This window comes from Rutidosis leptorrhynchoides, chromosome 9 (genome assembly GCF_046630445.1).
Source record: "Rutidosis leptorrhynchoides isolate AG116_Rl617_1_P2 chromosome 9, CSIRO_AGI_Rlap_v1, whole genome shotgun sequence".
Lineage (NCBI taxonomy): Eukaryota > Viridiplantae > Streptophyta > Magnoliopsida > Asterales > Asteraceae > Rutidosis > Rutidosis leptorrhynchoides.
The window spans coordinates 357,715,933-357,788,021 of NC_092341.1; positions in this window are offsets into that span (position 1 = coordinate 357,715,933).

Here is a 72,089-nt window from a genome sequence, read left to right on the forward strand (position 1 = left end):
ATAGCGCGAAGAGATGAATGATTTCAGATAAGAATAGTTATGAAGATATCTCCAGAAATATCGAGGATTTTTATAATGAAAGATACGATGATATCTTAGAATTTCTAATATCAGAGGATGATGCGGAAAATCTGTCTGTGAAGGTTTAGAATGAGGAGTAAGGTGTTTGCTAACGATTTTAGCAGACACTGAATCATTTGAATCCTTTGAAGGTAGATTTTGTCCTTGTGATTTGTCCACAGCCTCCTTCATGGTTTGCTCAATCCGTTTTCCAGTTTCAAACCTTCTCTTTTTCTCAGCTTTACCACCATACTATTCTTTATCATCAAAATTTTGACTGTTAAGGTCGTTTACAGTTTTTGCTGCTTCATCAGCATTTTTCCAATTTCAGAGAACTAGTTCATAGTTTGGGATGTTTTTCAGAAACTTCACATTCGGAGTAAATAAGTCTAGGAGATAGACATTATATGTTTATATATAATTGTTGGTGTAGAATTTCTACAAAATTCGAAATGCTGATTGCTAATTCCCGGTAGTTGGTATGGCGATTATCGTTAGAAGATGTAGATGAGTACATGATAGGGTTTCAATGAGTATAAGGATTTTTCGGAAGGTCAAGGATCAATGAAGTTGTTGGTAAATTTACTGCTAATGTGGTGGAACATAAAAGGTTCCCCAGTAACAAGAACGTATATATCAAGATTACAATAAGGCTTAATCTGAAAAGTTGAAGTTGACTGGTTGGAAGTGTGGTAAAACTGGATACTTTGAAAAGGAATTGCAAGGTTATTTTTGGTAAAAATAATACCAAAGGATCTTTCACAGTTTTGAAGTCAAAGTATAGCTTTGAAAGATGTAGAGATCTAAGAATGATTTCACCGGTTCAGAGTTATGACTTGGATTCTGATCCGTCAATATCAGAATATGTAATTGAATTTGTATGAAAACGATTGTATATCGTTGTGAGCATTGTTAATAATTTTTGAATCAAAGTTGAAGAATGTACAGTGTAACATATTAATTGTGAACTTATATATTTCCCGAGTATTACCTAACCGTTAAAGCTTTCACAAGTAATATTTTGTACAAAAGAATTTTTCATTACAGTCTTTATGAAAATATCTGTATGTATATTTTCTTCGGATGTAATTCGGATTATAGTAAGCTCATTTGATTTTTGGCTTGAATTAGAAATGAATAATCTCTAAAACATTAGAGATTACATAATCTTCGCGGAGTATTTCACTAATGAAATCAATACTTCATTATTTATTCTTTTTCCTTGGTGAAGGATGTTGATTGCTCGGGAAATTTTTGTGAACCTTACAAGGTACAGATGATATTTTCTGGAAAGTTTCGAGTACATCAAAAATGAAAATGTAAAATCAATTATGTAATTGAATAATACACTTGGTTTGTTAGGAATGGAATTTATTAATTTGAAACAGAGATTGTAGTTAACGATGGCTAAGTTGTTAACGAAAGATGTTCCTTATATCATATTAGTAATATGAATTAACTGAGTAATATTTACCCTTTTTCAATTCATACATAATAGCTTAGTACGAAAAGATTTATGATGGTTTTAAAATTTATATATATATAAGATATACATATAAATTCTTTAGAGAAATTGAGTTATTACTTCATAACTCATTGATACAATATACTCGTTGTTGTCTCGTAATGATGTCCACGGTGCTTTCTTGAACTGGCAGAGCTTGTGATGTTAGAGGCGATGTTGACAGTACTGACTGTGCTGGTGAGGCTAAGGGTACTATTGATGTTGTTGGTAAAACAAGTTTAGCTTGTACCTTACGCACAATTCTTGTCAGGGTTTCTATTCTTCATTCTATCATTTCTATTCATCTGATTTACGGTTAGAACTGGGATAAATAATCTCTAAGATTTTAGAGATTACCTAATCGCCGTAGAATATTTCTCCGATGAAGTTATGAATCAATACTTCATCATTTATTGTTGTTGGTACTCCTTGGTACCTATGGTGAGTATGATGTTGATATCCGAGGTACAGATTTTGATGTTGAGGCGTGTGATGGGGATGTTATTGTTGGTGGTGGTAATGATACTGTTGGTGTTGATGATGGTGGTACTGGTTATGCTGCTGGTGCTGTTGCTGGTGTTCGTAACCCTTGCACCATATTTTCCAAAGCCACTACCCGAGCACGAAGCTCGTTGACTTCTTCTACTACCCCCGGATGATTGGCGGTTCGGACAAGCGGATGAATAAGATTTACAATATTGGATATTACGTAGTCGTTGTGAGCTGTTCTGGAAATGAGGGTGAAAATGGTGTTACGAACGGGTTCGCCGGTAAGTGCTTCAGGTTCTTCACCAAGAGGTGAATGTGGTGGATGGAAGGGATCGCCTTCTTCCTGTCTCCACTGATTAAGTATATTACGAACCCATCCTCAATTCATCCAGAATAGATGATGGCTAATTGGTTGATTCATTCCGGTTACGCTGCTTTCGGAGCTCGAGTGGAAATCCATATCAGAATAGCTTTCGGAATCTGAGGAATTCGAACTAGATGCAGAATTCATCTTACACGGTTTGGATAAAGGATTTTTGATATGAAATGATTTTTGGATATTGGATGATATTCTAATTACATAGAATACCTATATATAATACAAGGGATCCGTAAATTACGGAGGAACTTTCGAAAGCTGTCAGGCAAAGTTTACTGTAATAGATATGCCAAGATATGAATTTTGTTTATACTCTATCTATGCAATCAATGCAATAAGACGCGTTTAGACTTAAGATGATAGACAGGTAATTTCCGACAAGAAATGATAAGCAAAACTTTTGACATGCAGACACAGTCGAAGTCCAGACTTACGAATGCATCCTAACGACTATCAGTTAGACACACTAATGCAAGACCTGGTTCACTAGGACCAACGCTCTGATACCAACTGTGACGATCGCTCCAAATCCATATGGACGAACACGTCATTCATCGATTTCATTGCGAGGTATTTGACCTCTATATGATACGTTTTGTAAACATTGCATTCTTTTGAAAAGGCACGCCATAAATGAATATTTAAATCAAAGATTTTCGACATCTGATGATTTCTACATATAGACAATCACCGTAAATAATAGTTTACAATAGTACTTCCGTTGACAATGCAGTCAAAATAAGATACATGGTGATGATTTGGTGAATGCAACGTTTCCTTGAAAAATATGCCATGTACGACTCCATGCACATAGCTTGTCTAACATATAAGCAAACAGCGGAAGACTTCTAGGAAACCTGAGAATAAACATGCTAACAAGTGTCAACACAAGGGTTAGTGAGTTCATAGTTTTATTGTTTCGCATAATCTGTATATAAAAGTGGATCACAAGATTTCAGTTGTTTCATCCAGAAACGTTTATCAAAAGTTTGTCAATAGATTCTACGTAACAGAGCACCCTGGTAACTAAGCTTTAACGTTATAATGATAAATACCCCATTCATTTTAATACACGCAAACCAACGTGTCCTAAACTCAAATAACACACGTTCGTTAAAAGGCTAGCGCTCTAGCTCAGACGGGGATGTCAAGCCCTATGGATCCATATACTGTTATTCGCGCCCACCAGTCCATATCCTATGTACTGGCAGCTACTAGTTACCAAAGCTAAGGGATTTTTGGTTCAAACTCAGTGTAGAATTAAGTATGTACTTGTATCCATTGCGTTTAAAATAAATTGCATGTATTCTCAGCCCAAAAATATATATTACAAAAGCAATTAAAAAGGGAGCAATGAAACTCATCTTAGCAGCATATAAAGTTGTTCACCAAAATGTGACCGAAACTCGGATTACCAATTAATCGTAGATCTCAACCTAGAGAACATATGTTGGTCAATAAATGTCTATTAAGCTAGGTTAGGTCATAGTGTATCACAATTCTAATGCTCGAGATCAACATATAATAGTTATCCAAAGTCGTTTCAAAAAGTCAATTTTGACAATAGTTCAACAAAACGAGACGTGCCTTATATAAGGATTCATTTACTCAGTTGGTAATATTTAAAAGTTCACTTTATCAGTCTCGTAAACAAGTTGTTTAAATCTTAATTACAGATTCAAAAGCAATTTCAATTAACGTCAATCATAATTCAGTTGATCATATCTGTTAATCCGTTCATCGAAACTATTCGATATCTAAATGAAAAGTTATTGATTTTTCGCCAGCTTTCCAAAAACATGTATATCATATACCTTTTACCAGTAATATATGTATTTAATTAGTGATTCATTATAAACTGTTTAATGACGAAATTTAGTATACAAGCATATATAAATATATATACTCGAGCACTAGACATGGATACATAATTAATATATAAAAGATAAGATATGAGTGTTTACGTATCAGTATTGAGATTCAATATTGTAGAAAAGTACGTAGACGTAACGGAGATGATAAACACTAGGTTTGATTCACAAATATACCCCCGAACATTACCCATAACCTCCTTGGCAATAACTCATAATTTCCTTAGCTCTATCCCGCTTGAAAACTATTTTGAAAGTAACACGCTCATAACCTCGTCGTAGTATTTTATGTATAATACTAATTAATAATATTAATAATAATAAGATTAATAATAATATTAATCTTAATAATAATAATAATAATAATAATAATAATAATAATAATAATAATAATAATAATAATAATAATAATAAATAAAATAAATACGGAGTAATATATGATTAGAGAAAGAAGTGTGAAAACTGAGCCTAAAGTCGAGCAATTTATAGAACCTTTTCTGAAAAAGTACCACATACGATCGCATGGGATTTGTGCTTCAAGGCCATGCGATCGCATGGCACCCTGGGACAGCTCACAAATTTTTAACTTCTTGTTTGTCGACATAATTTTATATTATATATATAATATATTTAATTTATATAATTAATTATATATTATATTAAATTCACATGCATAGTTGACTTGTAATTTTTGTTCTGATAAGTCGTACGTCATCACTCGACTTATGTCCCGGTTCTAGTTTTTCAAATGTCCTTTCGTACGCTGAGAAAACTTGCATTTTACGTTTCGTGCCACGTACCTTTGTCAAAATATAGCCTTAAATTATCCCTAAACTATACCACTCAAAGTATATCTTAAACTTTTGAGTATTTTGGTCATTTACTTCTATAAATCATCGTCTCACTATTTGTTAATATATATATAATAACAATTCATTTGTATGATCAAGTTAATATTATATTTTATCGTATTGTTAAATATATATTTTCAATATTAATAAACACGTTTTAAAATACATATCGCAAGTTATTCATATATCTAATTCCAACAGTTAATATTCCTTATTTTTGTATGTGTTCAAATTACGTTATTTAAACAAACACTTTACCATTTATTCCGAATACCGTTAAGAATGAATGATTTCCCAAATCAACGTGGACCTCACAACAGAGACCCGTAATAATATCATAATCCTTAAGGGACTCATTAAATATCTTTTAATTCAATCGTTTGGCATAATCTTTTAATTCCGTAGTTGAATATATCAATCAGGTAATCAAACCAATAAGTTTAATGCACAGTATCATTTACTTAACATTTTGTTATGTTTTCAAGTTATAGTATATGTACCTATTTACATATAATTGTTCGCAAATCGTTGAGAACAATCGAAGGGTAATTGACTAATTCAAAATTTTGAGATTCAACTTCATAGACTTTGCTTATCGTGTCTGAAACGTTAAAGATTAAGTTTAAATTTGGTCTGAAATTTCTGGGTCATCACAGTACCTCCCCGTTAAAGAAATTTCGTCCCGAAATTTGAGTGAGGTCATCATAGCTAACAATAAAAATGTTTTCATGACGAATATGAGTTGATAAATAGAATTTTTATTACCGTTGAATAATATGGATAAAACAATCCAATTACTCGAAGCATATGAGAGAAGTTATCGTAAAATAGTGAATTGAAGGAATAGAGATTCGCCTTAACTGTTGACATAGTAACGATTGATTTCTGGAATTTAAGGAATAGAAAATCTTCATTATCTAAATAAGATTTGATTCTTCGGAATTTGCGGAAATTAGGATTTTCTTTGATTAAATGCGTAATCTGTCTCGATTGCTATGTCTGATATTTTGCTATAAATTAAACACTTCCGTTTCATTATTTTCACCACTCCTACATCTTCTTCTTCATTTCATACTTCCAAAAGATTGTGAAATGCTTCATCCAGTTCTGATTCTTGATATACTCCTAACTTTCATATCTGTCATTCTTCTCTTTCATCTACCACCAGAGGAAGTTATTTTCTTCTACCATTACCTTGGGGTTATAGTGTTTTTCATTCTCCCGTGTCTTTATATTGCTATACGCATTGATATACACGGTTTGTAATTTCGGGGTTGTTATAGGGCTTTATATTTTCCATTATATTTCGGAGCTTCATGCTTTCTTTTTATCTTCCCGACTTTAAGTCAAGCGAATAATGGTCCAGAATTCGTAGGTATGGATTTTGAAATGAACATAGTTAATGTTCTAAGAAGGAAATTGTAATGGCACGATCTTGATTTATCAAATTACCAGAATATCCGGAAAAGACCGAATCATCAAGAAATATATTTTCTTGATATATTTAGAGATTATATAGAATGAAAGAGTTATGTAACATGGTTCATGATGAGGGTGGGATCTGTGAACCTTTATCACGTTCCATTAGAAACTCAGCATGACTTACTGTAATATAATCACGTTGATCAAGTGTCATTATATTATACTAATTCATGCTTCAGTTCCCAACACTACTTCAAAACATTCATATTTTAAACTTGAAGGTTTCAGAATTTAGAAACTAAAATAGTTTCTTTTATGATGTAATACAGATAGTGCGAAGAGATGAATGATTTTAGATAAGAATAGTTATGAAGATATCTCCAGAAATATCAAGGATATTTATAATGAAAGATACGATGATATCTTAGAATTTCAAATATCAGAAGATGATGTGGAAAATCTGTCTGTGAAGGTTTAGAATGAGGAGTAAGGTGTTTACTAACGATTTTAGCAGACACTGAATCATTTGGATCCTTTGAAGGTAGATTTTGTCCTTGTGATTTGTCCACAGCCTCCTTCATGGTTTGCTCAATCCGTTTTCCAGTTTCAAACCTTCTCTTTTTCTCAGCTTTACCACCATACTATTCTTTATCATCAAACTTTTGACTGTTAAGGTCGTTTACAGTTTTTGCTGCTTCATCAGCATTGTTCCAATTTCAGAGAACTAGTTCATAGTTTGGGATATTTTTCAGAAACTTCACATTCGGAGTAAATAAGTCTAGGAGATAGACATTATATGTTTATATATAACTGTTGGTGTAGAATTGCTGCGAAATTCGAAATGCTGATTGCTAATTCCCGGTAGTTGGTATGGAAATTATCGTTAGAAGATGTAGATGAGTACATGATAGGGTTTCAATGAGTATAAGGATTTTTCGGAAGGTCAAGGATCAATGAAGTTATTGGTAAATTTACTGCTAATGTGGTGGAACATAAAAGGTTCCCCAGTAACAAGAACGTATATATCAAGATTACAATAAGGCTTAATCTGAAAAGTTGAAGTTGACTAGTTGGAAGTGTGGTAAAACTGGATACTTTGAAAAGGAATTGCAAGGTTATTTTTGGTAAAAACAATACCAAAGGATCTTTCACAGTTTTGAAGTCAAAGTATAGCTTTGAAAGATGTAGAGATCTAAGAATGATTTCACCGGTTCAGAGTTATGACTTGGATTCTGATCCGTCAATATCAGAATATGTAATTGAATTTGTATGAAAACGATTGTATATCGTTGTGAGCATTGTTAATAATTTTTGAATCAAAGTTGAAGAATGTACAGTGTAACATATTAATTGTGAACTTATATATTTCCCGAGTATTACCTACCCGTTAAAGATTTCACAAGTAATATTTTGTACAAAAGAATTTTTCATTACAGTCTTTATGAAAATATCTGTATGTATATTTTCTTCGGATGTAATTCGGATCATAGTAAGCTCATTTGATTTTTGGCTTGAATTAGAAATGAATAATCTCTAAAACATTAGAGATTACATAATCTTCGCGGAGTATTTCACTAATGAAATCAATACTTCATTATTTATTCTTTTTCCTTGGTGAAGGATGTTGATTGCTCGGGAAATTTTTGTGAACCTTACAAGGTACAGATGATATTTTCTGGAAAGTTTCGAGTACATCGAAAATGAAAATGTAAAATCAATTATGTAATTGAATAATACACTTGGTTTGTTAGGAATGGAATTTATTAATTTGAAACAGAGATTGTAGTTAACAATGGCTAAGTTGTTAACGAAAGATGTTCCTTATATCATATTAGTAATATGAATTAACTGAGTAATATTTACCCTTTTTCAATTCATACATAATAGCTTAGTACGAAAAGATTTATGATGGTTTTAAAATTTATATATATAAGATATACATATAAATTCTTTAGAGAAATTGAGTTATTACTTCATAACTCATTGATGCAATATACTCGTTGTTGTCTCGTAATGGTGTCCACGGTGCTTTCTTGAACTGGCAGAGCTTGTGATGTTAGAGGCGATGTTGATAGTACTGACTGTGCTGGTGAGGCTAAGGGTACTATTGATGTTGTTGGTAAAACAAGTCTAGCTTGTACCTTACGCACAATTCTTGTCAGGGTTTCTATTCTTCATTCTCTCATTTCTATTCATCTGATTTACGGTTAGAACTGGGATAAATAATCTCTAAGATTTTAGAGATTACCTAATCACCGTAGAATATTTCTCCGATGAAGTTATGAATCAATACTTCATCATTTATTGTTGTTGGTACTCCTTGGTACCTATGGTGAGTATGATGTTGATATCCGAGGTACAGATTGTGATGTTGAGGCGTGTGATAAGGATGTTATTGTTGGTGGTGGTAATGATACTGTTGGTGTTGATGATGGTGGTACCGGTTATGCTGCTGGTGCTGTTGTTGGTGTTCGTAACCCTTGCACCATATTCTCCAAAGCCACTACCCGAGCACGAAGTGAAATGTCCCGTTCTTATTGATTAAAAACGTTCCATATTAATTGATTTCGTTGCGAGGTTTTGACCTCTATATGAGACGTTTTTCAAAGACTGCATTCATTTTAAAACAAACCATAACCTTTATTTCATCAATAAAGGTTTAAAAAGCTTTACGTAGATTATCAAATAATGATAATCTAAAATATCCTGTTTACACACGACCATTACATAATGGTTTACAATACAAATATGTTACAACAAAATAAGTTTCTTGAATGCAGTTTTTACACAATATCATACAAGCATGGACTCCAAATCTCGTCCTTATTTAAGTATGCGACAGCGGAAGCTCTTAATAATCACCTGAGAATAAACATGCTTAAAATGTCAACAAAAATGTTGGTGAGTTATAGGTTTTACCTATATATATCAAATCGTAACAATAGACCACAAGATTTCATATTTCAATATACATCCCATACATAGAGATAAAAATTATTCATATGGTGAACACCTGGTAATCGACATTAACAATATGCATATATAAGAATATCCCCATCATTCAGGGACACCCTTCGGATATGATATAAATTTCGAAGTACTAAAGCATCCGGTACTTTGGATGGGGTTTGTTAGGCCCAATAGATCTATCTCTAGGATTCGCGTCAATTATGGTGTCTGTTCCCTAATTCTTAGATTACCAGACTTAATAAAAAGGGGCATATTCGATTTCGATAATTCAACCATAGAATGTAGTTTCACGTACTTGTGTCTATTTTGTAAATTATTTATAAAACCTGCATGTATTCTCATCCCAAAAATATTAGATTTTAAAAGTGGGACTATAACTCACTTTCACAGATTTTTACTTCGTCGGGAAGTAAGACTTGGCCACTGGTTAATTCACGAACCTATAAGAATATATACATATATATCAAAGTATGTTCAAAATATATTTACAACACTTTTAATATATTTTGATGTTTTAAGTTTATTAAGTCAGCTGTCCTCGTTAGTAACCTAGAACTAGTTGTCCACAGTTAGATGTACAGAAATAAATTGATAAATATTATCTTGAATCAATCCACGACCCAGTGTATATGTATCTCAGTATTGATCACAACTCAAACTATATATATTTTGGAATCAACCTCAACCCTGTATAGCTAACTCCAACATTCACATATAGAGTGTCTATGGTTGTTCCGAAATATATATAGATGTGTCGACATGATAGGTCGAAACATTGTATACGTGTCTATGGTATCTCAAGATTACATAATATACAATACAAGTTGATTAAGTTATGGTTGGAATAGATTTGTTACCAATTTTCACGTAGCTAAAATGAGAAAAATTATCCAATCTTGTTTTACCCATAACTTCTTCATTTTAAATCCGTTTTGAGTGAATCAAATTGCTATGGTTTCATATTGAACTCTATTTTATGAATCTAAATAGAAAAAGTATAGGTTTATAGTCAAAAAAATAAGTTACAAGTTGTGTTTGTAAAGGTAGTCATTTCAGTCGAAAGAACGACGTCTAGATGACCATTTTAGAAAACATACTTCCACTTTGAGTTTAACCATAATTTTTGGATATAGTTTCATGTTCATAATAAAAATCATTTTCTCAGAATAAAAACTTTTAAATCAAAGTTTATCATAGTTTTTAATTAACTAACCCAAAACAGCCCGCGGTGTTACTACGACGGCGTAAATCCGGTTTTACGGTGTTTTTCGTGTTTCCAGGTTTTAAATCATTAAGTTAGCATATCATATAGATATAGAACATGTGTTTAGTTGATTTTAAAAGTCAATTTAGAAGGATTAACTTTTATTTGCGAACAAGTTTAGAATTAACTAAACTATGTTCTAGTGATTACAAGTTTAAACCTTCGAATAAGATAGCTTTATATGTATGAATCGAATGATGTTATGAACATCATTACTACCTTAAGTTCCTTGAATAAACCTACTGGAAATGAGAAAAATAGATCTAGCTTCAAAGGATCCTTGGATGGCTTGAAAGTTCTTGAAGCAGAATCATGACACGAAAACAATTTCAAGTAAGATTTCCACTCGAAATAAGATTGTTATAGTTATAGAAATTGAATTAAAGTTTGAATATGATTATTACCTTGTATTAGAAATATAACCTACTGTAAGTAACAAAGGTTTCTTGATCTTGGATGATTACTTGGAATGGATTTAGAAAACTTGGAAGTAAACTTGCAATCTTGGAAGTATTCTTGATTTTATGAAACTAGAACTTTTGGAATTTATGAAGAACACTTAGAACTTGAAGATAGAACTTGAGAGAGATCAATTAGATGAAGAAAATTGAAGAATGAAAGTGTTTGTAGGTGTTTTTGGTCGTTGGTGTATGGATTAGATATAAAGGATATGTAATTTTGTTTTCATGTAAATAAGTCATGAATGATTACTCATATTTTTGTAATTTTATGAGATATTTCATGCTAGTTGCCAAATGATGGTTCCCACATGTGTTAGGTGACTCACATGGGCTGCTAAGAGCTGATCATTGGTGTGTATATACCAATAGTACATACATCTAAAAGCTGTGTATTGTACGAGTACGAATACGGGTGCATACGAGTAGAATTGTTGATGAAACTGAACGAGGATGTAATTGTAAGCATTTTTGTTAAGTAGAAGTATTTTGATAAGTGTCTTGAAGTCTTTCAAAAGTGTATGAATACATATTAAAACACTACATGTATATACATTTTAACTGAGTCGTTAAGTCATCGTTAGTCGTTACATGTAAATGTTGTTTTGAAACCTTTAGGTTAACGATCTTGTTAAATGTTGTTAACCCAATGTTTATAATATCAAATGAGATTTTAAATTATTATATTATCATGATATTATCATGTATGAATATCTCTTAATATGATATATATACATTAAATGTCTTTACAACGATAATCGTTACATATATGTCTCGTTTAAAAATCATTAAGTTAGTAGTCTTGTTTTTACATATGTAGTTCATTGTTAATATACTTAATGATATGTTTACTTATCATAATATCATGTTAACTATATATATATATATATATCCATATATATATATGTCATCATATAGTTTTTACAAGTTTTAACGTTCGTGAATCACCGGTCAACTTGGGTGGTCAATTGTCTATATGAAACATATTTCAATTAATCAAGTCTTAACAAGTTTGATTGCTTAACATGTTGGAAACATTTAATCATGTAAATATCAATCTCAATTAATATATATAAACATGGAAAAGTTCAGGTCACTACAGTACCTACCCGTTAAATAAATTTCGTCCCGAAATTTTAAGCTGTTGAAGGTGTTGACGAATCTTCTGGAAATAGATGCGGGTATTTCTTCTTCATCTGATCTTCACGCTCCCAGGTGAACTCGAGACCTCTACGAGCATTCCATCGAACCTTAACAATTGGTATCTTGTTTTGCTTAAGTCTTTTAACCTCACGATCCATTATTTCGACGGGTTCTTCGATGAATTGAAGTTTTTCGTTGATTTGGATTTCATCTAACGGAATAGTGAGATCTTCTTTAGCAAAACATTTCTTCAAATTCGAGACGTGGAAAGTGTTATGTACAGCCGCGAGTTGTTGAGGTAACTCAAGTCGGTAAGCTACTGGTCCGACACGATCAATAATCTTGAATGGTCCAATATACCTTGGATTTAATTTCCCTCGTTTACCAAATCGAACAACGCCTTTCCAAGGTGCAACTTTAAGCATGACCATCTCTCCAATTTCAAATTCTATATCTTTTCTTTTAATGTCAGCGTAGCTCTTTTGTCGACTTTGGGCGGTTTTCAACCGTTGTTGAATTTGGATGATCTTCTCGGTAGTTTCTTGTATTATCTCCGGACCCGTAATCTGTCTATCCCCCACTTCACTCCAACAAATTGGAGACCTGCACTTTCTACCATAAAGTGCTTCAAACGGCGCCATCTCAATGCTTGAATGGTAGCTGTTGTTGTAGGAAAATTCTGCTAACGGTAGATGTCGATCCCAACTGTTTCCGAAATCAATAACACATGATCGTAGCATGTCTTCAAACGTTTGTATCGTCCTTTCGCTCTGCCCATCAGTTTGTAGATGATAGGCAGTACTCATGTCTAGACGAGTTCCTAATGCTTGCTGTAATGTCTGCCAGAATCTTGAAATAAATCTGCCATCCCTATCAGAGATAATAGAGATTGGTATTCCATGTCTGGAGACGACTTCCTTCAAATACAGTCGTGCTAACTTCTCCATCTTGTCATCTTCTCTTATTGGCAGGAAGTGTGCTGATTTGGTGAGATGATCAACTATTACCCAAATAGTATCAAAATCACTTGCAGTCCTTGGCAATTTATTGATGAAATCCATGGTAATGTTTTCCCATTTCCATTCCGGGATTTTGGGTTGTTGAAGTAGACCTGATGGTTTCTGATGCTCAGCTTTGACTTTAGAACACGTCAAACATTCTCCTACGTATTTAGCAACATCGGCTTTCATACCCGGCCACCAAAAATGTTTCTTGAGATCCTTGTACATCTTCCCCGTTTCAGGATGTATTGAGTATCTGGTTTTATGAGTTTCTCTAAGTACCATTTCTCTCATATCTCCAAATTTTGGTACCCAAATCCTTTCAGCCCTATACCGGGTTCCGTCTTCCCGAATATTAATATGTTTCTCTGATCCTTTGGGTATTTCATCCTTTAAATTTTCCTCTTTTAAAACTCCTTGTTGCGCCTCCTTTATTTGAGTAGTAAGGTTATTATGAATCATTATATTCATAGATTTTACTCGAATGGGTTCTCTGTCCTTCCTGCTCAAGGCATCGGCTACCACATTTGCCTTCCCCGGGTGGTAACGAATCTCAAAGTCGTAATCATTCAACAATTCAATCCACCTACGCTGCCTCATATTCAGTTGTTTCTGATTAAATATGTGTTGAAGACTTTTGTGGTCGGTATATATAATACTTTTGACGCCATATAAGTAGTGCCTCCAAGTCTTTAATGCAAAAACAACCGCGCCTAATTCCAAATCATGCGTCGTATAATTTTGTTCGTGAATCTTCAATTGTCTAGACGCATAAGCAATCACCTTCGTTCGTTGCATTAATACACAACCGAGACCTTGCTTTGATGCGTCACAATAAATCACAAAATCATCATTCCCTTCAGGCAATGACAATATAGGTGCCGTAGTTAGCTTTTTCTTCAATAACTGAAACGCTTTCTCTTGTTCATCATTCCATTCAAATTTCTTCCCTTTATGCGTTAATGCAGTCAAGGGTTTTGCTATTCTGGAAAAGTCTTGGATGAACCTTCTGTAGTAACCAGCTAGTCCTAAAAACTGGCGTATGTGTTTCGGAGTTTTCGGGGTTTCCCACTTTTCAACATTTTCTATCTTTGCCGGATCCACCTTAATACCTTTTTTGTTCACTATGTGACCGAGGAATTGAACTTCTTCCAACCAAAATGCACACTTTGAAAATTTAGCGTACAATTCTTCCTTCCTCAATACTTCTAACACCTTTCTCAAATGTTCACCGTGTTCTTGGTCATTCTTTGAGTAAATAAGTATGTCATCAATGAAAACAATGACAAACTTGTCAAGGTATGGTCCACACACTCGGTTCATAAGGTCCATGAACACAGCTGGTGCATTAGTTAAACCAAACGGCATGACCATAAACTCGTAATGACCGTAACGTGTTCTGAAGGCAGTCTTTGGAATATCATCTTCTTTCACCCGCATTTGATGATACCCAGAACGTAAGTCAATCTTTGAATAAACAGACGAGCCTTGTAGTTGATCAAATAAGTCATCGATTCTCGGTAGTGGGTAGCGGTTCTTGATGGTAAGTTTGTTCAACTCTCAGTAGTCGATACACAACCTGAATGTACCATCTTTCTTCTTGACAAAAAAAACAGGAGCTCCCCACTGTGATGTGCTTGGTCGAATGAAACCACGCTCTAAAAGTTCTTGTAATTGGCTTTGCAGTTCTTTCATCTCGCTGGGTGCGAGTCTGTAAGGAGCACGAGCTATTGGTGCAGCTCCTGGTACAAGATCTATTTGAAATTCAACGGATCGATGTGGGGGTAATCCCGGTAATTCTTTCGGAAATACATCGGGAAATTCTTTTGCGATGGGAACATCATTGATGCTCTTTTCTTCAGTTTGTACTTTCTCAACGTGTGCTAGAACAGCATAGCAACCTTTTCTTATTAGTTTTTGTGCCTTCAGGTTACTAATAAGATTTAACTTTGCGTTGCTCTTTTCTCCGTACACCATTAAGGGTTTTCCTTTTTCTCGTATAATGCGAATTGCATTTTTGTAACAAACGATCTCTGCTTTCACTTCTCTCAACCAGTCCATACCGATTATCACATCAAAACTCCCTAACTCTACTGGTATCAAGTCAATCTTAAATGTTTCGCTAACCAGTTTAATTTCTCGATTCCGACATATATTATCTGCTGAAATTAATTTACCATTTGCTAATTCGAGTAAAAATTTACTATCCAACGGCATCAATGGACAACTTAATTTAGCACAAAAATCTCTACTCATATAGCTTCTATCCGCACCCGAATCAAATAAAACGTAAGCAGATTTATTGTCAATAAGAAACGTACCCGTAACAAGCTCCGAGTCTTCCTGTGCCTCTGCCGCATTAATATTGAAAACTCTTCCGCGGCCTTGTCCATTCGTGTTCTCCTGGTTCGGGCAATTTCTAATAATGTGGCCCGGTTTTCCATATTTATAACAAACTACATTGGCATAACTTGCTCCGACACTACTTGCTCCGCCATTACTCGTTCCGACACCATTTGTTCCTTTCGTTCTGTTAACCCCTGGTCCGTAGACCTCACACTTCACCGCACTATGACCATTTCTTTTACACTTGTTGCAAAATTTGGTGCAGAACCCCAAGTGATACTTTTCACACCTTTGGCATAGCTGCTTCTGATTGTTGTTGTTGTTGCGGTTATTATTGTTGTTGGGATGATTGTTGTAGTTGTTGTTGTTGTTGTTGTTGTTGGGCTATTTGTTGTAGTTGCGATTAATGTTGCGATTGTTGGGATAGTTGTTGCGATTATTGTTGTAATTGCTGTTGTTGTTGTATTGGTGATTCTTATCACCGTTTTCCTCCCACTTTCTTTTGACTTGCTTCACAATGGCCTCTTCAACAGTCTGTTCTTTAATTCTTTCTTCAATCTGGTTCACTAGTTTGTGAGCCATTCTACATGCCTGTTGTATGGAGGCGGGCTCGTGTGAACTTATATCTTCTTGGATTCTTTCCGGTAATCCTTTCACAAACGCGTCGATCTTCTCTTCCTCATCTTCGAACGCTCCCGGACACAATAGGCACAATTCTGTGAATCGTCTTTCGTACGTGGTAATATCAAATCCTTGGGTTCGTAACCCTCTAAGTTCTGTCTTGAGCTTATTGACCTCGGTTCTAGGACGGTACTTCTCGTTCATCAAGTGATTGAATGCTGACCACGGTAGTGCGTACGCATCATCTTGTCCCACTTGCTCTAGATAGGTATTCCACCATGTTAACGCAGAACCTGTGAAGGTATGCGTAGTGTACTTCACTTTGTCCTCTTCAGTACACTTACTTATGGCAAACACCGATTCGACCTTCTCGGTTCACCGTTTCAATCCGATCGGTCCTTCGGTTCCATCAAATTCCAAAGGTTTGCAGGCAGTGAATTCTTTGTAGGTGCATCCTACACGATTTCCTGTACTGCTAGATCTAAGGTTATTGTTGGTATGTAGCGCGGCCTGTACTGTGGCTATGTTTGAAGCAAGAAAGGCACGAAATTCCTCTTCACTCATATTCAAGGTGTGTCGAGTATTCGGTGCCATTTCCTTCAAAATAGTCAAATGAAACGAGTTAATCATATAGAATATCAAGAGTAGTCAATAGTATTTCGTAGCGTAATATGAACTTATTTATAAAAGCTCTTTCTTCATATTAGCGTTTTATACTCTTTAATTCGGGTAGTACCTACCCGTTAAGTTCATACTTAGTAGCTAACATACCATTTCAACTACTACAATTCTATATGAAAAATTAATCACAAAAAAATATATATATCATATTCAAACCTTTATACAATAACTTGCAAACTTACAATACTGCTATTTTACATATAGCATGAAATATAGCACATAAAACTTTGATACAAAGTAGTTGCGAAGATAATTATAGTTAATAAATAAGGCGTTCAGCAAAGGCAACAAAGACATGTAATTCATACGTCCAGAAACAAGTCATGCATTCTGGTTTTACTAATACTACTTCCCATCCTTGGTCTTGTGGAACGTAACCGTTGTGACCGATAGTATGACAACGTGTTGTAACGTCGTCAAAAGGATGAAGGTTACGTAATGTCCAACAGTCCCGTAACAATCTAAAAACCTCATTTCTTACCCCAATTACCGACTCCGTCACTTGTGGGAATGTTTTGTTTAATAGTTGTAGCCCGATGTTCTTGTTCTCACTTTGGTGAGAAGCGAACATTACTAACCCGTAAGCATAACATGCTTCTTTATGTTGCATGTTAGCCGCTTTTTCTAAATCACGAAGTCCTATATTCAGATATATTGAGTCAAAATAATTTCTTAACCCATTGCGTAAAATAGCATTTGGGTTCCCCGCAATATATGCGTCAAAGTAAACACATCGTAACTTATGGATTTCCCAATGTGATATCCCCCATCTTTCGAACGAAAACCTTTTATAAACCAAGGCATTCTTGGAACGTTCTTCGAATGTCTTACAAACTGATCTCGTCTTAAATAGTTGTGCCGAGGAATTCTGACCGACTCTAGACAAGATTTCATCAATCATGTCTCCGGGTAGGTCTCTTAAAATATTGGGTTGTCTATCCATTATGTGTTTTTAAACTGTAAAATAGACAAGAGTTAGATTCATAAAAAAATACTTATTAATACAAGCAATTTTTACATATAGCACACTATATTACATATATTACACCACACGAATACAACTATCTTATTCCGACTCGCTCGTTTCTTCTTCTTCAGTTTTGGTTCGTTTTGCCAAGTTTCTAGGGATATATGATGTTCCCCTAATACTAGCTGTCGTTTTCCACAACGGTTTAGAAAAACCTGGTGGTTTAGAGGTTCCCGGGTCATTGTTACAACTTAAGGACTTCGGGGGTTGAAGATACATATAAAGTTCATCGGGGTTGGAATTAGATTTCTCTATTTTTATGCCCTTTCCCTTATTATTTTCTTTTGCCTTTTTAAATTCAGTTGGGGTAATTTCTATAACATCATCAGAATTCTCGTCGGAATCCGATTCATCAGAGAATTGGTAATCCTCCCAATATTTTGCTTCCTTGGCGGAAACACCATTGACCATAATTAACCTTGGTCGGTTGATTGAGGATTTTCTTTTACTTAACCGTTTTATTATTTCACCCACCGGTTCTATTTCCTCCTCCGGTTCCTCCTCTTCCGGTTCTGATTCTTCTTCTGGTTCCTCTTCGGGAACTTATGAATCAGTCCAATATATATTCGACTCTTCGTTATTATTAGGTGAGTCAATGGGACTTGTTCTAGAGGTAGACATCTATCACATAATATCAAACGCGTTAAGAGATTAATATATCACATAATATTCACATGTTAAAAATATATAGTTTCCAACAAAATTTGTTAAGCAATCATTTTTCAATTAAACACGGTCGAAGTCCAGACTCACTAATGCATCCTAACAAACTCGATAAGATACACTAATGCAAAATTCTGGTTCTCTAAGACCAATGCTCAGATACCAACTGAAATGTCCCGTTCTTATTGATTAAAAACGTTCCATATTAATTGATTTCGTTGCGAGGTTTTGACCTCTATATGAGACGTTTTTCAAAGACTGCATTCATTTTAAAACAAACCATAACCTTTATTTCATCAATAAAGGTTTAAAAAGCTTTACGTAGATTATCAAATAATGATAATCTAAAATATCCTGTTTACACACGACCATTACATAATGGTTTACAATACAAATATGTTACAACAAAATAAGTTTCTTGAATGCAGTTTTTACACAATATCATACAAGCATGGACTCCAAATCTCGTCCTTATTTAAGTATGCGACAGCGGAAGCTCTTAATAATCACCTGAGAATAAACATGCTTAAAATGTCAACAAAAATGTTGGTGAGTTATAGGTTTTACCTATATATATCAAATCGTAACAATAGACCACAAGATTTCATATTTCAATATACATCCCATACATAGAGATAAAAATTATTCATATGGTGAACACCTGGTAATCGACATTAACAATATGCATATATAAGAATATCCCCATCATTCAGGGACACCCTTCGGATATGATATAAATTTCGAAGTACTAAAGCATCCGGTACTTTGGATGGGGTTTGTTAGGCCCAATAGATCTATCTCTAGGATTCGCGTCAATTAGGGTGTCTGTTCCCTAATTCTTAGATTACCAGACTTAATAAAAAGGGGCATATTCGATTTCGATAATTCAACCATAGAATGTAGTTTCACGTACTTGTGTCTATTTTGTAAATCATTTATAAAACCTGCATGTATTCTCATCCCAAAAATATTAGATTTTAAAAGTGGGACTATAACTCACTTTCACAGATTTTTACTTCGTCGGGAAGTAAGACTTGGCCACTGGTTGATTCACGAACCTATAAGAATATATACATATATATCAAAGTATGTTCAAAATATATTTACAACACTTTTAATATATTTTGATGTTTTAAGTTTATTAAGTCAGCTGTCCTCGTTAGTAACCTACAACTAGTTGTTCACAGTTAGATGTTCAGAAATAAATTGATAAATATTATCTTGAATCAATCCACGACCCAGTGTATACGTATCTCAGTATTGATCACAACTCAAACTATATATATTTTGGAATCAACCTCAACCCTGTATAGCTAACTCCAACATTCACATATAGAGTGTCTATGGTTGTTCCGAAATATATATAGATGTGTCGACATGATAGGTCGAAACATTGTATACGTGTCTATGGTATCTCAAGATTACATAATATACAATACAAGTTGATTAAGTTATGGTTGGAATAGATTTGTTACCAATTTTCACGTAGCTAAAATGAGAAAAATTATCCAATCTTGTTTTACCCATAACTTCTTCATTTTAAATCCGTTTTGAGTGAATCAAATTGCTATGGTTTCATATTGAACTCTATTTTATGAATCTAAACAGAAAAAGTATAGGTTTATAGTCAAAAAAATAAGTTACAAGTTGTGTTTGTAAAGGTAGTCATTTCAGTCGAAAGAACGACGTCTAGATGACCATTTTAGAAAACATACTTCCACTTTGAGTTTAACCATAATTTTTGGATATAGTTTCATGTTCATAATAAAAATCATTTTCTCAGAATAAAAACTTTTAAATCAAAGTTTATCATAGTTTTTAATTAACTAACCCAAAACAGCCCGCGGTGTTACTACGACGGCGTAAATCCGGTTTTACGGTGTTTTTCATGTTTCCAGGTTTTAAATCATTAAGTTAGCATATCATATAGATATAGAACATGTGTTTAGTTGATTTTAAAAGTCAATTTAGAAGGATTAACTTTTATTTGCGAACAAGTTTAGAATTAACTAAACTATGTTCTAGTGATTACAAGTTTAAACCTTCGAATAAGATAGCTTTATATGTATGAATCGAATGATGTTATGAACATCATTTCTACCTTAAGTTCCTTGAATAAACCTACTGGAAATGAGAAAAATAGATCTAGCTTCAAAGGATCCTTGGATGGCTTGAAAGTTCTTGAAGCAGAATCATGACACGAAAACAATTTCAAGTAAGATTTCCACTCGAAATAAGATTGTTATAGTTATAGAAATTGAATTAAAGTTTGAATATGATTATTAACTTGTATTAGAAATATAACCTACTGTAAGTAACAAAGGTTTCTTGATCTTGGATGATTACTTGGAATGGATTTAGAAAACTTGGAAGTAAACTTGCAATCTTGGAAGTATTCTTGATTTTATGAAACTAGAACTTTTGGAATTTATGAAGAACACTTAGAACTTGAAGATAGAACTTGAGAGAGATCAATTAGATGAAGAAAATTGAAGAATGAAAGTGTTTGTAGGTGTTTTTGGTCGTTGGTGTATGGATTAGATATAAAGGATATGTAATTTTATTTTCATGTAAATAAGTCATGAATGATTACTCATATTTTTGTAATTTTATGAGATATTTCATGCTAGTTGCCAAATGATAGTTCCCACATGTGTTAGGTGACTCACATGGGCTGCTAAGAGCTGATCATTGGAGTGTATATACCAATAGTAGATACATCTAAAAGCTGTGTATTGTACGAGTACGAATACGGGTGCATACGAGTAGAATTGTTGATGAAACTGAACAAGGATGTAATTGTAAGCATTTTTGTTAAGTAGAAGTATTTTGATAAGTGTCTTGAAGTCTTTCAAAAGTGTATGAATACATATTAAAACACTACATGTATATATATTTTAACTGAGTCGTTAAGTCATCGTTAGTCGTTACATGTAAATGTTGTTTTGAAACCTTTAGGTTAACGATCTTGTTAAATGTTGTTAACCCAATGTTTATAATATCAAATGAGATTTTAAATTATTATATTATCATGATATTATCATGTATGAATATCTCTTAATATGATATATATACATTAAATGTCTTTACAACGATAATCGTTACATATATGTCTTGTTTAAAAATCATTAAGTTAGTAGTCTTGTTTTTACATATGTAGTTCATTGTTAATATACTTAATGATATGTTTACTTATCATAATATCATGTTAACTATATATATATATCCATATATATGTCATTATATAGTTTTTACAAGTTTTAACGTTCGTGAATCACCGGTCAACTTGGGTGGTCAATTGTCTATATGAAACATATTTCAATTAATCAAGTCTTAACAAGTTTGATTGCTTAACATGTTGGAAACATTTAATCATGTAAATATCAATCTCAATTAATATATATAAACATGGAAAAGTTCGGGTCACTACACGAAGCTCGTTGACTTCTTCTACTACCCCCGGATGATTGGCGGTTCGGACAAGCGGATGAATAAGATTTACAATATTGGATATTACGTAGTCGTTGTGAGTTGTTCTGGAAATGAGGGTGAAAATGGTGTTACGAACGGTTTCGCCGGTAAGTGCTTCAGGTTCTTCACCAAGAGGTGAATGTGGTGGATGGAAGGGATCGCCTTCTTCCTGTCTCCACTGATTAAGTAGATTACGAACCCATCCCCAATTCATCCAGAATAGATGATGGCTAATTGGTTGATTCATTCCGGTTACGCTGCTTTCGGAGCTCGAGTGGAAATCCATATCGGAATAGCTGTCGGAATCTGAGGAATTCGAACTAGATGCGAAATTCATCTTACACGGTTTGGATAAAGGATTTTTGATATGAAATGATTTTTGGATATTGGATGATATTCTAATTACATAGAATACCTATATATAATACAAGGGATCCGTAAATTACGGAGGAACTTTCGAAAGCTGTCAGGCAAAGTTTACTGTAATAGATATGCCAAGATATGAATTTTGTTTATACTCTATCTATGCAATCAATGCAATAAGACGCGTTTAGAATTAAGACGATAGACAGGTAATTTCCGACAAGAAATGATAAGTAAAACTTTTGACATGCAGACACAGTCGAAGTCCAGACTTACGAATGCATCCTAATAACTATCAGTTAGACACACTAATGCAAGACCTGGTTCACTAGGACCAACGCTCTGATACCAACTGTGACGATCGCTCCAAATCCATATGGACGAACACGTCATTCATCGATTTCATTGCGAGGTATTTGACCTCTATATGATACGTTTTGTAAACATTGCATTCTTTTGAAAAGGCATACCATAAATGAATATTTAAATCAAAGGTTTTCGACATGTGATGATTTCTACATATAGACAATCACCGTAAATAATAGTTTATAATAGTACTTCCGTTGACAATGCAGTCAAAATAAGATACATGGTGATGATTTGGTGAATGCAACGTTTCCTTGAAAAATATGCCATGTACGACTCCATGCACATAGCTTGTCTAACATATAAGCAAACAACGGAAGACTTTTAGGAAACCTGAGAATAAACATGCTAACAAGTGTCAACACAAAGGTTGGTGAGTTCATAGTTTTAGTATTTCGCATAATCTGTATATAAAAGTGGATCACAAGATTTTAGTTGTTTCATCCAGAAACGTTTATCAAAAGTTTGTCAATAGATTCTACGTAACAGAGCACCCTGGTAACTAAGCTTTAACGTTATAATGATAAATACCCCATTCATTTTAATACACGCAAACCAACGTGTCCTAAACTCAAATAACACACGTTCGTTAAAAGGCTAGCGCTCTAGATCGGACGGGGATGTCAAGCCCTATGGATCCATATACTGTTATTCGCGCCCACCAGTCCATATCCTATGTACTGGCAGCTACTAGTTACCAAAGCTAAGGGATTTTCGGTTCAAACTCAGTGTAGAATTAAGTATGTACTTGTATCCATTGCGTTTAAAATAAATTGCATGTATTCTCAGCCCAAAAATATATATATTGTAAAAGCAATTAAAAAGGGAGCAATGAAACTCACCTTAGCAGCATATAAAGTTGTTCACCAAAATGTGACCGAAACTCGGATTACCAATTAATCGTAGATCTCAACCTAGAGAACATATGTTGGTCAATAAATGTCTATTAAGCTAGGTCAGGTCATAGTGTATCACAATCCTAATGCTCGAGATAGACATATAATAGTTATCCAAAGTCATTTCAAAAAGTCAATTTTGACAATAGTTCAACAAAACGAGACGTGCCTTATATAAGGATTCATTTACTCGGTTAGTAATATTTAAAAGTTCACTTTATCAGTCTCGTAAAAAAGTTGTTAAATCTTAATTGCAGATTCAAAAGCAATTTCAATTAACGTCAATCATAATTCAGTTGATCATATCTTTTAATCCGTTCATTGAAACTATTTGATATCTAAATGAAAAGTTATTGATTTTTCGCCAGCTTTCCAAAAACATGTATATCATATACCTTTTACCAGTAATATATGTATTTAATTAGTGATTCATTATAAACTGTTTAACGACAAAATTTAGCATACAAGCAGATATAAATATATATACTCGAGCACTTGACATGGATACATAATTAATATATAAAAGATAAGATATGAGTGCTTACGTATCAGTATTGAGATTCAATATTGTAGGAAAGTACGTAGACGTAACGGAGATGATAAACACTTGGTTTGATTCACAAATATACCCCCGAACATTACCCATAACCTCCTTGGCAATAACTCATAATTTTCCTTTGCTCTATCCCGCCTGAAAACTATTTTGAAAGTGACACGCTCATAACCTCGTCGTAGCATTTTATGTATAATACTAATTAATAATATTAATAATAATAAGATTAATAATAATATTAATCTTAATAATAATAATAATAATAATAATAATAATAATAATAATAATAAATAAAATAAATACGGAGTAATATATGATTAGAGAAAGAAGTGTGAAAACTGAGCCTAAAGTCGAGCAATTTATAGAACCTTTTCTGAAAAAGTACCACATGCGATTGCATGGGATTTGTGCTTCAAGGCCATGCGATCGCATGGCACCCTGGGACAGCTCACAAATTTTTAACTTCTTGTTTGTCGACATAATTTTATATTATATATATAATATATTTAATTTATATAATTAATTATATATTATATTAAATTCACATGCATAGTTGACTTGTAATTTTTGTTCTGATAAGTCGTACGTCATCACTCGACTTATGTCCCGGTTCCAGTTTTTCAAATGTCCTTTCGTACGCTGAGAAAACTTGCATTTTACGTTTCGTGTCACGTACCTTTGTCAAAATATAACCTTAAATTATCCCTAAACTATACCACTCAAAGTATATCTTAAACTTTCGAGTATTTTGGTCATTTACTGCTATAAATCATCGTCTCGCTATTTGTTAATAAACATATAATAACAATTCATTTTAATGATCAAGTTAATATTATATTTTATCGTATTGTTAAATATATATTTTCAATATTAATAAACACGTTTTAAAATACATATCACAAGTTATTCATATATCTAATTCCAACAGTTAATATTCCTTATTTTTGTATGTGTCCAAATTACGTTATTTAAACAAACACTTTACCATTTATTCTGAATACCGTTAAGAATGAATGATTTCCCAAATCAACGTGGACCTCACAACAGAGACCTGTAATAATATCATAATCCTTAAGGGACTCATTAAATATCTTTTAATTCAATCGTTTGGCATAATCTTTTAATTCCGTAGTTGAATATATCAATCAGATAATCAAACCAATAAATTTAATGCACATTATCATTTACTTAACATTTTGTTATGTTTTCAAGTTATAGTATATGTACCTATTTACATATAATTGTTCGCGAATCATTGAGAACAATCGAAGGGTAATTGAATAATTCAAAATTTTGAGATTCAACTTCATAGACTTTGCTTATCGTGTCGGAAACGTTAAAGATTAAGTTTAAATTTGGTCAGAAATTTCCGGGTCATCACAGTGAATCTTCGTGAACAGTCAAAGAATAATTGATTACATGAATATAGTTCCAAAACTTTCGTGACTCAACATTACAGACTTTGCTTATCGTGTCGAAAACATTAAATCATTTAAAGATAAAGTTTAAATTTGGTCAAAAATTTCCGGGTTGTCATAGGAACTGAAGCATGAGTTAGTATAATATAATGACACTTGATCAACATGATTATATTACGGTAAGTCATGCTGAGTTTCTAATGGAACGTGATGATTCACAGATCATAACGTCATCATGTGCCATTTTACACGACTCTTACATTCTACTTAATCTCCAAACATATCGAGAACATATCTTTTTGATAGTTCTATCTTTTCTGTTGAATTCTAATAAATTAATCAATCAACATCGTGCTATTACCGTTTCTTTCTTAGAACATTAGTCATGTTCATTCGAAACTTCATACCTACGAATTCTGGACCATTATTCACTTGACTTAAAGTCGGAAAAGAAAGAATAGAAGGTATGAATTGTGGAAATAAGGAAACAAAGGGAGTGGATTTATAGTGAAATGTCCGACAGAGCAACCAAAATAGATTATTGCATTTAATCAATGGAGATCCTAATTCCCTTAATCACCGAAGAATCAAATGTTTTAAAGATTACGAATATTTTCTCTAAAACCCTTAAATTCCAGAAATCAACCGTGACTACGTCACTGGTTAAGATGAATCTACATTTGCTCATTACATTCTTTTATGATAGCTTCACTCGTACTCTTCACATAAACGAATTGTTTTATCCATATTACTCAATGATGATAAAACCCCATTATATATATATATATATATATATATATATATATATATATATATATATATGAATGATATAGGTTCGTGAATCCAAGGCCAACCCTACACTTGTTCAATGTTGTCATATATATTTTTACTAAAAAATACAGTATCGTGAGTTTCATTACTCCCTTTTTAAATGCTTTTGCAATATATATTTTTGGGACTGAGAATACATGTGCTTTTTAAATGTTTTATGAAATAGACACAAGTACTTGAAACTACATTATATGGTTAAATGGATCGAAGCCGAATATGCCCCTTTTAGCCTGGTAATCTAAGAATTAGGGAACATCACTAATTTTGAGAATTAGTGCACCTCTAATTGACGCGAATCCTAAAGATAGATCTATTGGGCCCAACAAGCCCCATTCTGAAATTTGGAATGCTTTAGTACTTCGAAATTTATCATGTCCGATGGGTGTCCCGGAATGATGGGGATATTCTATATGCATCTTGTTAATGTCGATTATCAGGTGTTCAATCCATATGAATGATTATTTTTTGTATCTATGCATTGGACGTATATTTATGAGAAATAGAAATGAAAATCTTGTGGTCTATTAAAATTATGAAATGATTATTTATGATAAACTAATGAACTCACCAACCTTTTGGTTGACACTTTAAATCATGTTTATTCTCAGGTATGAAAGAAATCTTCCGCTGTGTATTTGCTCATTTTAGAGATATTACTTGGAGTCATTCATGACATATTTCAAAATACGTTGCATTCGAGTCATTGAGTTCATCAAGATTATTATTAAGTCAATTATAGTTGGATATATTATGAAATGGTATGCATGCCGTCAACTTTCGTTGTAGTGAAAGTTTGTCTTTTAAAAAAAAACGAATGCAATGTTTGTAAAACGTATCATATAGAGGTCAAGTACCTCACGATGTAATCAACAATTGTGAATCATTTGTAATCGATATGGACTTCGTTCAGATGGATTAGGACGGGTCATGAAAGCACAAGGACGTTAAGTCAAAGAAGAAGGAGGTATCCTTGGATTGTGTGTTATCTTAAATTCCAATAATATCAGACAGTAACGGTGCAATAACAGAGTTATGTAACATGGTACGTGATGACGAGAAGATTGATGGGGTCCAAAATTAAGTGTTCCAATTTTTCAGGCAAAATAACGAATTTCAGTTTCCTTGATTTCGAGTCGAAAGAGGATGCCTTTCAGGCGTTCACGTAGAAATATTTTCATATTTGAGTTCCATTTTGTGTTACACAGATTTGGCTAATCTGGTTGATGTGAATAATCACGTTCAAGGTTCGGACACGGAGAGGCTTAATTCTTCCCTTATTGAGCTAACGAGGTTAAAGGACGAGCAACACGAGAAAAATTCGGAAATGAATCTTCGGTAATAACTGGCTAGATCTAAGATTTTACGAATACAAGTCAGAGTCATGAGGGTTTCCCGATTACGTGTGGCTTCGATTTTTGCTAGATTTATTGTAATACCTAGACCACTAACAACATGGTCTAGAAATTGGACTTTGTTTAAACAAAGTTCACACTTGTAGATTTTGGCATAGAGTTGCTCTTTTCTCAAGAGTTCGGGTGTAAGACAGAGATGTTGTTCGTTTTCTTATTTACTTAAATAGATTTAGACATCATCTATAAATATGATAACGGATTTGTCTAGATATGTTTGCATACGCGGTTCAGGAGGTCTATGAATACGGACGGAGCCTTAGATAAATTGAACGGCACTAAAAGAAATTTATAACTATCGTAGCGAGTTCGGAAAGTGATTTTAGAGATACCTTCTCCCTTAACCCTCAATTGATGATGACCAGAATGGAGGTCGATTTTGGAATACACACGAGATCCTTGTAATTGATCGAGGGGTTATTGATACGGGAAAGGGGATATCGGTTCTCAACCGGAAATTACTTAGTTCACAATAATCTATACATAATTTTAGGGAAACATTTCTTCTTAACGAATAGGTTTCGAGCTCCCTAGTTCTATAGGTATCAAGTCAGAATTCAAATTCTTTACCCACAAAGTTTAACGTAACAGTTTTTCGTCGGTCACTTGAATGGCATAAGTAGTGTCTAGGGGAAGTGGTGAAGTGCAAAGAGTACGAGTCAAAGCCTTGGTTATAAAACGTCTAACGATACCCGAATCGAATAAACATGAAACTTAAGAGTTGTTGAGGAGAACGTACCCGTGACTAGTTCCTTGTCATCTCGGGCATCCTTGGCGTTGATGTTGGAAGTTCAACCGCGTGCTTTGGGGTTGGCTTTCTTCTTTGGGCACGCATTCCTAAAATGACCCGGTTGGCCACATTCGAAACAAACACCTGTTCTGTGTGCATTGGGCACCTTTTTACCGACGGGGGCAACACTTTTACAATCATGGGCCACATGGCCACTTCCTTGACAATTGATGCAAAATGGCTTGCCACATTTTCCATAATGATGGTTGCGGCACTTGTTACAAAATGGTTAGCTACATTCACCATAATGATGTTTATGGCACTTGTTACAAAAAGGTAGGTTTCCAGCATACCCTTTCTTATCGTCGAGGGTGAAAGGCTTCTTGGTGAAGTTGTTATTGTAGTTACTTGATGGAGAGGCTTCCCATTTTCTTTTGTTGTTACCCGGTTGGTCCTCGGCCGTTGGTGCCGACGCTTCAATTTCATCCGCCGTTTTTATAAATCGGCGGGCCATCGTCACATCCTCTTGTAGGTTGGCGGGTCTTGATGGCATTACCCCGTGGGAAATGCTCTTAGGGAGGCCATCCATGTAAAATTCAACTCCTTGGGGCCCGGGAGGCATGAGGTTTGGACAAATTGAGGCTAGTTCGGCAAATCATTGATTATAAGCTTCGAGGTCATTTCGGGCCAATTTTAGATTAATTGGCCCCTGTTTGAGCCTTTGAGCCTCTTCGCGCGGGAAGTATTCGGTGATCATTCTTTCTCTTAATTCGGTCCAAGAGAGTGTGTGGGCTTCATCGATACCCACCGATTGTACATACGTGTTCCACCATGAGAGAGCAATACCGGCGAAAGTGAGGGTGAAAAACTTGACCTTATCTTAGTCCCGACAACCGTTTATGCTAAAAATGGCTTCTGTTTGTTCGAGCCATCGGGTGAGAGCAACCGGTCCCCCGGTTCCATCGAAAGTGGGAGGTTTGTACTCCATGAAGTTTTTGTAGGAGCACCCCTCATTTGAATCACCGGCTCCATGATTGTTGTTGTTGTTGTTGGAGAAGTGACCGGCCACGGCTACACCCACGGTGGTGACTATCTTTCGTTGAAGAGCTTGTTCTAGAGTTTCGGGAGGAGTATTGTGTTGACCTTGTGTGATGACCCGAAAATTTCTGACTAAATTTAAACTTAATCTTTAACGTTTCCAACACGATAAGCAAAGTCTATGAAGTTGAATCTCAAAATTTTAATTATTCAATTACCCTTCGGTTGTTCTCGACGATTCGCGAACAATTATATATATATATATATATATATATATATATATATATATATATATATATATATATACTAACTATAACTTGATAACGTAACAATGTATTAATTGTATGATACTGTATTATATTTATTTGTTTATATATCTATTTGAATATATATGATAAGTTGGAATATTAATTGTATGGATAACTTGCGACGTGTATTTAAAACGTGTTTATGAATATTGAATATATATTAACTTGGTTATAAAACGTTTGATAATACTATTATAGTAGTAAATAACAAGATGATGATTTATTAAGTAATGAAGTCTATTATGAGAATATGACTTGAAAACGTTAACAAAGTATTAAACGTATAACGTTATACTTAATTGTTTCAGTTAAACATGTATGTAACGTGTTATGCAAAAACGTGTTTCAAAACTTAAAAATATTATTAGCTTTTAATATAAGGATATATATGAGGTTTCGAATTTATTTAGTAAACAATGATAACACTCGTTTGACATTAGATTGGGATTAAACAAAGTTAAATACAATGATTTATAGAAGTAAATGACCAAAACACTCAAATGTATAAGTTATATTTCGAGTGATATAGTTTAGGGATAATTTAAGACTATATTCTGACAAAGGTACGTGTCACAAAATGTAAAGTACAAGTTTTCTCAGCGTACGAAGGGACATTCGAAAAACCGGAACCGGGACATAAGTCGAGTGACTACGACTTATCGGAAAAAAAGTTACAAGTCCACTATGCACGAGAATATAATATAATATATAATTAATTTATATAAATTATATATATTATATATTAATATAAAAATATGTCGACAAGCTCTAGGACAAAAACAATGTGAGCTGGATTCAGAGGCCATGCGATCGCATGGCTGTAGGCCTGTGAACCCATGCGATCGCATGGGAAGGCTGGACATGAGACATCTATAAATTCCAGTCGATTTCTGTTCGTTTACACACACATATACAACACCGATCTCTCTATTATTTATATTTATATTATTATCATTATTATTATTATTATTATTAAAATTAATATTATTATTATTATTATTATTAATCTTATTATTATTAGTAGTAGTATTATACATAAAATACTACGACGAGTTTATGAGCATGTCACTTTCAAAATGGGTTTCGAGCTGGATAGAGATAAGGAAATTATGGGTTATAGCTATGGAGGTTATGGGTAATGTTCGTGGGTATTGTTCTCAAATCAAACCTAGTGTTTATCATCTCCGTTACGCCTACGTACTTTCCTGCAATATTGAATCTCAATATTGATACGTGAGCATTCATATCTTATCTTTTATATATTAATAGCGTATCCATGTCTAGTGCTCGAGTATATATGTTTATGCATGCTTGTATACTAAACTTTGTCGTTAAACAATTTATGATGAATCACGAATTTAATACATATATTACTGATAAAAGGTATATGATATGCATGTTTTTGGAAAGCTGGTGAAAAATCAATAACTTTTCATTTAGATATCGAATAGTTTCGATGAACGGATTAAAAGATATGATCAACTGAATTATGATTGACGTTAATTGAAATTGCTTTTGAATCTGCAATTAAGATTTAAACAACTTGTTTACGAGATTGATAAAATGGATTTTTTGAATATTACCAACCGAGTAAATGAATCCGTATATAAGGTACGTCTCGTTTTGTTGAACTATTGTCAAAATTGACTTTTTGAAACGACTTTGGATAACTTTTGTATATCGATCTCGAGCATTAGGATTATGATACACTATGAGCTGACCTAGCTTGATAGACATTTATTGACCAACATATGTTCTCTAGGTTGAGATCTACGGTTATTTGGTAATCCGAGTTCGGTCACATTTTATTGAACGACTTTGTATGCTGCTAAGGTGAGTTTCATTTGCTCCCTTTTTAATTGCTTTTGCAATTTATATTTTTGGGCTGAGAATACATGCACTTTATTTTAAACGCAATCGATACAAGTACATACTAAATTCAACACTGAGTTTGAACCAAAAATTCCTTAGCTTTGGTAACTAGTAACTGCCAGTTATAAGAACTGATGGGCGCGAGTAGTTGTATATGGATCCATGGGGCTTGATATCCCCATCCGAGCTAGAGCGCTAGCCTTTTAATGGACGTATGCTATTTGAGAAGCGTACACGTTAGTTTTCGTGTATTATTAAGATGATTATACAAAGGGTACAAATTATATATACGTTAAGTTTAGTTACCAGGGTGCTCAATTTTGTAGAATATTTTGATAAACGTTTCTGGATGAAACAACTGAAATCTTGTGATCCACCTTTATATACAGATTATACGATACATTAAAACTATGAACTCACCAACCTTTGTGTTGACACTTGTTAGCATGTTTATTCTTAGGTTCCCTAGAAGTCTTTCGCTGTTTGCTTATATGTTAGACAAGCTATGTGCATGGAGTCTTACATGGCATATTTTTCAAGGAAACGTTGCATTTACCAAATCATCACCATGTATCTTATTTTGACTGCATTATCAATGGAAGTACTATTGTAAACTATTATATTACGGTGATTGTCTATATGTAGAAATCATCAGATGTCGAAAACCTTTGGTTTAAATATTCATTTATGGTGTTCCTTTTCAAAAGAATGCAATATTTACAAAACGTATCATATAGAGGTCAAATACCTCGCAATGAAATCGATGAATGACGTGTTCGTCCATATAGATTTGGAGCGATCGTCACAGTTGGTATCAGAGAGTTGGTCCTAGCGAACCAGGTCTTGCATGAGTGTGTCTAACTGATAGTTGTTTAGATGCATTAGTGAGTCTGGACTTCGACCGTGTCTGCATGTCAAAAGTTTTGCTTATCATTTCTTGTCGAAAATTACATGCTTATCATTCTTAAGCAGTGGCGATTCTAGGATCAAAACTCAATGGGGTCCCAAAAAATTTTTTGATAACTTTTTGCACAAAATATTGAATGTGTCGAGTCAAATCGGGTCGGGTCGCGTCGCGCCCAAAACACAAGCATAAAATTGAATAATACTCGCAAAATATAAGGTTGTTTAGAAATTAATGGCACATGCAGTATCAATTTTAAAGTAGTAATGGCCTATAGAGTAGCAATTTTAAAATATTATTTTAGGCAATGACCTATACAGTAGCAATTTTAAATTGCAATTTTATAACCTATTATCAATATGAATCGCATAACATTAACATTAGCTCTAAAATTGCAGTTTCTCCTTACTTTTTTAAAAAGAATAAGTTAGGTAGTTATGAGTGATGAGATTAGGGACTAATATACAATAACTATTACAAATATATATACCGTTACACATATATCTTAGTTGCAACCATATAATGCATTCACCATGAGTATTCACAATAAAACATGTATATCTCAACATAAATATTACACGTAATATGTCATAATATATGTTTGATAGTAAATTTAACAAATATTGTTTATTCTTAAACAAACATTACACATTCTGGTGGAAGATTTGTAAATTAAGTCATGTTATATTACACTTTTATTTTCATTATATATTTGAAATTATTGTAAGATTTCTTAAATATCTAATGAATATCCATTAATCCGCTTAATCCACTAAATATGTATATAGATTGATGAACTAAATTCAAATGGATATAGATATGGATAAACAAAAACTAAATGGATATGAATATGGCTTCACGCCCTCACCTGATCCATATCCTATCCATTGACATACCTAGGATGAAGGATTAAAGATAGAACCGTAAAAAATGTGATATAGAAAGAAGTCAAAAAGAATTAGAATTAGAATTGGACAAAAGTTTGTTTATTTTTATATCTAATATATTTAGTGGCTCATACTATAAAAATCATATCATAAGTGGGTTAATTTCAAACACTTTAGTAATTCAAACTATTAAACTATAATCTCTAAAAATTTATGGGGTCCTATTATTATATTTAGTGGTGTCCTATACGTAAAAAATAAAAAATTTATGATAAATTTCAAAAAACTAGTGGTGTCACGGGACCCCGCTTCACTTCACCTAAAGTCGCCACTGTTCTTAAGTCTAGACACGTTTTTCTGCATTTATTGCATAAATAGTGTATAGACAAAAATTCATATCTTAGCGTATCTGTTACTGTAAACTTTTCCTGACATCTTCCGAAAATTTCTCCGTAATTTATGGGATTTTGGTATTATATATACATATGTAAATTATGTATTGAAGAATATCAATCTAAGTTTTATTATATAATTCATATCAAAAATCAATTCCCTAATTATACAAGATGGATCCCGCATCTAGTTCAAATTCCTTAAACTCCAACAGCTATTCTGATATGGATATTCACCTGAATTCTGAAGACAGTGTAACCGGAATGGATCAACCAATCACCCATCACCTATTCTGGATGAATTGAGGATGTGTTCGTAGCCTACTTAATCATTGAAGACAAGAAGAAGGTGATCCCTTCCATCCACCACATTCCCCTCTTGGCGAAGAACCTGAAGCACTTACCGGCGAACCTGTTCGAGATACCATTTTCTCTCTCATTTCCAGAGTATCTCGTCACGATAATATACTATCTCAAATTCTGAATCTTATTCATCCGAACCAACAATCATCCCGGTGTAATAGAAGAAGTCAACGAGCTTCGCGCTCGGGTAGTGGCTTTGGAGAATATGGTGCAAAGGTTACAAGCACCAGCAGCATCACCAGCATCAACAGTACCACCGACAATAACACCAACAGTACCATTACCACCACCAACAACAACCGCATCGCAAACCTCAACTTCACAATCTGCTCCACGAGCATCAACGTCATACGCACCATAGTTACCAAGAAATATCAGCAACAATAACCGATGAAGTATTAACTCATTTCCCCTGAAGAAATTTTATGTATATTTAATATATATGAATTTTGAAATCAAAATAAATCTTTTCGTACTAAGCTATTACAAGTGAATCTTAACTGGTTGGTACTACTTGGTTAGTTCATATTACTAATATGCAATGATGTACATCCTTCCTTAACAACTTAACCATTGTTAACTACAATCTCTGTTTCAACTTAATGAATTCTATTTCATAATAAACCAAGTGTATTATTCAATTACATAATTGATTTTACATTTTCATTTTCGATGTACTTGAAACTTTCCAGGAAACATCATCTGTGCCTTGTAAGGTTCACAAAAATTCCACGAGCATCAACATCCTTCACCGAGGAATAAGAATAAATAATGAAGTATCGATTACATTAGCGAAATACTACACAAATATTATGTAATCTTTAATGTTTTAAAGATTAATCATTTCTAAGTCAAGCCAAAAATCAAATGAGCTTAATATGATATTAACTCATTAAATATGTGTTACATCTGAAGAAAACATACATACATATATTTTCATAAAGCCGGTAATAAAAATTCTTTTGTACAAAGTATTAATTGTGAAATATTTAACGGGTAGGTAATACTCGGGAAATATATAAGTTCGCAATTAATATGCTACACTGTACATTCTTCAACTTTGATTCAAAATTTTTTAACAAAGCTCAAAAAGATATACAATCGTTTTCATACAAATTCAATTACATATTCTGACAGAACAGAATCCAAGTCAAGATTTAACAAGTGACATCATTCTTAGATCTCTACATCTTTCAAAGCTATACTTTGACTTCAAAACTGTGAAAGATCCTTTAGCATTGTTATTACCGAAAATAATCTTGCAATCCTTTTCAAAGTATCCAGTTTTATCACACTTCCAACTAGTCAACTTCGACTTTTCAGTTTAGCCTTATTGTAACTTTGACATATACGTTCTTGTTACCGGGGAACCTTTCATGTTCCACCACATTAGTAGTAAATTTACCAACAACTTCATTGACCTCTGACCTTCCGAAAAATTATTATACTCATTGAAACCCTATCATGTACTCATCCACATCTTGTAACGGTAATTGCCATACCAACTACCAGGAATTAGCAATCTGTATTTTGAATTTCGTAGCAATTCTACGCCAACAGTTATATATATACATATAATGTCTATCTTATAGACTTACATACTTCGAATGTGAAGTTTCTGAAAAACACCCCAAACTGCGAAACTAGTTCTCCGAATTTTGAAAAAATGCTGATGAACCAGCAAAAACTGTAAACAACCTTAACAGCCAAAAGTTTGATGATAAAGAATAGTGTGTTGGCAAAGCTCGAAAAAGAGAAGGTTTGGAACTGGAAAACGGATTGAGCAGACCATGAAGGAGGCTGTGGACAAATCACAAAGACTAAACCTGCCTTCAAAGAATCCAAATGATTCAGTGTCTGCTGAAGTCATTAACGAATACCTTGCTCCTGACTCTAAACCTTTACGAACAAATCTTCTTCATCATCCTTCAATATTAGAAATTCTAAGATATCATCGTATCTTTCATTATAAATATCTTTGATATACCTGAAGATATTTTCACAACTATTCTTATATGAAATCATTTATCTCTTTGCGCTATCTGTATTACATCATAAAAGAAACTATTTTAGTTTCTAAATCCTGAAAATTTCAAAAAATGGATGTTTTTGAAGTAGTGTTGGGAATTGAAGCATGAGTTAGTATAATATAATGACACATGATCAACGTGATTATATTACAGTAAGTCATGTTGAGTTTCTAATGGAACGTGATAAAGGTTCACAGATCATACCCTCATCATGAACCATGTTACATAACTCTTTCATTCTATTTAACCTCTAAACTATCAAGAAAATATTTTCTTAATGATTCGGTCCTTTTTCGAGGTATTCTGGTAATTTGACAAGTCAGATTGTGCTATTACCGTTTCTTTCTTAGAACATTAATTATGTTCATTCCGAAATTCATACCTACGAATTCTGGACCATTATTCGCTTGACTTGAAGTCGGGAAGGAAAAAAGAAAGCATGGAGCTCCTAAATATAAGGGAAAATATAAAGCCTGACAACAACACATATATTACAAATCGTGTATATCAATGCGTATAGCAATATAAAGACGCGGGAGAATGAAAAATACTATAACCCCAAGGTAATAGTAGAAGAAAATAACTTCCTCTGGTGGCAGATGAAAAAGAAGAATGAAGGATACGATAGCCAAGAAAATATCAAGAATCAGAACTGGATTAAGCATTTCACAATCTTTTGGAAGTATGAAATAAGGAAGAAGATGTAGGAGTGGTGAAAATAATGAAACGGAAGTGGTTAATTTATAGCAAAATATCAGACAAAACAATCGAGGCAGATTACGCATTTAAAGGAAATCTTAATTTCCTTAAATTTCGAAGAATCAAATCTTATTTAGATTATGAAAATTTTCTATTCCTTAAATTTCGGAAATCAATTGTTACTACATCAAGAGTTAAGATAAATCTCTAATCTCATTTCACTCTTTTACGATAACTTCTCTTATACGCTTCGAGTAATTGGATTGTTTTATCCATATTATTCAACAGTGATAAAACTCTATTTATCGACTCATATTCGTCATCAAAACATTTTTATTGTTAGCCATGACGACCTCACTCAAATTTCGGGACGAAATTTCTTTAACGGGTAGGTACTGTGATGACCCGGAAATTTCTGACTAAATTTAAACTTAATCTTTAACGTTTCCGACACGATAAGCAAAGTTTATGAAGTTGATTCTCAAAATTTTAATTATTCAATTACCCTTCGGTTGTTCTCGATGATTCGCGAACAATTATATATATATATATATATATATATATATATATATATATATATATACACTATAACTTGATAACGTAACAATGTATTAATTGTATGATACTGTATTAAATTTATTTGTTTATATATCTATTTGAATATATATGATAAGTTGGAATATTAATTGTATGGATAACTTGCGACGTGTATTTAAAACGTGTTTATGAATATTGAATATATATTAACTTGGTTATAAAACGTTTGATAATACTATTATAGTAGTAAATAACAAGACGATGATTTATTAAGTAATGAAGTCTATTATGAGAATATGACTTGAAAACGTTAACAAAGTATTAAACGTATAACGTTATACTTAATTGTTTCAGTTAAACATCTATGTAACGTGTTATGCAAAAATGTGTTTCAAAACTTAAAAATATTATTAGCTTTTAATATAAGGATATATATGAGGTTTCGAATTTATTTAGTAAACAACGATAACACTCATTTGACATTAGATTGGGATTAAACAAAGTTAAATACACTGATTTATAGAAGTAAATGACCAAAACACTCAAATGTATAAGTTATATTTCGAGTGATATAGTTTAGGGATAATTTAAGACTATATTCTGACAAAGGTACGTGTCACAAAATGTAAAGTACAAGTTTTCTCAGCGTACGAAGGGACATTCGAAAAACCGGAACCGGGACATAAGTCGAGTGATGACGTACGACTTATCGGAACAAAATTTACAAGTCCACTACGCACGAGAATATAATATAATATATAATTAATTTATATAAATTATATATATTATATATTAATATAAAAATATGTCGATGTGACGATCGCTCCAAATCCATATGGACGAACACGTCATTCATTGATTTCATTGCGAGGTATTTGACCTCTATATGATACATTTTGTAAACATTGCATTCTTTTGAAAAGGCACACCATAAATGAATATTTAAATCAAAGGTTTTTGACATCTGATGATTTCTACATATAGACAATCACCATGAATAATAGTTTACAACATTATTTCCGTTGACAATGCAGTCAAAATAAAATACATGGTGATGATTTGGTGAATGCAGCATTTCCTTGAAAAATGTGTCATATAAGACTCCATGCACATAGCTTGTCTAACATCTAAGCAAACAGCGGAAGACTTCTAGGAAACCTGAGAATAAACATGCTAACAAGTGTCAACACAAAGGTTGGTGAGTTCATAGTTTTAATGTTTCGTATAATCTGTATATAAAGATGGATCACAAGATTTCAGTTGTTTCATCCAGAAACGTTTATCAAAAATATTCTACGAAATTGAGCACCCTGGTAACTAAACTTTAACGTATATATAATTTGTACCCTTTGTATAATCATCTTAATAATACACGCAAACCAACGTGTACGCTTCTCAAATAGCATACGTCCGTTAAAAGGCTAGTGCTCTAGCTCGGACGGGGATATCAAGCCCTATGGATCCATATACTACTACTCGCGCCCACCAGTTCTTATAACCGGCAGTTACTAGTTACCAAAGCTAAGGGATTTTCGGTTCAAACTCGGTGTAGAATTTAGTATGTACTTGTATCCATTGCGTTTAAAATAAAGTGCATGTATTCTCAGCCCAAAAATATAGATTGCAAAAGCAATTAAAAAGGGAGCAAATGAAACTCACACAAAATCAGTTTTAGTATTTGTATCCATTTAGTAAAACAGTTTATAAAACTGCGCATGTATTCTCAGCCCAAAAATATATATTGCAAAAGCAATTAAAATGGGAGCAATGAAACTCACGCATATAAATCTAGTATTTTCAGTATTTATAAACAGTCGCATGTATTCTCAGCCCAAAAATATATTGAGTAAAAGGGATCATATGAAACTCACGCATATAAATCTAGTATTTTCAGTATTTATAAACAGTCGCATGTATTCTCAGCCCAAAAATATATTGAGTAAAAGGGATCATATGAAACTCACTGTTTAATATTGATATACAATATTGTAGGAAAGCACGTAGACGCATCGGAGATGATAAACACGAGGTTTGATTCACAAAAACACCCCCGAACATTACCCATAATTTCCTTGGCAATAACCCATATTTTCCTTAGCTCTAGCTCGCTCGGAAACTCGTTTTGAAAATTACTTGGACATCACTCCGTCGTATATATTTTTTTGTACATTATTATTTTTGTATCGCAAAAATAATAACACTAATAATAATAAAAAAAATAATAATAATAAGATTAATAATAATCTTATTAGTAATAATAATAATAATAATAATAATAATAATAATAAATAATAAATAATATTACGGAGTATATATATATTTGTGTATGTGTGTGATTTAAATCGAGCGAAAACACTGAAATTTATAGATGTGGCCTGAAATCTGGAGTCATGCGACTCGCATGGAAATGGCCTTCTGGCCATGCGACTCGCATGAGGACCAGGGACAGCTCACATTGTTTTGGCTCCTAGCTTGTCGACATAATATAAAATAAATATAAATATAATATATATAATTTAAATTAATTAATTATATATTATATTAAATTCACGTGCATAGTTGACTTGTAATTTTTGTTCCGATAAGTCGTACGTTGTCACTCGACTTATGTCCCGGTTCCGGTTTTTCGAACGCCCTTTCGTACGCTGAGAAAACTTGTACTTTACGTTTCGTGAATCGTACCTTTGTCAAAATATAGTCTTAAATTATTCATAAACTATACCACTCATAGTATAACTTAAACTTTCAAATGTTTTGGTCATTTACTTCTATAAATCAATTTTTACTGTAGCAATTCACTGCAGCAAATTCAATTTCACTGTAGCAAGTAGTGATTTTCGAAAACACTGTAGCATTTTGGGTACTGTAGCAATTTGAAAATACTGTAGCATACTGGTTCATCTTAAACGCTTTAGTTAACTTATCTGAATATCAATCGAATCAATAAACGAATGTTACTATCGTTTACTAAATAACTTGAAATTATATATATGTATATATCTTTTTAATATACATAAATCAGTTTTTAAATACACATTAGAAGTTATTTATAAATAAATTTTAATAATAAGTATTTCAACTTATCATGTATATTCAAATAGATATTTAAACCAATAAGTTTAATGTACGGTATCAAACAATTAATACATTGTTAACTTTTCAAGTTATAGTATATATGTATCTATTTACATATAATTGTTCGCGAATCGTCGAAAATAACCGAAGGGTATTTAAATATATAAAAGTAGTTCAAAAATTTTGAGATTCAGTTTTACAGACTTTGCTTATCGTGTCGGAAATGTTAATCATACAAAAATTAAGTTTAAATTTGGTCAGAAATTTCCGGGTCATCACAGTCGACAAGCTCTAGGACAAAAACAATGTGAGCTAGATTCAGAGGCCATGCGATCGCATGGCTGTAGGCCTGTGAACCCATGCGATCGCATGGGAAGGCTGGACATGAGACATCTATAAATTCCAGTCGATTTCTGTTCGTTTACACACACATATACAACACTGATCTCTCTATTATTTATATTTATATTATTATTATTATTATTATTATTATTATTATTATTATTATTATTATTATTAAGATTAATATTATTATTATTAATCTTATTATTATTATTAGTAGTATTATAAATAAAATACTACTACGAGGTTATGAGCATGTCACTTTCAAAATGGGTTTCGAGCGGGATAGAGATAAGGAAATTATGAGTTATAGCTATGGAGGTTATGGGTAATGTTCGTGGGTATTGTTCTCAAATCAAACCTAGTGTTTATCATCTCCGTTACGCCTACGTACATATATTTCATAGCATTATTCCTCAAGAAAGACAAGCTTTTAGTTGCAATTGTCCTATTTACAAGTGATATTCGTTTAAATAATAAAAGGTGAAGACAAAAGACAGATTCGACGAATTGAAGACGCAAACGACCAAAAAGCTCAAAAGTACAAAATACAATCAATAAGGTTCCAATTATTGATAAGAAACGTCTCAAAATTACAAGAGTACAAGATTCAAAACGCAAAGTACAAGATATTAAAATTATTCGCAAGGACGTTCGAAAATCTGGAACCGGGACCAGAGTCAACTCTCAACGCTCAACGCAACGGACTAAAAATTACAAGTCAACTATGCATATGAATATATTATAATATATAATTAATTCTTAAAATTAATATATATATTATATTATTTTTAAATAAACGTCGGCAGAAGATAACAACCAAATGTGGCTCTCCCCAGCTGGCCATACGATCGCATGGCCTGGAAGGCATAAATCCATGCGATCGCATGGTGCACAGTTCCAGCCCACATGCCTATAAAAATCGAGCTTTGGTGCACCACAAAAACACATCTTTTTCCTTCTTCATCATACGTAAATTATATATATATATTTATATTTTAATTTTAATTTTAATTTCTAATAATAAGGGTATGTTAGCGAATGTTGTAAGGGTGTAAGTCGAAATTCTGTCCGTGTAACGCTACGCTATTTTTAATCATTGTAAGTTATGTTCAACCTTTTTAATTTAATGTCTCGTAGCTAAGTTATTATTATGCTTATTTAAAGCGAAGTAATCATGATGTTGGGCTAATTACTAAAATTGGGTAATTGGGCTTTGTACCATAATTGGGGTTTGGACAAAAGAACGACACTTGTGGAAAATTAGACTATGGGTTATTAATGGGCTTTATATTTGTTTAACTAAATGATAATTTGTTAATTTTAATATAAAGATTTACAATTGGACGTCCCTATAAATAACCATATACACTCGATCGGATATGATGGGCGGGGTATTTATATGTACGAATAATCGTTCATTTAACCGGACACGGGAATGGATTAATAGTCACTAGAATTATTAAAACAGGGGTGAAATTATGTACAAGGACACTTGGCATAATTTTTAACAAAGTGTTAAAACCTTGGGTTACACTCAGTCGACATCCTGGTGTAATTATTAAACAAAGTATTAAAATCTTGTTACAGTTTAAGTTCCCAATTAGTTGGAATATTTAACTTCGGGTATAAGGATAATTTGACGAGGACACTCGCACTTTATATTTATGACTGATGGACTATTATGGACAAAAACCAGACGGACATATTAAATAATCCAGGACAAAGGACAATTAACCCATGGGCATAAAACTAAAATCAACACGTCAAACATCATGATTACGGAAGTTTAAATAAGCATAATTCTTTTATTTCATATTTAATTTTCTTTATTTTATATTTAATTGCACTTCTAATTATCGCACTTTTATTTATTGTTATTGTATTTAATTGCACTTTTAATTATCGTACTTTTTAATTATCGCAAGTTTATTTTATTGCACTTTTATTTATCGCAATTTCATTATCGTTATTTACTTTACGCTTTAAATTAAGTCTTGTATTTATTTTTAATATTTTACATTTAGGTTTTAACTGCGACTAAAGTTTTAAAATCGACAAACCGGTCATTAAACGGTAAAAACCTCCTTTATAATAATAATATTACTTATTTATATATTTGTATTTTTATAAAATTAAACTAATATAACGTTAAGCTTTGTTTAAATATTTTCCATGTGGAACGAACCGGACTTACTAAAAACTACACTACTGTACGATTAGGTACACTGCCTATAAGTGTTGTAGCAAGGTTTAAGTATATCTATTCTATAAATAAATAAATATCTTGTGTAAAATTGTATCGTATTTAATAGTATTTTATACCCCTTAGCTTTAACATCAAGTATTTTTGGCGCCACTGCCGGAGAACATCTAGCTTAAAAGCCGGAAGCGCAACGCTAATATATATATATATATATATATATATATATATATAAAAAGATTTTTCTTTTTAGTTTACTTTTATAAAAAAATACGCTTTTGTAAAAATACGTTTTAAATATTCAAAAATATAAAAAGAAAAACAAAAATATAAATATTTTTAAGAGTTTGGTAAATATTTAAGTTTTATAAAGTTTGTTTATTTCTATTTTTTAGTTTGTAAAAATATAAGTTTTATTTAATTTATAAATATATTTTATAAATATATTTTACAGCAAAAACAGAAAAAAATATATATATTAAAAATCGAGTCCGGTACTGTAGCAGCCCACTCTGTGGCCCGAAACCCTAGCCCATGCGATCGCATGGCCGGGTGTGAAGACCCGTCCTAATCCATCCGGACGAAGTCCATATCAATTATAAACGATTCACAACAGTTGATTACATCGCGAGGTACTTGACCTCTATATGATACATTTTACAAACATTGCATTCGTTTTTGAAAAGACAAACTTTCATTACATCGAAAGTTGACAGGCATGCATACCATTTCATAATATATCCAACTATAATTGACTTGATAATAATCTTGATGAACTCGACGACTCGAATGCAACGTCTTTCGAAATATGCCATGAATGACTCCAAGTAATATCTATAAAATGAGCAAATACACAGCGGAAGATTTCTTTCGTACCTGAGAATAAACATGCTTTAAAGTGTCAACCAAAAGGTTGGTGAGTTCATTAGTTTAACTTAAACAATCGTTTCCATCATTTTAATAGACCACAAGATTTCAGATTTCCATTTCTCATAAACATACGTCCCATGCATAGAGACAAAAATATCATTCATATGGATTGAACACCTGGTAACCGACATTAACAATATGCATATATAAGAATATCCCCATCATTCCGGGATCCTCCTTCGGACATGATATAAATTTCGAAGTACTAAAACATCCGGTACTTTGGATGGGGCTTGTTGGACCCGATAGATCTATCTTTAGGATTCGCGTCAATTAGGGTGTCTGTTCCCTAATTCTTAGATTACCAGACTTAATAAAAAGGGGCATATTCGACTTCGATAATCCAACCATAGAATGTAGTTTCACGTACTTGTGTCAATTTCGTAAAACAGTTATAAAAGTTGCGCATGTATTCTCAGCCCAAAAATATAAAGGGTAAAAAGGCAAATGAAACTCACGATACTGTATTTTGTAGTAAAAATACATATGACGTCATTGAACAATGCAGGGTTGGCCTCGGATTCACGAACCTATATCAATTGTGTATATATTAATACGTATAATGTGAGTTACAAAATTTCATTTATTAATATGTATTATTTATATATTATAGTTTTGTAGAATTTATTCTAACCTTTATTTTAAACGTATACTTATATTATATTTTAAGTTATATTTTATATATATATCGATTTTATGTATATATATCTATAATGATTTACGTTTATATAAATAGTGACATTAATATATTTATATACATATATTTGTGGTTAGTATTGTATTTATGAAATTTTATTAGTTTGTTATGTGAATTATTAATACAATCCTAGTATATACCATAAGTATATATATAGTGTACAAAAGATTTATTTGTTAAAATAATAATTTAGATAATAATAATTTACTAATAATAATAATAATTTTATTAATAATGATAATACTAATAGCAAAAAAATGAAAATGATAACTGTTAATGATACTAATAATAATAACTCTAAAATAATATTAATACTAATACCATACTTATGTTAATAATAAGGGTTCTAATATTTATAAAATGATAAATGATAATCATAATAATACTAGTAAATATTAATGATGATACTGATAAATATGATATTATTAATTGTAAATGTACTGATGATACTATTATTTATAAACCGGTACAAATTCTAATATTGATGATAATAATATATTTTTATTTCCTTCATAATAATAATAATGATAATCATAATCATAATCCTAATGATGATAAAATACTAAAATGATAAGTTTATTACTAATAATAATATTATTAATACCTATCATAATAATAATAGTAATGTCTATAATACTTTCAAATATGATAACAAGTATGATACTAATAATAACAATAACAATAACAATCAAAACAATCACAATAATAATAATAATACTAATAATAATTAATATATAATAACAATAATAAAATTAGAAAAGAAAACTACCTCGAATTTAAATTTTATATATAAACTGTTTTTCTTCTATTCCTCTTCTTCTCCACAAGTCTCATGGATTCAACAAAACATCAATAACCAAAAAAAAAAACAAAATCGGGGTTCCCTTTAAAGCTTCAAAACATTACAGAAAAAAAAATAATTTGGGTTCTAAAATAAAAAAAAAATACTAAAGGCCTACTGCAGCGTCGGTTCTTGGAACAAAACAAAAAAATTGATTTCGTAATAGATAACATTATAGATAATGTTTATAACACGAAATAGTTTTCTAAACATGTATAAAAACTACTGGAATCGTCAATTTGATCAGAAACATATACACGGACGCGAATTTGTCTCAAGAACAATTGTTGACTTTTTTTTAAACTAAACTTTGACTTCAAAATTCAAGATCGATATAAAGATTTGAGAGTTGAGATTTTGCAGATAGATTCAAAGAAAGATTTCTAACCTTTCTGCATTTTTAGATTTTGAAACTTTATTCGAAATTGAATTAAGAGAAAAAAAAAATTGGAGCGTGCAGAGAAGAAGAAAAAAAAATAATATCGATGTGCTCTTTAATCCCATTGGATTTCCTTTTTATTTGATTTGCAATTATACATAATCATGTTGTAATAATAGAGATCGGTTGATAAAAAATGGAGAAAATGTCAACACAGGTTCACGAGTTGGGAGCAGGAAAGAAACTAAAAATAATAATAATAATAGAGATAAAGGATACAGAGGTCACGCGTATAATATAGATCCCTACTGTTTTTTTTAATTAATAATAATAATATATAATAACAATACTATTAATATCTAATAATATTAATAAAATTAATAATAATGATAAATATAATATTAATGATAATAATAATTGTAAAAATGATAATAATAATAATAATAATAATAATAATACCATACTAATTATGATAATATTAATATTTTATCGATAATAATAATATTAGTAATAATAATCTAATATATACATCCAATTTCATCTTTATATGATATAAAGTGATATTATGAATACAAATATTGATATTTGACGATACAAATAACATTAATACAACAACTATATTTGTATTTAAATTTAATTTATTAATATCATCTATTATTATGTAATATTTAATAATTATGTAATATGTATTGTAACATATACTGAATATTATATATTTATGCATTTTAATATAAATATATTATAATATTTATTTACATATTTACATACTAATTATATTATACTTATGTATGTAATTATGAAAAATATAAATGTTTTATATATGTAAGTATTATATATATTTATTAAAATAGTACATTATTTCATCATAGATATATTATAAATTTCTACATATACATAATATAATAATTATGTATAAAATCATATATATATATAGTTATATTTATGTATATATGTATACTACCATATATATAAAATCATGTTTTAAATGTTGAGTAGATGATTAATTATGTATATTAAACAATTAACTACAAAGTATAACATTGTACTTTTAATATTTTGATAACGTTGGTAAAATATGTTTGAATCATTTATATACAATATACTATATATATTCAAAATGAAAATCTTTAGTTATTAAATGTTATCTTTTATAATAACAAAATTACTTAATAGTTCATTAATACTAATATAATTAGTTTTATATATAATTATTTATATTTACATTCTTAGTTACAATTAAAGGTTCGTGAATCGTCGGAAATAGTTAAAGGTCAAATGTTATCATGAAATAGTTCAAACATAATGAGACTCGGTTTAATAGACTTTGCTTATCGAGTCGAATCATATAAGATTATGTTTAAATTTGGTCGGAAATTCCCGGGTCATCACAGTACCTACCCGTTAAAGAAATTTCGTCCCGAAATTTGAGTGAGGTCATCATAGCTAACAATAAATATGTTTTCCTGACGAATATGAGTTGATAACTTGAGTTTTATCATCATTGAGTAATATGGATAAAAATAATTCGATTATTCGAAGAGTGCGAATGAAGCTATTCACAAAAGGATGAAATGAGAAACAAAGATTTGTTTTTAACTTTTGACTTAGTCAGGTTTGAATTTAGAAAATAAGGCGCGTCTTAACTTTTGACATTGCCTTGGTTGAATTCCGGAATTTAAGGGATTTAAAGAAAATCTTGAAGATCTATAAAATCTGATTCTTCGGGATTTATGGAAATTAAGATCTCTTTAATTAAATACGGTGATCTGCCCAGATTACTACGTCTGATATTTCCAGTATAAATTAAGCTCTTCCTTTCCATTATTCTCACCATTCTTATACTTTCTTTCTTAGTTCATACATCCAAAAGATTCTAAAAATGATTAATCCAGTTCTGATCCTTGTCCTCATCCTTACTATCGCAACAATCATTCTCCTTTTCCAACTTCCACCAGAGGAATCTGCTTTCTTCTACTTCGCCCTCGGGATTATAATGTTTTTAATTCTCCCGTGTCTTTATGTTGCGATAAACATTGATATACACGGTTTGTAATTTATGTGTTGTTATCGGACTTTATATTCTCCCTTATATTTCAAAGCTCTATGCTTTTGTTTTCTCTTCCCGACTTCAAGTCAAGCGAATAATGGTCCAGAATTTATAGATATAGAGTTTCGAATGATTATAATGTTCTAAGCATGAAGGAACGTGATAGCACGATTTGATTTTCAAATTTATCAACATCACGGAAGATAGAACCATCAAGAATACATTTTCTTGATTTGTTACGGAGTTAAGTAGGATGAAAGAGTTATGTAACATGGCACATGATGACGTTATGATCGGTGAATCATCACGTTTCATTTAGAAACTCAGCATGACTTACTGTAATATAATCACGTTGATCAAGTGTCATTATATTATACTAACTCATGCATCAGTTCCCATCATTACTTCAATAACATTCATATTTTAAGCTTAAAAATTTACAGAATATAGAAACTAACAGTTTCTATATGATGTAATACTGATAGCACGAAAAGATTAATGATTTCAGATAAGAATAGTTATCAAAATATCTCCAGAAATATGGAGGATATTTATAATGAAAGGTACGATAATATCTTAGAATATCTAAGATCAGAGGATGATAGAAACTATTGTCTGCAAGGGTTTAGAGTAAGGAGCAAGTTATTCACTATAGACTTTAGCAGATATTGAATTATTTGGATTCTTTGAAGTCAAACTTATTCTTTGTGATTTATCCACGGCTTTCTTCATAGTTTCGCATAATCTGCTTTTCGGTACTATATTTTCTATTGAATGTTTCCAATATATTGATACACAGGAAGCACGAAGAGGTATATAATTTCGGACGAGAATATTTATGAAAATATCTTCAGAAATATCAAAGATATTGATGATGATATTTTGGAATTTCTAAGTTCGACGGTTGATGGAGAAAGATTTTCCGCAAGATTTTAACATGACTTCGGAGCAAGATATTCTCTAAAGATTTCAACGGATCCAGAATTACCTGAATCCTTTGAATATAGGATTTGGTCCTTGTATTTGTCCTTGGTCTCCTTCATGGGTAACTCAATATGTTTTTCAATACCCAATTTTCTATCGAGCGTTCCTAACACTCCTTTCTTTATCATCAAACTTTTGTCCGTTTAGACCATCTACCATTTTTCTGTTTCCTCTGCATTTAATGCTATGATATCTGAATCATCGGTTATTAATCCGAGGTGGTTTCAGGAGAATTGTGTTTTTAGATGATTAAACGCTGATGGTAATATGATGGAATATGAAAGGTTACCTGGTAACAATAAAAGAGCACGCGTATATATAAACGTTATAATAAGGTTGTTTCGTACGAAAAGTCGAAGTTGACTTGTTGGAGCTGTGACAAAATTGGCTAATTTTGAAAAGGGATCGCAAAGTTGTTTTTGTTAATAAATGCCAAAGGATCTGACGCGGCTACGTGTTGAACTTTTACTCAATTGCCGAGAGTTTCTCAGGTGCATAACTATATGCATAAATCTTTCCTTCCGTAGATGAAGTGCGGTTGATTCATCCTATCGATTGAGGTGTTTTCAAGAATCATGAAAGGTTTGAACGCAGAATGTAATCGTGAAGATACAAATGAGGTTTAAGACGAAATCAAGTGGCAAACTTGAAGAATTGTTTAGTTTCATATGTTATATTCAATATTTTAATTCATTTTAATTGTCCAATGTTATTAGTCCACAGTCGATAGTCCACAGTTGACAGTGCAATCATTCATATATAGTTTAATATATAATATTTGAATTAATTAATACGTATCGTGACCCGTGTACATGTCTCAGACTCGATCACAACTCAAAGTATATGTATTATTATAGAATCAACCTCAACCCTGTATAGAGAACTCGATCATTACTGCATATAGAGTGTCTATGGTGATTCCAAATAATATATATAGATGTGTCGATATGATATGTCAAAACCTTGTATACGTGTCCCGATATTTAAAGTGCGTAAAATAAATAACAGAAATTAAATGACGATAAATAAAGTGCGTAAAGTAAATAACAGAAATTAAATGACAATAAATAAAATTGCGAGAATATAAATTGCGATAAAATAAATTGCGATAAATAAAATGTAATACGGAATTAACAGTTAGCTAGGAACAGTTAGCTAGGATTTTGTTAGCGTGGTTTCCTAATAAAATTTAATATTGTTAATTAGTCTGTTTCTAATCAATTTTTATTTTGTCCATTATTTCTTCATTATGCCACTTGTTGGATTCTGATAGGTCAAAATTCAAATATGAAATTGAATTTGAATGAAAATAGTTATTCTTTGGTGAACGGATAAGTATCCCGGTGGTTGTAAATAGGATAGTGAATAACTGTTGAATCAGATTCGAAGAATATACAGTGTAACTTATTAATGTGAAATTTAAATATTCCTCGGGTATTACCTACACGTTAAAATATTTTTATTATTAACAGTTTGTACAAAAGAATTTTTAATTACAATCTTTATGAAAACATATATACATATATATTTTCTTCAGATGTAATCATGAATTTAATGAGTTAACATGATATTAAACTCATTTAGTTTTCAGTTGGAACTAGAATAAATAATCTCTAAAACATTAGAGATTACATAATCACCATGTCGAACGAAGATAACTGATGTAGAATGTCATGTAGAATGATGATTATACTCGAGGTATAGATTGAGATGTTGAGGCATGTGATATTGAAATTTGGGTTGTTGGTGGTACTGTTGGTGCCGGTGATTTGGATGAAGCTGGTACGTTTTGCACCATATTTTCCAAGACTACAACTTATGCGCGAAGTTCGTTAACTTCTTCTATTACACCGGGATGATTGTTGGTTCGGACGAGCGGATGAATGAGGTTTAGAATCTGAGATAGTATATGATCGTGATGAGATACTTTGGAAATGAGAGAGAAAATGGTGTCTCGAACAGGTTCGCCGGTAAACGTTTTAGGTTCATTGTCAAGAGGTGAATTTGGTTAGTGGAAATGATCGCCTTCTTCGCGTTTCCATTGATTAAGTCGACTACGAACCCATCTCCAATTCATTCAGAATAGATGATGGCTAATTGATCGATTCATTCCGGTTACTCTGCTTTCGGAGCTCGAGTGAAAATCCATATCGAAATAGCTGTCGGAATAACTATCGAAATAGCTATCGAAATCTGATGGACTCGAACTGGTTGAGGGATTCATCTCGTACGATCAGATGAAAGATTTTCGATAAGAAATAGATTATAGGATGTAGATTAGTACCCTGCAATACATAATTTACATATGCATATATAATACTAAAATCCCATAAGCTACGGAGGAATCTACGGAAGCTGTCAGGCAAAGGTAACAATAACAGATAAGCTAAGATATGAATTTAACTATACACTGTCTATGCAATAAAGGCAGTAAGACGTGTCTTAGACTTTAAGGATGATAAGCAAATAATTTTTCGACACTAAATGATAAGCAAAACTTTTGACATGCAGACACGGTCGAAGTCCAGACTCATTAATGCATTCTAACGACTATCAGTTAGACTCACTAATGCAAGACCTGGTTCGCTAAGACCACCGCTCTGATACCAACTATGAAGACCCGTCCTAATCCATCCGGACGAAGTCCATATCAATTATAAACGATTCACAACAGTTGATTACATCGCGAGGTACTTGACCTCTATATGATACATTTTACAAACATTGCATTCGTTTTTGAAAAGACAAACTTTCATTACATCGAAAGTTGACAGGCATGCATACCATTTCATAATATATCCAACTATAATTGACTTGATAATAATCTTGATGAACTCGACGACTCGAATGCAACGTCTTTCGAAATATGCCATGAATGACTCCAAGTAATATCTATAAAATGAGCAAATACACAGCGGAAGATTTCTTTCGTACCTGAGAATAAACATGCTTTCAAGTGTCAACCAAAAGGTTGGTGAGTTCATTAGTTTAACTTAAACAATCGTTTCCATCATTTTAATAGACCACAAGATTTCAGATTTCCATTTCTCATAAACATACGTCCCATGCATAGAGACAAAAATATCATTCATATGGATTGAACACCTGGTAACCGACATTAACAATATGCATATATAAGAATATCCCCATCATTCCGGGATCCTCCTTCGGACATGATATAAATTTCGAAGTACTAAAACATCCGGTACTTTGGATGGGGCTTGTTGGACCCGATAGATCTATCTTTAGGATTCGCGTCAATTAGGGTGTCTGTTCCCTAATTCTTAGATTACCAGACTTAATAAAAAGGGGCATATTCGACTTCGATAATCCAACCATAGAATGTAGTTTCACGTACTTGTGTCAATTTCGTAAAACAGTTATAAAAGTTGCGCATGTATTCTCAGCCCAAAAATATAAAGGGTAAAAAGGCAAATGAAACTCACGATACTGTATTTTGTAGTAAAAATACATATGACGTCATTGAACAATGCAGGGTTGGCCTCGGATTCACGAACCTATATCAATTGTGTATATATTAATACGTATAATGTAAGTTACAAAATTTCATTTATTAATATGTATTATTTATATATTATAGTTTTGTAGAATTTATTCTAACCTTTATTTTAAACGTATACTTATATTATATTTTAAGTTATATTATATATATATATCGATTTTATGTATATATATCTATAATGATTTACGTTTATATAAATAGTGACATTAATATATTTATATACATATATTTGTGGTTAGTATTGTATATATGAAATTTTATTAGTTTGTTATGTGAATTATTAATACAATCCTAGTATATACCATAAGTATATATATAGTGTACAAAAGATTTATTTGTTAAAATAATAATTTAGATAATAATGATTTACTAATAATAATAATAATTTTATTAATAATGATAATACTAATAGCAAAAAAAATGAAAATGATAACTGTTAATGATACTAATAATAATAACTCTAAAATAATATTAATACTAATACCATACTTATGTTAATAATAAGGGTTCTAATATTTATAAAATGATAAATGATAATCATAATAATACTAGTAAATATTAATGATGATACTGATAAATATGATATTATTAATTGTAAATGTACTGATGATACTATTATTTATAAACCGGTACAAATTCTAATATTGATGATAATAATATATTTTTATTTCCTTCATAATAATAATAATGATAATCATAATCATAATCCTAATGATGATAAAATACTAAAATGATAAGTTTATTACTAATAATAATATTATTAATACCTATCATAATAATAATAGTAATGTCTATAATACTTTCAAATATGATAACAAGTATGATACTAATAATAACAATAACAATAACAATCAAAACAATCACAATAATAATAATAATACTAATAATAATTAATATATAATAACAATAATAAAATTAGAAAAGAAAACTACCTCGAATTTAAATTTTATATATAAACTGTTTTTCTTCTATTCCTCTTCTTCTCCACAAGTCTCATGGATTCAACAAAACATCAATAACCAAAAAAAAAAAACAAAATCGGGGTTCCCTTTAAAGCTTCAAAACATTACAGAAAAAAAAATAATTTGGGTTCTAAAATAAAAAAAAATACTAAAGGCCTACTGCAGCGTCGGTTCTTGGAACAAAACAAAAAAATTGATTTCGTAATAGATAACATTATAGATAATGTTTATAACACGAAATAGTTTTCTAAACATGTATAAAAACTACTGGAATCGTCAATTTGATCAGAAACATATACACGGACGCGAATTTGTCTCAAGAACAATTGTTGACTTTTTTTTAAACTAAACTTTGACTTCAAAATTCAAGATCGATATAAAGATTTGAGAGTTGAGATTTTGCAGATAGATTCAAAGAAAGATTTCTAACCTTTCTGCATTTTTAGATTTTGAAACTTTATTCGAAATTGAATTAAGAGAAAAAAAAAAAATTGGAGCGTGCAGAGAAGAAGAAAAAAAAATAATATCGATGTGCTCTTTAATCCCATTGGATTTCCTTTTTATTTGATTTGCAATTATACATAATCATGTTGTAATAATAGAGATCGGTTGATAAAAAATGGAGAAAATGTCAACACAGGTTCACGAGTTGGGAGCAGGAAAGAAACTAAAAATAATAATAATAATAGAGATAAAGGATACAGAGGTCACGCGTATAATATAGATCCCTACTGTTTTTTTTAATTAATAATAATAATATATAATAACAATACTATTAATATCTAATAATATTAATAAAATTAATAATAATGATAAATATAATATTAATGATAATAATAATTGTAAAAATGATAATAATAATAATAATAATAATACCATACTAATTATGATAATATTAATATTTTATCGATAATAATAATATTAGTAATAATAATCTAATATATACATCCAATTTCATCTTTATATGATATAAAGTGATATTATGAATACAAATATTGATATTTGACGATACAAATAACATTAATACAACAACTATATTTGTATTTAAATTTAATTTATTAATATCATCTATTATTATGTAATATTTAATAATTATGTAATATGTATTGTAACATATACTGAATATTATACATTTATGCATTTTAATATAAATATATTATAATATTTATTTACATATTTACATACTAATTATATTATACTTATGTATGTAATTATGAAAAATATAAATGTTTTATATATGTAAGTATTATATATATTTATTAAAATAGTACATTATTTCATCATAGATATATTATAAATTTCTACATATACATAATATAATAATTATGTATAAAATCATATATATATATAGTTATATTTATGTATATATGTATACTACCATATATATAAAATCATGTTTTAAATGTTGAGTAGATGATTAATTATGTATATTAAACAATTAACTACAAAGTATAACATTGTACTTTTAATATTTTGATAACGTTGGTAAAATATGTTTGAATCATTTATATACAATATACTATATATATTCAAAATGAAAATCTTTAGTTATTAAATGTTATCTTTTATAATAACAAAATTACTTAATAGTTCATTAATACTAATATAATTAGTTTTATATATAATTATTTATATTTACATTCTTAGTTACAATTAAAGGTTCGTGAATCGTCGGAAATAGTTAAAGGTCAAATGTTATCATGAAATAATTCAAACATAATGAGACTCGGTTTAATAGACTTTGCTTATCGAGTCGAATCATATAAGATTATGTTTAAATTTGGTCGGAAATTCCCGGGTCATCACACCGGGTAGCTTAGGACTCATGCTATCGCATGAGCCCGTCTGACACGCCACAGTTGGCTGCAGCCAGCATTTATTACGGGTAATTATTATTATTATTAAACAAACCCTAATTAGGGTTGTATTATTATAATATTTAAGTTTTAATTTTACTATTTTGTATTATTTAAGTTTAATTAGTTTAATTAATTTATAAAATTAATAGTTTTATAAAATAAATAATATAAAAATAATATTTTTATAAAAATTGTAATTTTTACAACTTTTAGTATATTTTTATATTTTGTACCTTTTTAATTGTTTTAGCGTAATATTTGTATTTTTAGCTCGTATTTAGTTTTAAACATAGTTTTTGCCATAGTTATTTTTTTTATTTAGATTTTTAGGCTTTGCCGTAAAATCCCTTAAGTGCCTTTTCATTAGACTAAGATTTAGGTGCTTTAGAATTTTGCGACGCCTTTTTAAGTTTTAGTACCTTTTTAAGATATTGCCATTTGGGATATAGTTTTACTTGTAAGCTTTAATATTTTTAAACACCTTTTACCTATGTATCAATTATCATTCCAATTAGTAATCTCAATTTGCGATTATAATTTTAAGTTAGTAATAGTAATAAGGTTGGGTTAGTCGAGTGTTTTTAAGTTTTATAAGTCACTCTTTTTATTTCTTATTTTTCGACGCCTTTTATTATTCAACCCTTTTCTTTTTCGACGCGCTCTTTTTCTTTCTTATTTCTCGCTATTCTAGTTTTTAGGACTTAGAATTTTCTCTACTTCTTATCTAAATTTCTTAAAATTACGAAAATTTATTTTAAGTGGTTAAATTGATAGACATCAAAATTTTCTGGTTCGTAGTAATAGTTGGATTTGTACGTGGACTGGGTTATTGGAGCCAAACAGTCCTCAATTATATTGAGACCAAACGAATCCTGCCCCTCTGCTGCATCTTTTGGCTATTCGAAACGTGGGCAAAATCAGAAAAGTCTATTAATTGGATAACTTATATAATTTTTCTTTCCTTTTAAAAAACTAATAGGATATTCGGTGAATGCACCGAGCAAGACGTTCACCACCTTTTGTACGTTCACCACCTGTAACTAGATCAAGACATTTAGCTAATATTACCGCCGTTGATTTTTCTTTAGAATCGTCATCCAGTCGACCAAGTACTCCAGTTCAAATTTGCGATAATCCATTTTTTGAACCCGACCTCACACTTGAGAATCCGGAGAATATTCAGGGACAATTCATAGATCCCGAACCATTAAATTTTCCTCCGGAACCACCAATCACTCAAACAGAAATTGTTGAGGAACGAACCATTAAATCAGAATCCTCTAGTGATTCAGATTCAACAAATTCAATTATGGAAGTAACAGAACCTTTAAGTATGGAAGACCGAATGAGAGCTAAACGCACTGGCCAAGGTCACGCAATTACTCATCCAGACATTAATGCGCCAGATTATGAAATCAAAGGACAAATTTTACATATGGTGACTAATCAATGCCAATTTAGTGGTGCGCCAAAGGAAGATCCAAACGAACATCTTCGTATCTTTAATAGGATCTGCACACTATTTAAAATAAGAGAAGTGGAGGATGAACAGATATATCTCATGTTATTTCCCTGGACTTTAAAGGGAGAAGCCAAAGATTGGTTAGAATCGTTACCTGAAGGGGCGATTGATACATGGGACGTTTTAGTTGAAAAATTTCTTAAACAATTCTTTCCGGCATCTAAAGCCGTAAGACTTCAAGGAGAAATTGGTACGTTCACACAGAAACCGAATGAAACTCTATATGAGGCGTGGACTAGATTTGGAAAGTTATTAAGAGGATGTCCGCAACATGGTTTAGACACCTGTCAAATAGTACAAATATTCTACCAAGGATGCGACATCACTACAAGGAAAGACATCGATATAGCAGCTGGTGGTTCTATTATGAAGAAAACAGAAACTGATGCTTACAAAATTATTGATAACACTGCTTCCCACTCACATGAGTGGCACCAAGAAAAAGATATCGTTAGATCATCTAAAGCAGCTAGAGCCGATTCTAGCCATGACTTAGATTCCATTTCCGCAAAGATAGATGTTGTCGAGAGACGAATGGAAAAGATGACTAAAGATATCCACTCAATACGAATTAGTTGTGAGCAGTGTGGAAGACCACATTTGACAAAAGATTGTCTCAGTATTGAATTAACAATGGAACAAAGAGAGAATATTTCATACATAAACCAAAGGCCTGGAAATAATTATCAGAATAATTATCAACCGCCAAGACCGATTTACAATCAAAATCAGAATTATAACCGAAATATTCCATACAACAACCAACAAGGTCCTAGTAATCAACAAGTATCCAATAATACTTACAATCAGCAAAGACCTAATTTTCAAAACAAACCACCACAAACCGATGATAAAAAGCCGAATTTAGAAGATATGATGACAAAGCTAGTTGAAACTCAAACGCAGTTTTTCACATCTCAGAAACAAACGAATGAACAAAATGCTCAAGCATTTAGAAATCAACAAGCTTCTATTCAAAATTTGGAACAAGAAGTAAGTAACCTAGCAAGGTTAATAGGTGAAAGAAAACCAGAAAGTTTACCTAGTGATACAAATGCTAACCCCCGAAATGAAACAGCTAAAGCTATTACCACAAGAAGTGGTACAACACTTAAACCACCTGAAATACCTGTAACTTCCGATGAAGCTATTCCTACTCCACAAGAACCACAACCTGATCAAGATAAGCAAAAAGAACCGGTAGTTGAAAAGGTTAATGAAGATAACACAGTTAAGGCTAAACCTTATGTTAAACCATACCAACCACCACTTCCTTACCCGAGTAAAATGAAAAAAGAAAAACTTGAAGCCGAGCAATCTAAATTCTTGGATATGTTTAAACAGATAAATGTAAATCTTCTTTTCATTGATGTGATTTCAGGAATGCCTAGATATGCTAAATTCTTGAAAGATCTAATCACGAATAGAAAGAAAATGGAAGAACTCTCGGCTGTTACTATGAATGCTAATTGTTCTGCAGTACTGTTGAATAAGATACTAGAAAAATTATCTGATCCAGGAAGTTTCACAATTCCATGTTTTCTGGGTAGTCTTAGTTCAATAGAAGCATTAGCAGACTTAGGTGCTAGTATAAATTTAATGCCATATTTATTATACGCTAAACTAAACCTTGGAGAATTGAAACCAACAAGAATAAGCATACAACTAGCCGATCGATCAATAAAATATCCTAGAGGGATAATGGAGAACATGCTAGTTAAAGTTGGTACTTTAGTATTTCCAGTAGATTTTGTTGTTCTGGACATGGAAGAAGATTCTCAAGTTCCTCTCATATTAGGAAGACCATTCTTAAACACGGCTAAAGCAATGATAGACGTGTTTGGTAAGAAACTGACCCTAAGTATAGAGGACGAGAGTGTTACCTTTTCAGTTGATAGAGTAATGCAACAACCGCAATCTGCAGATGATACATGTTATTATATTCAAACTATAGATTCACATGCAGAATTGTTAGAAGAATTTCCAGAATTCAAGGAACAGGAGAATGTTCTTTAGGAGAAGGAACTGAAAAAATTGATGAAGCTGAAATGTTAGCTACACTAATGGCTAATGGATATGAACCAACAACAGAAGAAATTCAAATGCTAAAAGAAGAAGACAAATATCGATATAAATCATCGATAGAAGAACCTCCGACATTAGAGTTAAAGCCACTTCCAAACCATTTGGAATACGCTTATTTACATGGTGAATCTGAATTACCTGTAATAATATCGTCTTCTCTTACTAAAAATGAGAATTCACAACTCATTTCTGTGTTGAAAGCTCATAAACCAGCTATTGCATGGAAGATTCATGATATTAAAGGAATAAGTCCTTCGTATTGCACACATAAAATCCTTATGGAAGAAGGTCATAAAACGTATGTGCAACGCCAATGAAGACTAAATCCTAATATGCAAGATGTTATTAAAAAAGAAATTATTAAACTGCTTGATGCAGGTTTAATTTATCCAATTTCTGATAGTCCATGGGTAAGCCCAGTTCAATGCGTACCTAAGAAGGGTGGCATGACTGTCATTACAAATGAGAAAAATGAGCTTATTCCTACTAGGACTGTAACAGGATGGCGTGTGTGTATTGATTATAGAAAATTAAATGACGCCACCAGAAAAGATCACTTTCCCTTACCTTTTATTAATCAAATGTTGGAAAGATTAGCCGGAAATAGTTACTATTGTTTTCTAGATGGATTTTCTGGATATTTTCAAATTCCAATAGCACCCGAAGATCAAGCGAAAACCACGTTCACGTGCCCTTATGGTACTTTTGCTTACAAACGCATGCCATTTGGACTTTGCAACGCCCCTGCAACCTTTCAAAGGTGCATGATGGCGATTTTTTACGACATGATAGAAGAATGCATGGAAGTTTTCATGGATGACTTTTCAGCCTTCGGTGATACATTTGAATCATGTCTAGTTAATCTGGAACGAATGCTTATTAGATGCGAACAATCAAATCTAATACTTAATTGGGAGAAATGCCATTTCATGGTTAAAGAAGGAATCGTTCTTGGACATAAAATTTCAAAAGAAGGAATTGAAGTGGATAGAGCTAAAGTAGATGTAATTGCTAAACTTCCACATCCCACCAATGTTAGAGGAGTTAGGAGTTTTCTAGGGCATGCCGGTTTTTACCGACGTTTCATAAAAGATTTTTCTAAAATTGCCACTCCTATGAATAAACTTCTAGAAAAGGATGCTCCATTCATCTTTTCAGATGAATGCATCAAATCTTTTAATATTCTTAAAGAGAAACTTACTAATGCGCCGATCATGATAACACCAAATTGGAATCTACCGTTTGAACTTAGGTGCGATGCAAGTGATTTTGCAATGGGAGCCGTTTTAGGACAAAGGATTGAAAAACGATTTCAACCTATATATTATGCTAGTAAGACGTTACAAGGAGCACAAACAAATTACACAACTACTGAAAAAGAACTCCTTGCTATTGTCTTTGCTTTTGACAGATTTCGTTCATATCTCGTTCTAGCAAAAACGGTGGTCTATACCGACCATTCTGCTCTTAGATACCTATTTTCGAAACAAGATGCCAAACCAAGATTAATCCGTTGGATCTTACTCTTACAAGAGTTCGATATTGAAATCCGAGATAAAAGAGGAGCATAAAATCTCGCCGCTGATCATCTTTCTCGTCTTGAAAATCCCGAATTAGAAGTTCTAAATGAATTGGCAATACAAGACAACTTTCCAGATGAATATCTATTGAAGATAGATTATAATGAAATACCATGGTTTGCAGACTATGCAAACTACTTAGTATGTGGATTCCTTGAAAAAGGATTGTCGTACCAAAAATGAAAGAAATTCTTCAGTGATATAAAACACTATTTCTGGGAAGATCCACATCTGTTTAAAAGTTGTCCAGATGGAATAATACGCCGATGTGTATTCAGAGATGAAGCCAATCAAATCTTAAACCATTGTCACACAGGACCAACAGGAGGGCATTATGGGCCTCAACTAACAGCAAGAAAAGTTTATGATGCTGGATTCTATTGGCCTACAATTTACAAAGACGCTCACCTTCTTTGCAAATCCTGTGATGCTTGTCAAAGGGCCGGAAAAATAAGTCAACGTGATGAAATGCTACAAAATGTCATTCAAGTATGTGAAGTATTTGACATTTGGGGTATTGACTTTATGGGTCTATTTCCAAAATCTCATAATAATCTCTACATTCTCGTTGCCATTGATTATGTATCTAAATGGGCGGAAGCACAAGCTCTCCCAACTAACGATGCATGAGTTGTAGTCAACTTTTTAAAACGTCTTTTTGCAAGGTTTGGAACACCGAAAGCTTTAATAAGTGATCGGGGAACTCATTTTTGTAATAATCAACTTGAGAAAGTTCTTAAAAGATATGGAGTCACTCATAAAATCTCCACCGCATATCATCCACAAACAAGTGGACAAGCTGAAAATACCAACCGAGCTTTAAAACGTATTCTAGAAAAAACCGTAGGATCAAATCCGAAGGAATGGTCCATTAAGTTGGAGGATGCACTCTGGGCTTTTAGAACAGCCTACAAAACTCCAACTGGAACCACACCTTTTAGACTCATTTATGAAAAAGCATGTCATCTTCCAGTGGAAATTGAACACAAAGCATTTTGGGCTTTGAAGACATGTAATCTTGATTTACATGAAGCTGGACGTCTACGGTTAAGTCAACTAAATGAATTAGAAGAATTAAGACATGAAGCATACAAAAATTCGTTAATCTATAAAGAAAGAACGAAGAAATGGCATGATAAAAGAATCAGAAGTTCAAAAGAATTTAAAGAAGGATACAGAGTTCTTCTTTTCAATTCACGATTCAAGCTATTTCCTGGAAAATTGAAATCAAGATGGTCTGGACCATTCATAGTCAAAAGAGTTTTTCCATACGGAATGATAGAATTAATAAATTCAAATGGGATTGAATTTAAAGTTAATGGTCACAGAGTTAAACATTACATAGATAGTCCAATGGAAGTTGACAATGAAGTTAATCACAATTTCGATACCACAGCTAACTAAGTGTGGGGAGAATCAAGTCTTTAAAGGATATTATGTATTTCTGTTAGAGTTAGATTGTCTGTTTTCGTGTAGTTCTCGAAAATGGAACCCGAATGGTCTTTCCCTAGCAGACCCTAAAGAACTAGTCTTCTCTCCCCATTCTGAATTTTTATTTTTTTTAGGTTTTTACGAAATGAAGACTTCCTGTGAACTAAACCATGGTCTAATGCTACACGCTTTGATCACTAAATGTAATAATGACACACTTCCGAGTGAAATAGTATCAGTAATCAGAGAAATATTGGACGGAGTAAGAAAAGAATCCAGATGCGAAGATAATAAGTTACAATTTGGTAAAGGAAAATCAAAATCCGCAGCGAAAAGAAGAGCACGACACCTAGAAAGATGTCACAAATGTGGAAAATGGTCACATGGAGGTAAATGTTTAAATAATCAAACCTATTCAAATACCGAATTTGTTACTTTATGCAGAGACGGACCGTTCATATGTTTAGAAGAAAAAACACTGAATGCTCGAGGTTACGCCTATGTAGCTATGGAAAACCAATTAAACCGACTATCTTATGAGTGGGATAGATCGTATCACTAAGAATACTATCTCACAGGTAAGTCTGTACAGTTTTTATTTTTATTTTTAACCTTTTGATAATAAACGCTAATTTGTTCGCTATAAAGTATTAAATTGATATACAATAAAATTAGGTTTGGCGACCGAAATTATTGATATCATTCAAAAATTTATTACATCACTGCGAAATTTAACGTTTATTCTTAAGGTATAAATATCTTTAATCAATCAACCAAAATATTTCAAAAATTCGTCATGAGTTAAATTAGGTTATGGAATCGAAATTACTTTACCGAAAAGAGGGGCGTATGTTTTTGATAATATTTGATTGATTAAATTGGGATTAAAAGCCAAAAAGATTTTTAATTTTATTTTTACCATGTTTTTAAAATTAATATTTAAAAATTAAATTAATATTTTGAACTTTGTAAAATCAATATACTTAAGTTTGTCAATATTTGAAAAATTAATAAATTTAAATTTAAGTTTGGTGCGAATTTATAATATGAATTTTTAATTAAGTTTGGTGTGAATTTTTAATTTTATGCATTTTTTTTATTTAAGTTTGGTGTGAATTTAAAAACAAAAATTTACTTTATTTCGCTAAGTTAAAAATATGATTTTTAAAATTCGTCGTGAGTTGAAGACTAGGTCGTTGAACCAAAATTGTTTTACCCGAGGGAGGGACGAGAACTTTTATTATCATTATTTTTAATCTTATTGAATTAAAGTATGCCAAAAACATTAAAAAACCCAAAAATCTTTACTTTTAAAACCGCGCTTTGATTTGACAAATTTTAAAAATTTTGTCGAGGGACAGACTAGGACAACGATCCGAAACGCCCTCGTTCCTAAAGGAAAAAAAAATCAGGCCTGATACATCAGTCCTGATACATCAGTCGCCTGTTCTGTTCTTCATCCACAAAACACACACACAAACACGAACCAACCCCAAAATCCTCTCTAAAATTCGCCATTTTCCACCTTAATTCGTCATTTTTTCTTGCTCTAATCATGTCTAGATTCTCATTCTTCAGCAAAATGGTAAAAATTACACCCCTAAACTCATAAATTTGCTAGTTTTTGTGATAATTACCAATATTTTACCTAATGCAATTTTATTAATTTCTAGTGTAATTAGTGTTAAATTGTTAGTATTTTATGCATGTATAACCTAGATTGATGCTATTTAACATGATTTGAAGCCAAAAACTTCAAAATTTTTAGAAATCTAGGGTTTGTGTTCTTGAGCAATTTGGGGCTTTTTGATATAAACAGGTTATGGCCAATTTTTGTCATGAATTATTGCTAAATTGAGTAGTGTAACATGTTTAGATAGTTAAATGATCCAAACATTGATCCTAAACATGATTTTTAGAGATTAAAGTGGACTTTTTAAGTCCAAAATTCATGAACTTGATTAATTTGATATATTTGCCATTTGAGACCTGTTTAATTATTAGTAATGACTATTTTGACATGTTATTTGAGTTAAATGCTTATGAACTTTGTATACATTTTCATATGTGCTTATTTGAAAAGTGTAGAATTGTGAAAAATTGTGAAAATGTGTATAAGTTTAATTTTGATTTAACATGTTATAGTGATTGTTTTAAGTTGTTATTTTGCTAACACTAATGCATATTTGGATGCACAAATTTTGTGTTTAATGTGTTTTGCAGAAAGCCGATACTGGAGGTTCAGGAGCATCATCATCTAGACGACCAGCACTAACACCAGAACCAGAACCAGAAATGCAACACGAACAAGAACCACAACAAGAACCACAACAACAGCCTGATTAGCACATACCTTATTATGATCCGGTACAGTTTTTTGATGAATTCATAGTATTCCCAATGAGACCGCCAATAGAATTCCCAACGATTCCTGAGCACACTCTGCATCCTAATCTGAGATTTGATAGGAGATGGAGAGATTACGAGACATATCAAAGGAACAAATTCAAATTGGTAACAAAAAATGTAGAGGTGCCAAGGGTAATCGATTGGGCCCCTTTGGAAACGATCCATCTAGCTGACCGTGTTAGACGGCTTTCAGTTCAAAGGTATGGCAGTTCTTCTTTTACTGATTGGGAACGTCTTTTCACCATTCGTAGACCTGTATATAAGGAATGGTGTGTTGAGTTGATGAGTACTGTATCACTTGATACAAATATAGTTAGAATAGATGATAGAAGATTTCTTAGGTTTATCCTTGGCGGTAGGATGTACAGAATGTCCATGCTGGACATGGCCAGGGCTTTACAGATATATACTCCTAGTGAGTTGCTACTACCCAATTGTACAAACTTGATTCATTATGGTGAAAGGGTAGATAGCAACTTTGACGCTGACGCCATTTGGAGGCGTATGTCACATTTTGATGTTTTTACACGAGCAGGAGGACACTCCTATACACATATTGAGAGAGCCGAGCTTCATATTATTCATAGATTTTTGGCTAACTCGATTACACAGAGAGGTCACAATAAATAAAAAATTACCTTACATGATTTATTCTACCTAAAGTGTATTCAGGATCCTAGAAGCTTTGTCAATATCCCTTACTGTGTTGCTTTTTATTTATCTAAAATGGTAGAGGGAATGTAGGACGGGAGTATAATAGGAGGAGGTATTTTTGTTACTCTCATTGGAGAGTATTTAGGTGTTGATAGGAACCAAGGAGGTCCATTACAGCTTTGTAGAGAACAGGTTGAGCCCTTAGGATTGAAAGTTTATGTGGGTGCTAAGGTATTGAAAAGTAGACGTAACCAGGCAGTACCCTATGAGGGATCTCATACTCAGGTAGAGAGAGGCTCAGACGAGGAAATGGAGGAGGCGGAAGACATTAGGGATGTCTTTCGAGATGCTATTCTTGACGTCCACGTTCGTATAGATGAGGAAGCAATGACGAACGCGGCCAGACATAGTATGTATGAGCAGTGGAACTCCGAGCGAGTATACGAGGATTATAGGCGACGCCAACACGATAGGTGGTTAGTTCATCAGCACCAAATCATGATCCAGCTATCATATCAGGTACCAAATAACTATGTACCTACTCGACCTGCTCATTTTCCGCCACACAGCCCCGATATCCAACCACCCTTTAACCGGTATGATTATAACCAAGCCTATCAGAACACCTATAACCAACAATGGAACCCACCTGACGAGATGAACTGGAACCCATATCCAGACTGATTTAGTTCCATTTGGTTATTTATATGATTTTTATGTTTTTATCTTTTTACTTATTCATGTTTAAACTTATGTTATTGAATATACTTATGTAATCTTTATCATTTTTATTATTATTGTGTACTAATATTTCACATTTAGGATTTGAAAGTGGGATATTAAGTCCCATTTCAAATTGCCATGCATGTTTATATTTGTATGTATGTATATTGTAAATTGTACAAAACAGGGTAAAACAGCGCATTTTCAAAGACTGGCATTAAGTTCAGCAAAAGCTACTAATTTTGACGACAATATGACAAATAAATGTGATGTAACAACAGACGGAATGAACAAATGATATGCACCATTTATCATTCAGCAAACAAACGCCAATATGTTTGGAAACTTTGGTAAAATTTAATCATTTTTACGCTAATCACCCTCAATAATTTAAATTGTTACTGATTTCTTGCAAATGAGGGCATTGCAAGATCTTAAGTGTGGGAAGGGGTTAAATTATTTCGGATTTTAAAATTTTTACTTTATACACTTGGTTACCATTAGAAATACTAGTAAAGTAGTAGTTGTATTAGAATCTATTGCTCTCTGATAATAAAGAACAGCCCTAGTCTTATATACTGACTACCCAATTATAGTAAAAAATTTAAAAATTTTCAATTAAATGAACTCAAAATCATGTTTATATATATTTATGAACGATAAAACTAGGTGTTAACACCGAAATTATTGTTACCTCGGAAAGGACATAAAGTGAGAAACAAACCAAAATGTTAAAATTCATTTAAAATGGAATAGAGGACAATAAAAAGGAAAATAAAAGCCAAGTGTGGAAAAAATTACCAAGTTATCTTAAACATATGTCACATATTTCTGTAACAAATAATTGAAGATACTTTTGCTTTGAACTAAACTAAACTGTTTTACCCGATGAAAGAAAAGAAGAGATGGATCTACACGATGAATCAATTCCATCATTTAAAGGAAGTAAAGTCTTCCGAAAAAGACACGCGCTTCTTGATTTAGGTCATGAAGTTGTCGTCCAGACCAGCTGTAGGTTGACGAAAAACCTAGAAAAGTCATCACTAAATGTCATAACCCGTCCTTAACCATAAGAACGAGTTAGATAACGTATGATTTCATTGCGAGGTATTGACCTCTATATGCGACATTTTTAAAAGAACAACTGCATTTATTTTACATTACAAACCATAACTCTTATGTTAATACAAGCTTTAGACAATATAAAGATGATTATCGTTTAGCGATAATCTTAGACTTACAAACTTTACATGTGATGATAACAATACGATTTCTAGCATATTTTACATTACAATTCCTCGGATATGCAGTTTTATTTTTGACACAAATATGCATACTCAAGATCTTGCTTAAATTCAACATGTTGCAGCGGAAGCTTTTAGTTATCACCTGAGAATAGACATGTTTAAAACGTCAACATAAAGTTGGTGAGATATAGGTTTAATGCCGGCAGCGATATAAATATAGACCACAAGATTTCATATGTAAACATTTTAATAAAAATATTCTAAATGGTTGAGCACTTGGTAACCATACTTAACATTTAATCACGTCGCATATTCCCTTTATTATGAAATCTTACTACACCGTACCAAGTGTAGTCACGAAACGAAGTACTGTGCAACCATTGAATACTGGTCGTCCAGTCCGGTTGGGGTTGTCAAGCCCGATAGATCTATCAACAGGATTCGCGTTTACAATACCGCTGTAAATAGTAGTTACCAAGCTACAGGGAAGTATGCCAGTGGTACAACTCAACGTAGAATATATTTTTCAGTTACTTGTGTCCATAACGTAAAACATAAAATACATGTATTCTCATCCCGAAATACTTAGAGTTTAAAAGTGGGACTATATACTCACTTTTGCCTTGAAGATATATATATTTTGACTTGGTCTCCGGTTGATATCACGAACCTATCCATATATAGTTTATCAATATATTTTCATTTTAAACAATCGTCACATATATATACTTATTATACTTTTAATACTTTTAATAATTTCTTAGTCCGTAGTTAGCAGTCCGATGTTAGTAATTCAATTTTAATGGTTCATATTTAGGTGTTTAATAAATAAAACCCCCATCGAAATAAATAAAACCCCATCATATTTGTATTGGTCGGGATTAATCTTGACCCACGGTACCGGTGTTGTCAAATGACGTGTTGCGTACATAAAGTACCGGTGTTGTCAAATGACGTGTTGCGTACAATCATGGGATCTTATGATTAATCTTCTCGTATTGTTTACGGGTGGTCCTAAAATATATAAAATTAAATTATGAGTACATATATATAAAATATCATGTTATTTTAGAAAGATGTGATTCATTTAATTTTTCTCCAATTATTTTCGTGGCTAAACTAGTTTTGGATATCCGATCTTGTTTTTGTCATAGTTTCTTCGTTACAACTCCGTTTTCGTTGGTTCAACTTGCCACTTCCTTGGATCGAGTTCTTATTTAAGACTATGAACTGTAAATACCTTAGTTTGTATTCGAAATCACAGGTCATAGGTCAAACTTTGGTGAAACTTATGAAGTTAATCATTTTCCCTTATGTAAACAACATTAAATGATTATTTTTCTAAAAATACTTATACTTTGAGTTAAATCATGAAATTTTTATGTGTTATCATATTCATAGTAAATATCATTTTTCCAGAAAATAAACCTCCAATTCAAGGTTCAAAATAGTTTTTAATTATCCAACCCAAAACCGCCCCCGGTTGCACTCCGACGTCGTAAAAACAGTTTTTAAGGTGTTCTTTGAAAAACCAAGTTATACCTTGTTAAATTAGCATATATTTATGATATATTACATGTCTTGAAGTATTTTAAAAGTTAAGTTAGAAGGATCTATTTAGTTTGCAAACAAGTTTGAAAACATTCAAACTATGTTCTTGTTGTTAAAATTTTATACCATAAAATAAGATAGCTATATATATATGAATCGAATAAGGTTATGAACAAAGTTACTACCTCAAGTTACTTGGACAAGATTGCTATAAAAGAGGAGTAAAAACCTAGAACCAAAAGAGTGATGGAATTGGATGAAAGATTGGAAGTAAACTTGTGTTCTTGGAAGGATTCTTGAAGTGTTTTTGTAAGGGTTTTCTTATGATGATTAAGTGATGTTTTTGGAACTAGATCTTCATGGTTGTGAGCTGAGATGGTTAAGGGGTTTAAGGCTCATAAGTGTGTGTGTTTTTAGCTAGAGAATTGAAGTAAAAATGAATCAAAATAATGATCCCCCATGGCTCTTAAAAAACGTGAATGGGGGGGAACCAAGACAAGATTTTAGTTTGTAATTTTATGTATTTAGTCAAGCAATCATACAAAAGTAATTACCTTATACATAAGGCATGAACAAGGGCTGGTTGGTGGTGATTTGATGTGTATTTACCAATAGTAAATACATATAGAAGCTAGGTATGATACGAGTACATATACTCTAGATATACGTATAGAAATCTTGTGAAAACGGAATGAGAATTCAAATATAGCTATATTTTGTGAATATACTTATATGGTTTTATGTATTTAAGTCCTTAAAAAGTGATTAAATACATTATATATACGATATATGTATAAACATTATAGGTCATAAGTATTTATGTCAAATAACGTTACGTATGGTTATCGTTTTGAAAACTTAAGTTAGTAGTTTCAAAATATACTTATAACTTATTGTTATTAATACAAAATGAGATATTAAAACATCCATAAATCATGTTAAATATGTATATATACATATATATACACAAACGTATAATTATCATATATTATATAGTTCGTGATATCATCGGTCAAACTAGACGGTCAAACGTTGTGTAAAACTCTTTTCGAAAACATAATTTTCAATAATTTGGATTGCTTATCATGTTGGTAAGGTTTAATTTATGTAAATATTAATCTTATAAGTATAGACTGATCGAAAAAGTCCGGGTCATTACACTAAAATCAGCAGGAAATCCACGGACCTCAGCATAAAACAGGGTCGCCAAGTGGTCAGATTTATCCTAACCATGAGAAGGATTTATCTCGTACAATGGGGGGCACCGTGCAAATTAGCTTGATAAGACTAATGAATCAGACCCCCAGAAAGGATAATCTCCTTAAAAGATCAAAAATCAGCTTTTAAGCCTGATATTACTCAATCCTAGAGATTGACCTTAAAGATTGAGAATTACAAACTCATGGAATTCAATGATATCTAAACTCGAGCTTGAACGAGAAAATATTTTGATCAAAATTACAAACCGATTTGTTTTCTGAAAACCCATTTTCAATGCGTTCATTACCATTGAACGTAAAATCCTAGGAATTCATCTAGAATTCATTAGGTCATCTGAACCAAATCGGGTGTCAATCATAAGAACGGTGGTTGCATAGCATGGTCAAAGACAGGACCTTGTGCCAGACCGAAAAATTATAAGGGTGAGCTTTACTATTTCTCCTACAAAGGATAGTAATTGTGTCCGACACGTTATAGACCATAATCAAAAGCATATCAGGGGATATTGCCTTAACAGTTGCTTGTTCAACGCTTTCCTTTACAACCTGACGGTAGTTTACCGAAAAGTAATATACGGAGCAAGTATACTGGACGTGTTGCTTTCCTAATACAAGGTTAGCAAGTGGGTGACACAAAACCATAAGTTTTGAGCCAAAATTTTCAAATCTAAAACCCACCAAACCCACACAAAAAAAAAGAATTTGCAAACACCGGTGAAGGGTTATTCCGGAAAACTTATCTAGGGTAAAAGCTAGATTTAATTTTCAAAAGATCAAATGTTTTCATAAAGATCCAATTTCCTTAATGGATCTAAATTTTTATAGTCATGTGGGACTGTAAACCATATCGTTACTACCATTGTTTATACCGTCGTAAAGAAATCACCGATGTACAAAGTGTGAAGAATAAAGAAGTGATTCTTGTATTTCAAGACTATATTGCTTGAGGACAAGCAACGCTCAAGTGTGGGAATATTTGATAATGCTAAAAACGAACATATATTTCATAGCATTATTCCTCAAGAAAGACAAGCTTTTAGTTGCAATTGTCCTATTTACAAGTGATATTCGTTTAAATAATAAAAGGTGAAGACAAAATACAGATTCGACGAATTGAAGACGCAAACGACCAAAAAGCTCAAAAGTACAAAATACAATCAATAAGGTTCCAATTATTGATAAGAAACGTCTCAAAATTACAAGAGTACAAGATTCAAAACGCAAAGTACAAAATATTTAAATTATTCGCAAGGACGTTCGAAAATCCGGAACCGGGACCAGATTCAACTCTCAACGCTCGACGCAACGGACTAAAAATTACAAGTCAACTATGCATATGAATATAATATAATATATAATTAATTCTTAAAATTAATATATATATTATATTATATTTAAATAAACGTCGGCAGAAGAAAACAACCAAATGTGGCTCTCCCCAGCTGGCCATACGATCGCATGGCCTGGAAGGCATAAATCCATGCGATCGCATGGTGCACAGTTCCAGCCCACATGCCTATAAAAATCGAGCTTTGGTACACCACAAAAACACATCTTTTTCCTTCTTCATCATACGTAAATTATATATATATATATTTATATTTTAATTTTAATTTCTAATAATAAGGGTATGTTAGCGAATGTTGTAAGGGTGTAAGTCAAAATTCTGTCCGTGTAACGCTGCGCTATTTTTAATCATTGTAAGTTATGTTCAACCTTTTTAATTTAATGTCTCGTAGCTAAGTTATTATTATGCTTATTTAAAACGAAGTAATCATGATGTTGGGCTAATTACTAAAATTGGGTAATTGGGCTTTGTACCATAATTGAGGTTTGGACAAAAGAACGACACTTGTGGAAATTAGACTATGGGTTATTAATGGGCTTTATATTTGTTTAACTAAATGACAATTTGTTAATTTTAATATAAAGATTTACAATTGGACGTCCCTATAAATAACCATATACAGTCGATTGGATACGATGGGCGGAGTATTTATATGTACGA